The sequence below is a fragment of the Gigantopelta aegis genome, chromosome 15 (genome assembly GCF_016097555.1).
Source record: "Gigantopelta aegis isolate Gae_Host chromosome 15, Gae_host_genome, whole genome shotgun sequence".
NCBI classification, from domain to species: Eukaryota; Metazoa; Mollusca; class Gastropoda; order Neomphalida; family Peltospiridae; genus Gigantopelta; species Gigantopelta aegis.
In genome coordinates this window covers 16644085-16711584 of record NC_054713.1, presented here as the reverse complement: position 1 = coordinate 16711584, position 67500 = coordinate 16644085, and the positions used below count along the sequence as shown (strand labels likewise).

Genomic DNA, 67500 nt, shown 5'->3' with positions numbered 1-67500 from the left:
GTGGTTGTCGCTGTCGGAGGCGTCGGTCCAACTCGTCCCATAGATGCTCATTTGGGTTCAAATCCGGTGATGTCGATGGCCAAGGAAGGACATTAATGTTGTTGTTCTGTAGGAAACCCGTTGTGAGACGTGCTGTGTGAGGCCTGGCGTTGTCATGTTGGAACACTGCGTTGGCGTTGGCCATAACTGGAACGATGTGTGGCCGGAGGATCTGGTCAATGTAGCCCTGTGCATTCAGGTTGCCCTGCACGTGGACCAGGTGAGTTCTGCCAGTGTGTGAGATGGCTGCCCACACCATGACACTACCCCCGCCGAATCTGTCCATTTCCTGCACGCAGTTTGCCGCATAACGTTCACCACGACGCCTATACACGCGACATCTTCCATCATGACGTCGGAGCAGAAATCGGGACTCGTCACTGAACCACACCTGTCTCCATCTCAGTTGAGGCCATTGTCGATGAATCTGGCACCACTGCAGTCGGAGTCGACGGTGTTGTGGTGTTAAGATGACACCTCGAACTGGACGTCTGGCACGAATTCCTACCTCACGTAGGCGGTTCCGTACGGTCTGGTCGGATATCCTGCGCAAACCTGGTATTGCTGCGGCTGTGGAGGTGGCAGTAGTCAATCGTTCCCGAATGTGGCGTACCCGGATGTAGCGGTCCTGCCCGGGGGTAGTGACCCGTGGTCGACCGGATCTAGGGAGGTCACGTGTTGATCCATGTTGCTGGTAACGGTCCCACAGTCTGGAAATGGTGCTTGGGGACACATGGAATGCCCTGGCAACGGCCGTTCTGGATTCGCCTGCGTCTAGTCGGCCGATGGCATTGTTTCTCTGCGGTTCACTGAGACGTGGCATGTCCTGGATTGTCAACTGTCAGCCAGATACAGAGGCCAGGCAAGCGAACACCCTGCACTTTTATACTGTCGGTGTTCATGTTGCACGTGCAGACAACGCACGGGCAGTGGTGACATGGTTTGCACGTGGCTGCGTTTTTGCGAATATTCACATTTTGGAACTTTATTGTACAGTAGCTGCGTTTTATCGAATGTAACCGTGGGAATGTGTTTGGGACATGCAATGACCTTATATTCACAAAGCATGAACCGGTAGGAAACATAAAATCGGAGTTATAACCCATTTGTACACTTTTGCGTTTCTTTTTTTGAAGAGTATATTATAAGCTAACATCTCTAGAACGATTTATAATGGTTGCATGATATATCTTACATGTTTATTATTAAAAAAAAAGAAAAATATATATATCAGGTAGTGTGCTCTCGAATAAACGCGATGCTATTTTGTACATAATGTATTTTGAACCAGCTGTATACTGTCAATGAAAACAGTTGATGAATGAAAGGCGAATCAAAAATAGATCCTGCAAGGTCATAGCATGAGCCAATCGTGTGACGCCGAGGTGTTGCGTCCCACTTGGCGTTCTAGTAGGACTTATCACTTTGATGTGTACCAAGATATTTTTAACCATATGGATAACAATTTTTGTATTTCACCTTTTAATTTCGTTAAAATGAAACAACAAATAACACAGGGGACAATATTTCAAAATTTTAGGTAACCAGAAGTCCGTTCACGTGAGTTTTACTTAGGTAACCGATTTTTCAGTTACGTGAATATAGTTATCGTAACCGATGAGTTAGGCCTACCTAATCCTAAAACATTTGAACTATGGTTCTGTGCTATATTGATGGTTCAAATGCATTTGAAAACAAACAGATTTTCACTTTCATTACTGATGTATGGAACTTTAATGTTAGAAAGTAATTGTTCACCACGTAACCGATTAGCGGTTCTCGTGATTATAAAGTTGCGTAACTGACACGCGAACTGAACAACCGTTCTCGTGAAATATTGTGCCCTGTTTTAAATATTTGGAAGCTAACTTACGCAAAGCAGCTGTGAGCCCAAGCGCCAGCAGAAGACAGAACAGAACCAAGATCGGCCGCATGTTGTCGCTTCTTCGTAGTGACGTGAAGAACAGTCGAGACTCCTGGGTTTTATAGAAACTTGAAGTTTCGTGTCCACGGAGAAACGTGTTCACATTATTACCAGATGGCTGATTTTAATTAAACAAACAATTAAATGATTAATATGTAATTACAGATATAATTAGAATGTGCACGTAGTGTAAGGGGCAACGGTCTTGCATTTGCATAAATTAGAACTCAGCATTACCAATCTTCACGCTAAGAGCATTTATTGTGACAGTGTAATTAAGCAAAGACGTAACAGGTGGATAATTACACTAGTACACGTAAACAATTCTACCACATGGTGTGTGTAAGAATACTTTGTGTGTGTGTGTGTGTGTGTGTGTGTGTGTGTGTGTGTGTGTGTGTGTGTGTGTAAGAATACTGTATGTGTGTGTGTGTAAGAATACTGTGTGTGTGTGTAAGAATACTCTGTGTGTGTGTGTGTGTGTGTGTGTGTAAGAATACTCTGTGTGCGTGTGTGTGTGTGTGTAAGAATACTGTGTGCGTGTGTGTGTGTGTGTGTGTAAGAATAATGTGTATGTGTGTGTGTGTGTGTGTGTGTGTGTGTGTAGGAATATTTTGTGTGTGTGTGTGTGTGTGTGTGTAAGAATAATGTGTGTATGTGTGTGTGTGTGTGTGTGTGTGTGAGAATACAGTGTGTGTGTGTGTGTAGTGTGTGTGTGTGTGTAAGAATACAGTGTGTGTGGTGTGTGTGTGTTTGTGTGTATGTGTTTAAGAATGATGTGTGTGTGTGTGTGTGTGTGTAAGAATACAGTGTATGTGTGTATGTGTGTGTGTGTAAGAATACAGTGTGTGTGTATGTGTGTGTGTGTGTTTGTGTAAGAATGATGTGTGTGTGTGTGTGTGTGTAAGAATACAGTGTGTGTGTATGTGTGTGTGTGTGTGTGTGTGTGTAAGAATACTGTGTGTGTGTGTGTGCGTGTGTAAGAATACTATCTGTGTGTGTGTATGTGTGTAAAAATACTCTGTGCGTGTGTATGTGTGTAAGAATACTGTGTGTGTGTATGTGTGTAAGAATACTATATGTGTGTGTGTATGTGTGTAAGAATACTATGTGTGTGTGTGTGTATGTGTGTAAGAATACTATGTGTGTGTATGTGTGTAAGAATACTGTGTGTGTGTATGTGTGTAAGAATACTGTGTGTGTGTATGTGTGTAAGAATACTATGTGTGTGTGTGTATGTGTGTAAGAATACTATATGTGTGTGTGTATGTGTGTGTAAGAATACTATATGTCTATATGTGTGTGTGTGTAAGAATACTCTGTGTGTGTGTATGTGTGTGTAAGAATACTATATGTCTATATGTGTGTATGTGTGTAAGAATACTCTGTGTGTGTGTATATTTATGTGTATGTGTGTGTGTGTGTGTGTGTGTATGTGTGTGTGTGAGAATGTGTGTGTGTGTGAGAATGTTTTTGTGTGTGTGTGAGAATGTTTGTGTGTGTATGTGTGTGTGTGTGTGTGTGTGTGTGTGTGTGTGAGAGAATGTTTTTGTGTGTGTGTGTGTGTGTGTGTGGGTTTGTGTGTGTGTGAGAGAATGTTTGTGTGTGTGTGTGTGTGTGAGAGAGAATGTTTGTGTGTGTGAGAATGTTTGTGTGTGTGTGTGTGTGAGAGAGAATCTTTGTGTGTATGTGTGTGTGTGTGTGAGAATGCTTGTGCGTGTGTGTGTGGGTGAATGTGTGTGTGAGAATGTTTATGTGTGTGTGTGTGTGTGTGTGTGTGTGTGTGTGTGTAAGTATGTGTGTGTGTGTGTGAGAATATTTGTGTGTGTGTGTGTGTGTTTGTTTTTGTTTGTTTGCGTTTGGCAACTGTGTGTGGGGTGTGTGTGTTGTGTGTGTGTGTGAATGTTTGTTTTTGTGTGTGTGTGTGTGTGTGTGTGTGTGGGGGGGGGTTTATTTGTTTTTTTTTTTTTTTTTTTTTTTGGGGTTTTGTTTGTTGTTTTTGTTTTGTTTTTTTGTCGTTTGTTGTGTTGTTGTTTTTTCTTTCTTCTTTTTGGTTTGTTTTAGTTTTTTGGAGGGGGGGGGGGGGGGTTCTGGACATTTTGGTATGTCTTGATCTAAAAACAAACTGGTACCAGTGGAGAAACAAATTGGGATCAACTACTCAGTTGTTACTAGTTTTGATGGGTACATTAGAACACTTTATAATCGGTATCATCTGTATTGTTTGGCACCAAAATACCCAGACGTACGTCAGTGGCATGAATACTATACCAAATCAAACTTTATAATGTGCAGGTCAGCATGCATCAGGTCAGACATTTTGAGTCTAATTCTTACACAAAACAATGTCGGGAATCGGAATAAAAATAAACTTACAATGCCAGTAGATCGCAATGTCAAATAACACCTTGTATAAGAGTTGAAATAATATATATTCCCTATGCAATATAACATGTTACATATTGCACACATATGACACTAAGGTATCCACGAGTACTCGAGTACTCGAGCACGGGCCGAGTCTAGCAAGACTCGAGTCTGTTCACAGGACTCGAGTACCCGTGCAAGGAAGAGCACTCATTTAATTATAGGTTTACGTCATTTTGCCATATGCTTGCCGCCGGTTACATGAGACATGGAGGGAAAACAAGACGAATGTGCGGAATGCAATACAATGGCATCATTTGCTGGCACCAACGTTCAGCGCTGTAATTAAGAACCACGTTCTGTAAACTGGGTTAGTCAAATAAGAGACCTGCTTTTCACTAATGGTCACATATGGTATAATCAAAATGTATAAAATCCAATACATTTATATCACTATTCAAATAGAGAATGACTGATCGATTTATCCAATCTATGTATGCTGTATTCAACAATTCTCCAAAATGTCTGTTATACAAATTCGTTATTAATAATTGTTGCTTACAACCTTATCTTCAGAAACCTATTGCGTTGAAATATAAACATATTTTGAGTAAATATAGATTATCTTCCTATAATCTCTTTATAGAAACGGGCAGATACCACAATATTGACAGGAATAATTGAATTTGTCGTCTGTGCAATATAAATGTAGTAGAAGACGAATATCACTTTGTTCTAGTGTGTCCTTTCTTCAGTAATATAAGAGATAAATGTATTAAAACTTTTTATTATAATAAACCATCAACATTTAAATTAAGGCAACTACTGTCCAGCTACTATCCAACACAGCTAATTAAAAGTGTAAGTATATGAACACTGCTACCACGCATAGAACAGACAACATGTGTACATGCCTGGCACCGCCTGCCCATTGAATTATATTGGATGACGTCCCGGGGGGATGGTTGCTATGCATGCCATGTTATGCATTACCCCATTTACTATAGAATTTTATCGATTGTAACCCGATTCTACATACCATTCCTCGCAGTGTGCACATTATATTATTTTATATATAAATATGTATGTCTGCCTACAAAATGTATATTTTTTGGCAAAAATACAATGTGTGTTTATTAAAGTGGTATTTTACTCTATTCCTTTGTCTCATCAACATCATCTAGTGTAAGTGTCGGGTGCTCGGGTCCGGGTCGAGTTTGACCCTCGAGTACTCGAGTCCAGTATGTTTGACTCGTTGAAGCCCTATATGACACTGCATTCGACTAGTGAAGACAGTGTCCAAAGAAAGCTAACTCGCTAAAAACGTCTACGATACCACAGGGCATGTATTGTATGCAGATTTCAAACAACGCAGTTGTGCATTCTGTTTACGTTACCCATGACGCTCTATAGAGCATTCAAACAGTTTTATGTTCGATATTTGGGGACGTACCAAGTACGATGCGCAGGGCATCACTCACTGATGACTACTATTTTATCCTGCAACCACCGTTTCTATTGACAGATTATGACGGATAAAGCAGTCTTTGTCATCCATGAATCTGCTTTTGTAGGAGATATCGCTAGCACTATAATTTGCGATATCTTCTTTGATAAGATGACAGGAGATATCGCTTTGTTTTGTTACGAATCACTGTCTGTATTTCAGTTCACCGTACGGTCTAAATCCTAAACATTAGTGATGTCACGCAACTGGCAGTAGTCTATCGTTCCTAACGAGGCTACCCCTGCCAATATGTGACATTCTGCCCGGGGGTAGTGTTCACCCGTCGCAAAGAATGATAATGTATGATAAAAAAGAATACCCCCTGTTATCTTGTGATGGTAATTTATCAGCACTCGTTTGGAGAAGTATAACAGGGACCTCGACAAGCCTCGGCAACATACTGATAAATTATGATATCGTAAGATTATCGGTGAGTATCCTCTCTCTTTCTCTCTCGGTTCTCTCTCTCTCTGGCATGTCTCTGGATTCGCAACTCTCGGCCAGATCTCTCTCCTCTCTCAAGCGCACTCCTCTCTCTCTCTCTGTCGGTGTTCATGTCTCACTCTCAGATAACGCACGTGCATATGGTATATGGTTTATACGTGGTTAATAGTTATATATAATATATATATTATTGGAACAGATTGGTAGCAAGTAAGACTGTCAATATCTAAACTATTCTAGTGGAAAATAATAATAATGATAATAAAACACACACGTAAATACACGTGTACTAATTAATACATTAATGGGATTCATATGATAATAGGATTTTTAGACGTATAACATTTTGAATTTATCTGTTTTGCATTATAGTACATATTAATATATATATATATATATATATATATATATATATATATATATATATATATATATATATATACATCCAGTTTAGTATTAAAACCAGTTTAGACACAAACGAGAGCTGAAATCGGAATAAAAACTAAACAAAATCACATCGCTGTATATGCAAACACGTCATAGTGTTCATAATGTATAATTCGAAATGACAATAGCTCATAATATATACACACATGTATGGGGTTTTGTATGTGCATAGGCGTACGGGCTCCCATTCATCTAAGGGGGTGGGTTTGCAGGATTAACCCGTCCTCTACCAACCACACCCCAACTCGACAACCCCCCCCCCACCACCACCACCACCTCAACGCCGCCCCCCCCCACACACACCCCACCCCACCCCACCCCAGAGATAGGCCTTACATATCATATAAATGTTGTTGTTTTTTTAAGTCAACAAGTGCACAAAACATGTTTTTTACATTTATTCTTTAGAATGTCGATAATGACATGAATATTAAATAAATGGTTAGTGGTAGAATAATCTTTTCGGAATGCAGTCTGAGCTTCGGTCTGGATATTATTATCGTCAATAAATTCATTTAATCGTGTATTTAGTATCGAGGTGAATAGTTTAGTGCTGCAGCTAAGTAAAGTTATGGGTCGACAATGTTCTGGTTCTTTTCGATTTCCTTTACTTTTATAAATAGGTTTGATAATCCCTTTAAGCCATTCATTTTGGGAAAGGCCATGATCCAAAATAGTGTTGAAAAGTTTGACGAAAACTGGTAGCATAAGGACAGAAGTTGTTTTGTATATACTCGTGTTTAATATTGTCTATTCCAGTTGACTTTCCATTTTTTAATCATTTAATTGCTAAACATATTTCTTACATTTATTGTTTCTAAATCAATGTCTTCCATGTGTATGTCGCCATTATTTTCCTCCAGGATTCCAAAGTTTAGGTATCGGAAGAAATCATGGAAATGTACTAATGATGGCAAGTTATCCTCAGTGCGTGTGGGCTTAAGCAGCTTATGAAACGCTTTTGGGTTGTTGGACCTCAAGTTTCGCATTTGTTTTTCCATTTTCAATTTGTGAGCTGTACGTTCTCTTGATAAACATTTTTAATAAGATTTGCTTACAAGTGGTTCTATTCTTTGCGTATATGGGTTTTTCTATGTGGTATTTACCGCGGATGACGCTGCAAAATAGACAGTTTCCCGTAAAAAAAAAAAAAAAATGTTTGAGATGATCGCACTTATATTTCATGTGTGTATGAGTTTGGCCTAATGTCTTTATCGCAGCCTCGGCTGCAGCGTCAACGCGCGCTAGTATGTCGACAGAATCGTCGTTAAAGATTAGACCATGATTTCACGTTTGTCTCGACTGATATTACTTTTTAATTCTATAGCTTTATCAGGTTCCCATTGTTGGTATGTTTATGCGTGTGTTAGTGATGGCATGCCATCGGTAGTGTCGTGCCCACCTGTTGTCGGTGTGGTACTACTAATGCTAAGAGTTACAGGACAATGAATGTCTGAGAAAAGTGGATCATATTCATTTATCTGAAAACTGTTTCCGATTTCGAATATGTTATAGGTGCCGATGATGTAATCTACAAGACTACTATCTTTGCTAGTAACCTTTGTCACTTCCAACTCTACCGTATGTGATATAAAGGTCATGTGATTTACAAACATATTCAGCAGCTTATTTCCATGATTATTTATTTTTCCTGTATTCTGACTTGATCTATCAATAGGTACATTAATCGATTCTAATTTGGGGACGTCGTTTATGAAATCTACCATTCATTTTCGATAATATTCGATGTTCTCGTGTCCTTTTGTGCTTTCATTTAAATCGTTTATACATGCACGTACCAGATTGCTAGCGTTATATTGTGCTATTCATATGACCAGCGTGATATGCCAAGGCTGATTACAACCTTAACGCTAAATTTAGCTTTTGTTAAAACACATAATTAGAAAATTCAGTACCAGGCGGATACACATAGAACGCACAGTGTTTTCAATCTAGTCGCTAAGTTTAGCTATTGTTACAGTATAAAAAACCGTGGTATAACAGCCGTATACTCTGAGACCTCAAACTGTGTTCAATATTCACACTAAGTATAACTATTGATACAATGCGACAGATATATATATTTATACTTAGGACTCGTACTGTTTTCATTCTGCGCGCTAAGTTGAGGTATTGTTACTTTGTCACAGTCAATTTAATTGTGCAACATGTGGATATACGTGGACGTAGAACTCATGGGGCCTAGGGGCGTGATTTAGTTCAGTCGGTTGAGCGCGAGCTTGAGGTGCTTACGTCGCAGGATCGAAGCACCTCGGTGGATCCATTCAATTGATTGGTTTTTTTCTTGTCCCAACCAGTGCACCACAACTGGTCAAATGCCGTGGTATGTGCTATAGGTATCACTAAACCTATACTGTCTGTGAGAAAGTGCATATAAAAGATTCCTTGCTGCATTAGAAAAAATATAGCGGGTTTCCTCTGATGACTACGAGACATAATTAGGAAATGATTAACATCCAGCTCTAGTGGTGTCGTGATACAAAATAAATTGTTTCTTTTTCCGCGCTACGTTTTGTTTCAATTTGTTAAAGACGTATTATACGATTGTGTAAAAAAAAAGTGTTTTTAACAACACAACTAGAGCACATTGATTATTGATAATCGTCTATTGGATGTCGAACATATGGTCAGTTTGACCCAGTCATAGAAAAGAAACCCTCTACATTTTTGTTTTCATTAGTAGCAAGGGATCTTTTATATGCACCATCCCATAGACAGGATAGCACATACCACGGTATTTCATATACCAGTGGTGGTGCACTGGCTGGAATGAGAAATACCCTAATGGGTCCACTAAAGGGGATTGATCCCAGACCGACCGCACATCAAGCGAGCGTTTTACCAATTGTGTAACAGTTCATATTGTTATAACTCATACTATTTTAATATACACACCTACACACTATGTTTGACTATTGTTAAATTATTATGAAACAATTGAGTAACAGGTGGATTATCTTTGAACACCTACAGTTTCTAATATATACAAGCACGTACGCAGGGGAGGGGTGTCCCACCGCCTATTGGGTGGGTTTTTTTTACCAAAGGTCCACATTTTGTTGTTGTTGTTGTGTTGCCATTGTTCGTCCTATCACGAGGATTTTGCAAACCCCACCCCCTCTCCCACCCCCTAGATACAAACAAACACAAAGCGAGAGACGATGAGAGAGCAAGAGAGATGATGAAGGACAAGGAATGAATGAGGGAAACAGAGAGAGAGAGAGAGAGAGAGAGAGAGAGAGAGAGAGAGAGAGAGAGAGAGAGAGAGAGAGAGAGAGAGAGAGAGAGAGAGATAGGATGGGGGTGGATGGCGAGAAGAAGAGACACAGATAGAAAAATAGAAAGAGACCCGCTGTGGCCACATTCCTACCACAAAGCATCAAGGAATCTTTCTATGTGCACTCTCCTGCATACAGGACAACACGTACCAATCGAGAGCTAACTAATATTAATGGGAAAAACAATGAGTCCATTTTTGAGAACCTATAACATCACTGAGCGGGCTCACGACTCATTGTCAACAACAAAGACAAAGACTCAATAAACAATCTAATATACACATGTCTTTATTTGTCCCTTCTTCTCTTTCACCTGGCGTATCATGATTGTTCTATTCTGTCTATTTTCACAGCATTATAATAATCGTGATCTGACGTCCGTGAATTCTCAATCATTGTTTGTGTTGGTCTGTTGACATGGAGGTACACGTGGTCTCCATCAACACTCGACGACGTGTTAACATACTGTACAGTGTTGTGTTGTAGACGTTTGTAAGTGTTGTCAACATTGTCTTCAGTAGTATAACGGTTAACATCGTGATTAGAGTTAACATTGGCAGCAACGTTGTTATGGTTAAAATATATGTTGACATAATCTCCATCATCATCATCTGTGTTTTGTTTGTCTTTTGTTCATTTTATCCTGAAAACAAAACCACAACAATAATAAACATCATGATCAACTTCACTCACAAACGACAACCAAAAGATAACTGCGTTCTGCAGGTAAATATTGTGAATCAATTTAAATGAATAATAATGTTTGTTGTAGCGAATTATTTACTATGAGAATTCAGGGTAAATTCAAACAGCGATTGCCCGTTACCTTATGAAAATGATGATCACAACAACCACTACAGCTACTATCAGAACTGCGACAACGACAATAACTATATCTATTTAAGTAGATGTTAGGTTCTGGACAGAATAGCGCAGATAGTGGAAGTATGTGTCCAGGAGAGCGTGCACGAACCTTAATTGTCTAGACGCAGTAAAGTAGGTACAAATAAATGGACGAGGGTTAGTCATGATATCAGTGTTTCTTGATGCAAGACACGAGGCCAATAGTCAGTAGGCACAACGGTACATGCGATGTATATGCAGGTGAGAAGCCAGTTTTAATGGTAAAGGCACGGTTCTTAGTTGCTAGATCGGCCTCGGTGGCGCCGTGGTTAGTCCATAGGTCTACAGGCTGGTAGGTACTGGGTTCGGATCTCAGTCGAGGCATGGGATTTTTAATCCAGATACCGACACCAAACCCCGAGTGAGTGCTCCGCAAGGCTCAATGGATAGGTGTAAACCACTTGCACCAACCAGTGATCCATAACTGGTTCAACAAAGGTCATGGTTTGTGCTATCCTGCCTGTGGGAAGCGAAAATAAAAGATCCCTTGTTACCTGTCCTAAAAGAGTAGCCTATGTGGCGACAGCGGGTATCCTCTAAAAACAGTGTCAGAATGACCATATGTTTGACGTCCAATAGCCGATGATAAGATAAAAAATCAATGTGCTCTAGTGACGTCGTTAAATAAAACAAATGTTACTTTACTTAGTTGCTAGTGTTAAAGCCACTGGCCCTAGTTTTAGAGGTACGTGTACTTTTTGTTTCGTATAAAACGTATTAATTTTAAGCTCATACAAACAACAAGATGACCTGAAACAGGTTGGTAATTTAAATAAGAAAATTGTAATTAGTTTCTAAGTTAACTGTAAGAAAGCTGGAAAGTATTTTACACTGCCTAATAATTAGAGACAATGACTTTTAAAATATTGGGCTTTGACAGCTGTGGTTTTGTCGTTAAATTACACATTACTCAAAATACTTATTTGACTCCATAGACTGTGGATACGCCCATTGTGGGTTCCTTGCAATATATAATGTAGTTTATGCGAAACAGAAAAAAGTGGGTATCTGGAGAACGAAATTCAGCGACTTTAAAAAAAAAAAAAAATCCGCTAGATCAATTACGGCAACTAGGATAAAGCTCAGTCGCTCGCTTGTCGTGTTTATGATTGTGAAATCGATATATGCTATTTGTTCAAGAATAGGGAAGGGATTGTCAACAATATCTACTTTAATAAGTCAGGTAAAGCGTTCGTTTATATTGTTAAAATCCGTTGCCTATGAAGTTTGGACATCTTTCCCGTTGGGCCATTTCTCGTTCCACCCAGTGCACCATGACTGGTATATCAAAGGCCGTGGTATGTGTTTTCCTGTCTATGGGATGGTGCATACAACAGATCCCTTTCTACTAGTGGGCAAAATTAGTGGGTTCCCTCTCTACAATTTACGAAATGCTTGACATCCAATAACCAATGATTAATACATCAATGTGGTCTAGTGGTTTCATTAAACACAACAAACTAAAAACTACATTTATTTTCCTTTCGTCAGTGTCTACAGGCGTGTATCATAAATGTTCATTTCAGTCTTTGTTCACAGTATTATAATAATTGTGATCTGACGTCTGTGATATCTCAATCATCGTTTTTGTTGGTCTGTTGACATGGAGGTAAACGTGGTCTCCATCAACACTCGATGACGTGTTAACATACTGTACAGTGTTGAGTTGTAGATGTTCATAAGTGTTGCCATCATTGTCATCAGTATTATAGCGGTTAAAATTGTTATTAGCGTTAGAAGGGTTAACATTAGCACCAGCGTTATTAACGTTAACATCTCTGATGACATAATCTCCATCATCATCGGTGGTTTGTTTGTCTTTTGCTCGTTTTATCCTGGAAAAAAAATATCATCACATTAGCCAACATTTCAATTAAATATTAATTCTAATAATTATATTAAATATTTTTTTTAACTAATATAGTGCGTCGGTAAATACAACATTTCCTTCATTTTCTACCTAATTTGTAGCTTTCAATCTTAAGATATAAAATAGTTATAAATTGAGGTAAGTTGTCTATTCCATCTTTTGTGTTAGTAGTGGCCATTGTCTAATAATTACGATGCATTACTGACTAAAATTAGTCTTGAAGCTATTCCATAATTTGAACTTGTGCATACTTTTTCATCTCTTCGATGACATTCTTTAATTTTTGCATCGTTTTGGATGAATTGACAGATTTAAAATTTGGTCTGTTTGTCACGACTTATTTAGAACATAACAGAAGTACTGCATAGTGTTAGTTATGTATGTTTGGTACATATAGAAAATGATATGGGAATGTATATTGTTAAATATTCATCCATCCATCCATCCGAGGCAGAACGTAGCCCAGTGGTAAATAAATGGCCCCGTTGGACTATTTATTGTTTCAGCCAGTCCGCCACCAGTGGTACATCAAAGACCGTAGTATGTGCTATCCAGTTTGTGGGACAGTTCATACAAAAGATCGCTTGCTACTAATGGATACCGGCCTCGGTGGCGTCGTGGTTAGGCCATCGGTCAACAGGCTGGTAAGTACTGGGTTCGGATGCCAGTCGAGGCATGGGTTTTTTTAATCCAGATACAAACTCCACCCCCCCCCCCCCCCCCGAGGCAGGACGTAGCCCAGTGATAAATGCATGGCCCCACTGGACTATTTATTGTTTCAGCCAGTCCGCCACCATTGGTACATCAAAGACTGTGGTATGCGCTATCCAGTCTGTGGTACAGTTCATACAAAAGATCCCTTGCTACTAAATAGAACAATGTAACGGGTTTTGTCTCTAAAACTCTAGCTGGTGATAAATCAATCAATTTGTTATAGTGCTGTCGTTAAACAAACAAATATTTAAACCATCAATACGTACGTACGTACGTCCCTACGTAACAACCCAACCATCTACCTGCCTACATACATACATACACACCTTCATCCATACATGAATAGATATATGCATAGACAGTAGATACACACAAATATATACATGTACATACAAAGTATCGACATATTTACACAGCACATTCCATACTATTTCCTATTATATGGCATTCATGGATCATTTGTTGGGATAGGGAAACTCAATAGCTTCACCAAGAGGATTGACAAATGGATTACAACCGAGCGAAAATCTCTCTCATTTGGGTACACACAGTTTCAAAATGTCCACATGCCTTTAAATAGTTTAACCAGAACCCCACGACTGGCATATCAAAGGATGTTGTATGTGCCGTCCGTTTTGTGGGAAAGTGCATATAAAAGACCCTTTGCTGCTAATAGGAAAATGTGACAAGTTTCCTCTCAAGACTATGTGCCATAATTACCAATTGTTTGCATCCAATAGCCGATGATTAATTAATATAATGTGCTCTAAAGGTGTCTTTAAACACCCCCCCCCCCCCCCCCCCCCCCCCACACACACACAATTTGAACGATTTAAGTAAATGTAACAAAGTATATAGCATCTCTTGGCCTAAGATGTCTGAAGGACATTAACTAAATAGGAAGCCATGTTAAAGCCTACAATGTCCCGACTGCCCAAGATGTTTTAGGCAGTTGGAACATTTTGGGCTTCAACATGGCTTCCTATTTAATGGATACACGATAAATAGCATGTATGTTTTACGGTTTACGCCAAATGGAAACACAGGTTACTATTTTGGATCGATTAATCTGTCTGAACTATATAAGTATTGTACAGTTAAATTTAATTTTTGTTTAACGACATCACTACAGCTCATTAATTATTCGTCGGCTATTCAATGTCAAACATTTGTTAATTCTGACACGTAGTCTTTTTTTTTTCCGTTACTAGCAAGCAACGCTTTATATACATTTCTCTAGGTAGGACAACACATACCACGACCTTTGCTATATCAATGGGTCCACAGAGGAGGTTGTAACCTACGACCCATGCACCCCAGACTTAGACATAGACACGGTTTTAACGTGATCCTATACCTCTATGGTTTCGAACACGCCTACCCCGAGTCCGGCCTATGATCGGTGGTCTGACTCGGGGCAGGAAAAACCTAACTAATAAGACAATTTAGAAATTTGAAAATTTAATATCAAAATAATAAAATGGGTAGATGGGAGGTTAATAAATTTTGACTGCGTCCTTAAACATAAATATATTTATTCTAAAATAATTATCAATACTTGTGACGGAACATGCTCTTATCTTTTCGCCTGTGGCGATGTTAATTGTTTTAGAGGGCCGTGTGCACGTAATACCTCCGCGCGACCGTACCCCCTAATACACACTTAGACTAGGTGTGGAGGCCATGTGACCAGTAGTTACGTAATAACTCAGGTAGTGCGGTTTTACGACCGTGGTTTCTGGCGAACTAGGCGACAGTAAGTCTGACCATCTAAGAAACAAATGCCGTCTCTGGGAGTTGTGGGAATATCACATGATAGGTGAGGTACCGCGTTGTGCCCCCAGGCGATATTCGCTGTCTCTCAGATTTTTTAATAAATAGATAGGATTTTAGAGATAACGGGGAGAAACATTGGAAGTATCCAGGGGAAACGGACGTCGTCCCCTGAACGATCTATATAAATTCAGTCCGGACATGGTAAATATATTTTTCTGCTCTGTTGTATAACCTTGATGTGATTGATGTGAATTTAAATATTTTAACACTGTATTATACCAATATTATTTAGACAGTGTCTCCGGCTCTGACGAAGTAAATTGTAGGCTTCACTGTTCTAAAAAGATAAAGCTTAGCTGGTCATCCTAGAGGACCTAGGCAAACTTTATGTTATTGTCTTTATTGTGATAGGTACCAGTATTAATTCTGTATTACAAGGTTACTGAATGAGTAGTTACGGGTTAATTAAAAATTAACCAGTTAGGAATAGGCAGCGTTTCTCAATTATCACACGTGTGCGTGTTGTATCACGGTGAAGTGATTAGAGTATTGTGTAAACTAGACACCTAGTGATTAACTAATTAAGTGATTAGTTCTGGGTTGTTATATTTGTTGTTGTTAATTAACTACTGCGGCAAGTACATTTGTCAGCGTAGTGTTAATACAGAGTCCAAAGTATATTGTGTTTTGTTGTGTTTTCTAGTGAACTAAACGTGCTACATATATATATTTTTTATATAAGATCTTATCTCTAATCATACCTAGAGCTGAGCCACTCGGGTATTAGACTGCCCGATACAGAGAGATCTATCTAATAGATATACAGTTAGGAGAGATATTTGGATAATCGTGTTTTATTCAGTTACGGGTATTATAGGATCCCCGTGTCAATACTTTAATTTGACGCAAGTTTAGATGGGGAAGTTTAAAAGTAAATAAATTACCAAGAAAAAAAAAGAAGAAAAAAAAGGTTTATTTAGTCCCCAGAGGTAAGGGTAGGAGGGTAAGCCTGGCCCACTGAAAAGTTATATTAAATTTAATATTAAATAACTCAATATATAAAATTATTATGAACGATTGCCAATCCTATCTCGGGCCTTATTGTGACCAGGAAGGGGCGGGGGGGGGGGGGGGGGGGAGAAGGGAGGCCGGAACTTGCACTAAGCCTACGGACAAACAGCCTACGCCCTATGGCCCCTAAGAAACTCTAACCACCAGCATCACCCCCCCCCCCACACACACACACACACACACACACACACACACACACACACACCGTGTCCAACTCCAGCTCGATTCAGTCATGGCAACCACTTGGAATTGAAAATAGTGTACTGTTAGAGGAATGTCACTAGGAGAGTGACCGGCTGTAAAGTTTGTTATCCAGTGTTGTGCCACTAGTAGAGTGACACAACAAACCCGTTTAGGGGGTGATTATTGAAGAAGTCGAGGAAAGTTTTGCATGTCCAGCCCGCCGTGAAGAGAACAACGCATCCGGAACAGCAACGAGGTGAACCCGAGGTGTCCCCTCGGTCCGCCTCTAGAATGTCTGGTGTTAGAATAGTAAACGGCCGGTCAGCTAGTGATTGCACTGGGAAAATAACATTCTATAACAAAAACGGCACTAGTGTAATAGACTACTGTATTGTAGATAAATATTCTCTAGATGTTACACGACGATTTTTATGTTGGAAATGTTAATATTCACTCTGATCACGCACCTATATTCATGTGATTAAGAAAACCGTATGGTATAAATGAATGTACATGTACTTGTAAAAAGGCAAGCAGAACATATGTATATGAGTGGAATGATGATAAAAAAGAAACAACACTTAACAATGCTATGTCTAAACAAGAAGAATTAAGTGTTTGTATTGACGACCTTATTCTTAAAAAGACTTCTGTTAATGAGTGTGTAAATAATCTAACAGGGGTGTTACATGATATATTTGACGAGACATGTAAGCGCGAAACTCGAATAGGTAACAACTGCTCAGTAGACACTAGCAAACGCGGTATCGTCCGTGAACACAAGCCTTGGTTCAATGATGAATGCACAAAGCTATACAACAGGTATAGGTGCGCTCTCCTGCAATTCAATTACAACCGTAGCCATTTAAGTAGATTCAAACTATCAGATGCTACAAATAAGTACAAAGTGTTACAAAAGAAAATGCATTCACCTTACCTAATGCAGGAAGGAAATATGATTGGTACTCTTAGGGAAAATAACCCTAAAGCATTTTACAAAAAAATTAGTAAATCTAAAAAAGACCATAACTGTGATATAACAATAGACACATTTATGAATCACTTTAAAAATCTAGCTTGTTCTACACAAAACGATGATACACAAGGGACTAACGACTGCACTAATCAAAATAGCCACGCCTTATACGAAGAATTAGATAAGCGTATTACCGAACATGAGATCCTATATGTGTTAAGCAAAGCTAAGCGTAACAAAAGCCCCGGCATTGATGGCCTATTATATGAGTTTTTCGCTGAATGTAAAGATATAATGCTGCCTATACTATGTACACTTTTTAATGTTATTTTAGACTGGCATCTTTCAAGAAAATTGGTGCAATGGCACAATTATTCCTGTGTTTAAAATGGGTGATAAAAACGATGTAAATAATTATAGAGGTATCACGCTCATGAGCCACTTACCAAAATTGTTCACAACAATTTTAAGCAATAGATTATTGAATGTGAGTTCAACCTACACTATTATATCTGATGCTCAGTTTGGGGTTAAGCCCGGTTTTAGCACAGTTGACGTTATTTTTGCTCCGCAGAGTCTTATAACTATGACACTTGGCAGTAAGAAAAGACTATATTGTGCTTTCATTGACTTTAGTAAAGCATTTGATACAGTTGAGCATAAGGCATTGTGGTTAAACATTTATAAATTAGGATTAAACAGTAAGCTTGTAAATGTTGTAAAATCAATGTATGGTCAGATAAAATCATGTGTGAAATATCAGGGAAATATATCTGAATCCTTCTGGTACAAATCCGGTCTAATTCAAGGAGAAGCTCTTTCGCCATTCTTGTTTTCTTTATTTGTTAACGATCTGTATTCAACAATTCTCCAAAATGTCTGTTATACAAATTCGTTGTTAATAATTATTGCTTACAACCTTATCTTCAGAAACCTATTGCCTTGAAATACAAACATATTTTAAGTAAATACAGATTATCTTCCCATAATCTCTTTATAGAAACGGGCAGATACCACAATATTGACAGGAATAATAGAATTTGTCGTCTATGCAATATGAATGTTGTAGAAGACGAATATCACTTTGTTCTAGAGTGTCCTTTCTTCAGTAACATAAGAGATAAATATATTAAACCTTTTTTATTACAATAAACCATCAACATTTAAATTAACGCAACTACTGTCCAGCGAAAAATCAAAACAGCTAATTAAATTGTGTAAGTATTTGAAAACTGCTACCACGCATAGAACAGACAACATTGATACATGACAGCTACATATATAATTTAACCTAAAAACATCAAAATAGTTGTGTAAACACATTTATGTTAGTCTTGCATGCCTATTATTTAAGGTAGGTAGATAGATGCCCAACATGTTAAAATGAAGACATTATTGCATACATGGTTATAAGCGTAAGTGGCAGGCAAAACAAAAAATATAATATTTTAAAAATAGAATCCCCGCAACAATTTTACCTCCCCCCAAAGAAAACCCCATTAACAACAACACATCTGCATCCAAATAAACAATAGCCTACAAAACAAAGCCACACACGACTGCACACGCACGACCAAGCACATAGCCCAGACGAACACGCACATTTAAAAACAAAGTTGTATTTATGTACATATACCAGTGGTGTAGGAAGGTGGCAAGGGGAGGGGCGCACGTACACACGCACACATACACACACACACACACACACACACACACACACACACACATATATATATATATATATATATATATATATATATATATATATTATGGAATGCTTAATGGTGCATAATATTAATAACTGCAGGTAGATAGTCGATCGTAACTATTAAATTGCATATTAAATTGTGTCCGTTACACCTTGTCTGACAATGACACTGGATTCGCCTTCCGATTTGTTTGCTTATTTTCACTGATGACGCATTTATTTGCATCGTCAGTATTCAATTAAATTTAGTATACGTCATGATGTACTATTTGTTACCTATGTTTATTCCACTGACAAATATGTGCATGTTTGCTCCAAAACCGTCTTTATTACCATTCAGACAGTAGAAACATTATCGTTAGGCGAGGAAGTGAATTTCTGTATCGTTAGTTTCATTATTAACTAGCTTACTGCATAGGTCGTAGTTAATAATGCAGCTAGCGATACAGAAAATCACAGCTAGTCATTTAGTCAAATTAATGTACATCTCCGCTCGTACACAGTGATATATACACAAACACATATATATTAATTGCAAATATCAAAACTTTGTTATAATGCCGTATTAACGAGTCAGTTATTCTGTGAAAGAAGGAGATTGCACACAATCTGACAAACAATAATAGTAATATAAAACTTTATTAACGTCAAAAAACGTCGATGACTACTCCACAATTCAGTAGGAACAAAGGGGTTTTGTTGCAAGCGACTGGAGCGTGAACGCGCCGGAAATAGTTTAGTGGCTAATTGGGGCCACTTAGCGCTGTCAGAACAGAACAGAACAGAACAGAACAGAACTTTATTACACTCAGGCCGTTCCACAACGGCGTTAGAGGAACATACATAATAAATAGTATAAACGTGATAAGAGGAGGTTTACAGGAGGATGAAATAATAACATATGATAATACATAATACATGCATTTACTTGTATATGATATTAATTGATAATAACTGTAACAGTATAGTATTAGTATTAGTAGTATTATTATTATTATTAGTAGTAGTAGTAGTAGTAGTAATAATAATGGTGGTAGCAGTAATGGTAGTCGTAGTAGTATAATAATAGTAGCAGTAGTAGTAATAGTAATGGTAGTACATGGTACAGTAATAATAATAATAATAATAATAATCATAATAATAATAATAATAATAATAATAATAATAATTGTAATATAGCTAGGAAACAGTTTTGATTGTGACATGAGTATTCAGTTACAAGGACGGTTAAAAACCTGGCAAATTACATTTATAAAGTTCGCCAACTTCTTTAATACACTTATTTTCTTACTGCTCATTAGTTCTTTGAATTTGTAGGTGCTTGGTCTAGTATAATAATAGGGATGTAAAAATCTTACTCGGGAATTATGAAAAAATATACATACAAATAAATAATGGAATTCATCACCAATGTCACTTTCATCACATAAAGTACACAATCTGTCTTCAAATAATATGTTATTCCACCTTCCAGTTTCGACAGGTAAATAGTGATTTGACGTTCTAAATTGTATAATTAATCTCTACAACCTTTCGGGAATTATATTTAAATATTTTTCAAAAATGAGTTCTTCTTTAAAACGTTGATAGGTTTCGCCTCTTGATGACATTGATATGCTATTAGTCCATATTTGTAAATATTGATCATTTTGCCTAATTTTAATTTGTTGTGAGAGCCAAGTTAACGATAAAAAGGTGTGTGATATCCAAACATCGCTCATTCCTAAATGCTCTAAAATATGTTTAATACTAGTGAGCCAATTATAATTTATTCTATTTGTAACATGATCTGTCAACATAAATCTGTATAGAAGAAATGATAATTTTGATTGTTTCCCTGAAATAATGCGTGTCCAGTAACAAACCATTCTTCTTTAAATATTTAATTCCACGGGCACTTCCCCAATTCTCCGTATAACATAAGTAACGGGGTGGATTTTTTTGTTGGGAAGATGTGTCGGAGGAAATTTATTTGAACAGAATCGCATATATCGTTTTTTCCATATCCCCAGACTTCGCAACCGTATAACAAGATTGGGAGAACCATTGATTCAAACATTTTAAGTTTACACTCAATCGATAGATTATTGTCTTTAGATTTCGCCAATACAAAATACATAGCTTTACTTGCTTCGTGTTTTAAATGAGCCTTGGTCGTTTTAAAATTATTTAATTTGCTAAAAGTGACCCCAAGGTATTTAAATTCTTCACATTTTCGAGAACATATTTTCCAAGTTTGAAAGTATATTTATAATCTCTGGCATTTCCATTGAAAATTAATACTTTAGTTTTTGAGATATTTATCTTTAGTTTCCATTTATTACAGTACTGATCGAATACGTTTAGTGTGTGTTGTAAATCAGCGGCATTGGTAGCTAGTATAGCAGTATCATCTGCATAAAGTAAGCAAAGTAAGTGAATGCCGATGTCGAGCGGGTTTTGTTGGTTTTCATCAATGGGGGTAACTCCTTTACATCCAAAATTTATTAAATATTTTTCTAGGTCATTTAGATACAAGGAAAATAGGACTGGGGATAAATTTTCACCCTGACGGACGCCGTTGCTGCATGGGAATAATAAGATTTCTGATTGTTTGCATATATTAATGGTTTTATGCCTTTATACATTTGGTAGATATTTTTTTTTAATTTACCGTTTATGCCATAATCCAGTAGCTTATGCCATAAGTGTGTACGAGATACCATATTAAAAGCTTTCTGGAAATCGACAAAAGTGCAGAATAATTTTTTTTTTTATTTTTTTTTAAATATCTATCAAAGTATGTAATGTAAATATATGGTCTATTGTTGAATATCCTTTTCGAAAAGCTGACTGCGCTTCACTCAAAATATCATTTTCTTCAATAAATGTTTTTAAGCGGTTATTCAGTATAGTTGTAAATAATTTAGAACAGCAGGAGAGTAAAGTTATGGGTCGATAATTTTCAGGTAATGAACGGTCCCCTTTATTTTCCAAATCAAGGACAGATAAATATGTTTCTTATAGAGGTTATAGTGTCGCGCAACCGATCGATACGTGGAGCGTGTTGACACCGAGCTCCGACCTGGCCCTGACCTTTGACGTCAGAGACAGCAGAGCCGGTTGTGCACTCGAAATATCGATCGATATGCGCCGCTATTGTAGATATTGTAAATAAAGGACAAGAAAATTAAATTAAAATATTTAAAAAATCAAAAAAAAAAAAAAAAAAATGGAAATTAGACAAAAACTAAATAAACATTTAGATGTTGATTTAGTATATATAAAAAAATAAATTAATAATTAATTAATTAATTGATAATAATCAATTGTTCCCAGGCACACGGTAAAAGACAGCCGTCGAGGAGAGCGATTGGGTGTTAGGGAAATGTTATCAAGACATAATCAATAATAAAAATAATTAACCATGAACAGTACATTAGATACAGTGTCCAAAAAAGAAAAGAAATACCTTTCATAGCTGCCTTGTATTATAAAATTAAAACTAAATATAGTTGTTCATTTAAACCTAATTAATACTAATTAATATATATGGCTAAATTAGATATATTTAAATATTAACATTTGTCTCCAACACACAGGCCATTAATAATCTATCAATAGTTGATTTAAACTGTTTATTAGGGTTTAATAAATTTTTGGGGGTGAACGGAATATTATTTTTATCAAAATAATTTTGTAGTTTAATTCTATTCTTTGTATATTTGTTACAGAAGAATAAATAATGATTTATATCTTCTATGGTATTGCAGTGGGTGCAGTTTGCACTATTGATTTTTTATTGATTTTAAGTTTAATTTGATTGAGAGCAACAGCTATTATTTTAGTAGCTTTAATGTTCAAAGATGTAGGGCCCTGTGTGGAGACAATGGGTTTGATATTAGCGCGCCATGCTCTCGGCATGTGGTTCCAATCTGTTTGCCACAGGCGGTCAATGCATGACACGACAATTGAGTTAATTTCTCTATGATTATATTTTATAATCTTTACCCTATCATCTGATAATGCTTTTTTGGCCCAGTGATCAGCGGTCTCGTTCCCCATGGATACCAACATAGGCCGGTACCTACTCAAAGACGACTTCCACCCCGCTCTGGATAATTTTATTATAAAAAACGAATAATATTCTTAACAATTTCTGGCCTGACACTATGGGAGCCATCTATGGCATTAAGGGCACTTAGGCTGTAAGACAGAATAATGAATTTATTTGGGTCGTTCATTTTATTATGGTTGTTTAATATCCATACCAGGGCATATGGAATAGCCAATAGCTCCGTGGTGTAGACAGAAACGTTATCAGTCAGTATGGCTCTAAAATGGCTATATCCATTTAATTATTTGACGGCAAAGGCCATACCCGTCCTACCAGTTATGGGGTCTTTAGAGCCGTCTTTGTAAATTTGTAGATGATTAGAATATCCCCCCCCCCCCCCCCCACCCCATAATGATCCTAAAAAGGGTATTTTTGAATACTGGTAGGTCTATTTGAGCCAATTCAGTTTTTAGTTTTCAGTTAACCTTGAGGAGTATGAGAGCCCATGGGGCTTTGAATCTAGCACTACAATCACTTATAGGTAGATTCGCCACCCCAAAATCGTTAGCAAATCTTAATAAATACGAATAAATGGATATATCAGAGTCCCGGACTGACTGAGTATAAAGGGAGATAAGCTTGTTAATAGGGTTATCTCTAACCAGATTTTAAATTTTAAATAAATGTTTAAGTCCCTGTTTAATTCGTCTAAGGGTCAGTGGTAAGATTCCAAGTTCAGCTAAGACGCTATCATGGAGCGTGCAAACAGAGGCCCTAATAATGGTTCCCTGTTATACACGCTCTCAAGTTTCTTAAGCTGGGAGTCACTGGCACAGCCAAAGGCATGCGCCCCATATTGAAGTTTTGAGACTATGAACGCCTCAAAAATCATAAGCAGAGTTTTCCTATCATTGCCCCATGAGACTGCTGAGAATACTTTTAATAAATTAATATAATATTTACATGTGCCACCACATTGGCTATATGCTCTACAAAAGTGAGTAGCGGACCGATTTGACGTGTGTTATTATTTTATTGGTGTATAATAAATCTAATTTCGGCGCTGTTTGTCCGTGTCTACCCACAAATTATATACAACACTAAATTCCGTGCTAGAACACATTGATTTATTAATCATCCGCTATTGGACGTCAAACATTTGGTAGTTTCGCCCTATAGTTTTAGAGAGGAAACACGTTACATTGTTCCATTTGTAGTATGGGGTCTTTTTATGTGCACCATCCTAAAGACATGATAACATATATCACGGACTTTGATATACCAGTCGTGATGCACTGGCTGAAAAGAGAAATAGCCCAATGGGCCCACAGACGGGGATCGATCACTATCCGACCACTCATCAAGGGAGCATTTTACCACTGGGCTATGTTCTGCCCCATAATAATTAGTGTGACGCGAAGCATTAAATCTACAAGTGTTGTTTCAATGTATACGTATTATGTACCTGGGAAATTACTAAGTGTTACTGTTGTTTCTATTGGGCAGACTCTGTTAGCTGTAACGAGACAATTAATAATAATCATAGGGGGAGAGGGGGTGGAAGCCAGTGCCCTAAATGATTATATTGTGTTGTTTTACTATTTTATGTACACAACCCATGTTTTACCCTTGGCAAGTGTTGTTTTAATTGTAAACAAGGGGCTGATAATAATAATAATAATAATAATAATAATAATAATAATAATAACAATAATGGTAATAATAATAATAATAATAATAATAATAATAACAATAGCAATAATGGTTATAATAATAATAATAATTATAATAATAATAACAATAGCAATAATGGTTATAATAATAATAATAATAATAATAACAATAATGGTAATAATAATAATAATAATAATACTAATACTAACAATAATGGTAATAATGATAATGATGATGATGATTATAATAATTATTATTATTGTAATGATGATGATGATGATGATGATGATAATGACAACGTAGTTTGAATCCTGGCACACCTTATTTATATATTACTGACGTATGGACAATGTTTATTACATTAACAAAATACATGTATAATGTGTAAACGAGCATTCTGTACATCGGGGGTAGGTTTGGAGGTGGATGCAATTCAATTATAGTTGTGTTTCATACAATGCTAAAAAAATAAGGCAAGTTACTCGCTTAGATTATAACATAAGCATAGTCCATTTGCGTAAAAAGAGAGCTGGTGACTTTGCATGTAGCACTATAATGAATAAATTCACATGATTTCACTCTAATTACGATATATCTTCAATTCATGGATTGTATTCAAAATGTAAGTTTCGGTAACCCCAGGAAGACATAAACAGTTTTATTTTTTCCTTTATTCAATTCCGGTTATATGGCGTTAGACATATGGTTAAGGACCACACAGATTTTGAGAGGAAACCCGCTGTCGCCAATACATGGGCTACTCTTTCCGATTAGCAGCAAGGGATCTTTTATTTGCGCTTCCCACAGGCAGGATATAACAAACCATGGCCTTTGTTGAACCAGTTACGGATCACTGGTCGGTGCAAGTGGTTTACACCAACCCATTGAGCCTTGCCGAGCACTCATTCAGGGTTTGGAGTCGGTATCTGGATTAAAAAAGCCCATGCCTCGACTCGGATCCGAACCCATTACCTACCAGCCTGTAGACCGATAGCCTAACCACGACGCGACCGAGGACGGTATGTGAAGGGAAATGCATACTAACATGTTTCTCTCTGTGTCAGTGTTCAGTGTGTTCTCATTCTGATACATGCTGAACCAGGAAGAATATGAACTACCTTATGTTTACAGGGCTATAAAGGTCCATAGTAACGGGGGAGTTGTCTGTGCCCCCCCCCCCCCCCCCCCCCACACACAAACTCAAGCTGCAAAATGTAAGTTTTTGTTTCCTATTCTGTAGTAATAAAGATAAAATATGGCTTATGCACCCTCCACATATCGACCATGCGGTCCTGGTATATTAAACGCGTAGTGGTATGGGTGTCGTCTGCATATCAGCGCAATCAACAGAAACCGGTTCGCCAGCTTTTGTATGGTGTTGAATTAGTTATATAGATATACATGAGCAAAGTTATGTCATGCTTGAGGGGTGGGTGGGTACTATGTATTGTTGGTGGTGTGAGGTTACCAATACCTGTAGTATGGTACCGGCTTTCACTAAAAGCCTGTTTTAATGAATCAGTGGGTAGGTGTAAGGCTACTGCAACGATTTTTCTCTCACTAACCCACTCTGCTGGATAAACAGCCCAGGCAGCTGAGGCGTGTACCCAGGACAGTGTGCATGAACTTTATTTAGACAGAACAGGAAATTATGTTTAAATAAACGGAAGGAGATCAGTCATGATAACTGTGTTTACCAATATTTAGTAGGCACAACATTTCTTGCGTTAATTTTACGTAACATTTGCAAGCAACAAAAAAAAACCCACCAACCCCAGCCTGCTACCGACCCTGTTCGGGCTGCTTGTGCTCCCTTGCACATGCCAGCGCGGGTGACTCCCTCTCTCACCCACCCACACATCTTTTCCTGTCCTGGACAGAGGAGCCCGCGTAAGCCGACACCTGCGGTCATGACAGGCGTGTGCTACAACAACTTGTTGTGAATGTACAGATTAAAACCTATGACCTAACTTGACCAGTACAAGTGATGTGTAAGCACGTGAGAAGCCAATCGTAATGTTAAAGGTTCTTAGTTGCTAGTGTTAAAGCCACTGACCCTAGTTATCGAGGTGCGTGCATGTTTTTGTTTCTTATAAAACGTATTAATTTTAGGCTCATACAAACACCAAGATGACCTGAAACAGGTTGGTAATTAAGTAAGAAAATTGTATTAGTTTAAAAGTTAACTGTAAGAAAGATCGAAAGAATTATATACTACTGAATAATTAGAGACAGTCGCTTTAAACATGTTGGTCTTTGATACCTGTGAGTTTTTGCTTTTTCGTTTCAGTACTTACATCCATGTAAGTGATTGATCTAGACAAATCTGACATGTTTTTTTGATCACCCAGTGTTTGTAATACCTGTCAAGCCACTGTTGTAGTCGCATCTATTTCCGCCACACGAACACACACACACACACACACACACACACACACACACACACGCACGCGCGCGCGCCCTTTTCAACATTCCCTTGACTCCGTAGCCAGTACCGGCCTCGGTGGCGTCGTGGTTAGGCAGGATAGCACAAACCATGACCTTTGTTGAACCAGTTATGGATCACTGGTCGGTGCAAGTGGTTTACACCTACCCACTGAGCCTTGCGGAGCACTCATTCCATGCCTCGAATGGGATCCGAACCCAATACCTAGTCTGTGATCCTGGAGTGTGAAATCTAACAGGTATAATTACACATGACGACCAGATAGGAAAATTGAAGTATGTCCATGTTGTTAGATTTTACCCTGTTTTCACATGGAGCTATATTGACCAAATGATCATGATTGATACGTACATTAAAACAAATTATAAACATTTGGGGACGTGTCGTATGCATGCACGTGTTTATATTGGCATGCTAGTGGGTGGTGTCAGTGAAGTATGTGGTTGCATTCATAAAAAGAATATGGATAGAAAGGCTGTATAAATTAAAAGTTATTATTATTATTATTATTAGTAGTAGTAGTAGTACTAGTAGTAGTAGTAGTAGTAGTAGTAGTAGAAGTAGTAGTAGTAGTAGTAGTAGTAGTAGTAGTAGTAGTATTAAAAACAACACCAACATATTAAGTACCTAATGATGTCTTATATACTGATATAAACAGATAAGTGAAGACAAAGAATTGAAGACGAAATTTAGTTTACTAAGAGCGTTGTAATGTCGGCATTTAATAGAAATTTGTAATGTGAGACTGAATGTCAGTGGGGAACAGACCCTGTAATCTATAATAACTTAACATGCCAATTCGGCTAGAGATAAGTACGTGTATTTTTATTTGTTTTTAATATATATAGAGGCTATTTCATGGGGTTTTTCGAATACAATTTTTATGGCAACGAGTGATGTGTGAAAACCATATTTTAACGAATTGCGAAGCAATGAGTTAAAATATGGTTTTCACACATCACGTGTTGCCTGTCACGGGGATCCTACAATACCCGTAACTGAATGAAACACGACTATCCAAATATCTCTCCTAACTGTATATCTAGTAGATATCTCTGTAACGGGCAGTTCAAAAACCCGCGTGGCTCGTCTAGGTATGGTCAGAGATAAGATCTTATATAAAGTATGTATTATTATAGCACGTTTAGTTCACTAGAAAACACAACACAAACACAATACACTTTGGAATCTGTATTAACCTACACTGACAAATGTACTGCCGCAGTAGTTAATTAACAACAACAAATAATAACAACCCAGAACTGATCACTTAATTAGTTAATCTCTAGGTATCTAGTTTACACAATATGCTAATCACTTCACCGTGACACAACACCCACACGTGTGATAATTGAGAAACGCTTCCAGGGGAACTTAATTAATAAAGGAATTACAACTCTATTCCTAACTGGTTAATTTTTAATTAACCCTTAACTACTCATTCAGTAACCTTGTAACACAGAATTAATATTGGTACCTATCACAATAAAGACAATAACCTACAGTTTTCCTAGGTCCTCTAGGATGACTGGATAAACTTTAGAACAGTGAGCCTACAGTTTACTGCGTCAGATTACCGGTAGCACCGTCTAAATAATATTGGTATAATACAGTATTAAAATATTTAAAGTCACATCAATCACATCAAGGTTGTACAACAGAGCAGAAATAATATATAATTACCACGTCCGGACTGAACTTATATATTTCGTTCAGTGAACGACGTCCGTTTCCCCTGCAGCCTTCCTATGTTTCTCCCCGATATCTCCAAAACCCTAGCTATTTATTATAAAATCCCAGACTGGTCCGGAGACAGTACGCGGAACCGAATCTTATGATGTGTATATTTCCACAGCGACCAAGCGGTATTTTTTTCTTACAAGCCTAGACTGGTCGTCGCCTAGTTCGCCAGCAATACCCCGAACGTACCGAACTAGCGGAGATATTACGTAACTACTGGCCACATGGCCTCCGCATCTGGTATGGGTGTGTATTAGAAAGAGCTCGACGACCGTCGCGCAGAGGTATTACGCAACAAAGTGCCCACCTGGGCTTCAGTGCATATTGGAACTGCACACGGTCCTCTAAAACAATTAATATCGCCACAGGCGAAAACACATTTAAAAGCATGTTCCCTCACATTGCCATAAAAATCGTATTCGAAAAAATACCATGAAATGGTCTATTTATTATATACACGTTCAGTCATTTTTTATTTAAGAAAACAACAAAACAAAACAAAAAATATAACCTGAACATTACCTTTAATGCCCGATGATTGACAGCAAACCAAACCACTACTGTTCCTTACGCCAAAGAAAAAGAGTGCCCAAGAAAATATGTTTTATGAAACATGTTCAACGTTTATGTCATAGTCCATGTAATTCTATTTAAAATATTTATCATTATTATTATTATTACTATTATTATTGTTATAACTAATTATGCGCGTAGTAATACATTTTGCCAAAACATGGAAGACGACGAAAGTTGAAATGTTTGTTCCCGATAGGAATTTAAATTATTCATTTTAAAAGTAACAAAACAGGTAAAAACGCCAAAGAGTCAAAGGCTAACAAGATAAAGGTTGAGTAACTTGAAAACAATGACACATATTTAATGTGTGTACAGTGAATTCTTTAATTTTTAACTTCGAGTCGTGTTTTTTTGGCTGGCGATGGCAATGTGTTTTCCAAGTATTCCGAATTTGAAGTAACTGTCTCCGACGATGATGCACAATATTCGGAAGGAGGTGCCTGGTAAATGTGTATGTTTCCGTGAATCGTATTTCCAGAGAACACACTTGACAAGCAATGCTGCTGATGCATGCTGTTCACTGTATCCTTTGTGTTCACTGTCAGCTTTTTATGATCAGCTGATCATTTGGAACTTTCAGTTTCAAGTTCGACAGATGCAGTGTTCGATAGCAGGTGAGAGATCTCATGTTGTTTACTAGGTTTAATTTTCGAATAACTGTTAATGGAATTAACGTTTTTGTGACCTGCAATGAATAAATATTGTTCTGTTATTATATTTTCCCCAAAAAATATTTAAGCTTAAATATCAATCATAATTGGGTTTTATTTCATGTCAGCTAAATTAATAATGTTGTTTAATGGTAATGGCAGATGCTGTTTCTATCATATCCTTTTAATGATGCAAGAATTGAAATAAAATATATTTCCATGTTTACATAAAGTTAAAACTGTTGTATGAATAATATTTAATATGATAATTTTCATGTTTAATTTTATTAACTAAAATCTTAATTAAATACTGTAAATCTAATTTATATGTAGGCCTACCTGATATTTGAATAATTTCATTTGGAGCCACACCATGGTCTGTCAGTTTTTGGATCATGTGTTTTCTCATGCTGAAAGTAATACAATAATTTGATGTAAACATTACATGAAAGATATGTCATTTTAAAACATGTATTAATTTATTTAATTTATACCAAAAATCCGTATAACAATTTTTTGTTAAATGTACATTATTTAACCCAAATAACATTAAGGTCCAATAAGGCGCTAAGAGTTGTATCGCTTTGTCTCGAAATCGGTTCAGGGTAAAACCACCTGGAATCCTTGTTGACACGCTTAATACCCAAATACCTTGCATAATAACTAAGTTCTTTGTTTACAAAAAAAAATCCAATATATTTTTAGGAATTTGATGTTATGTTATTATTAAACTCAAACTCAAAATGTGTGTGCACTTTTTGAAAAGTTTGACTGTTAGTGTAATTTTAGTTTAATTATAAAACAAATATCAAAAAGGTAATTCATTCGTTACACGTTTTTTGACTAATATACTAGTATATGTTTCCAGCTAACAAAGCCTTTTAGCCGTTAAAGTTATATGTACTAATTACATTCCCCGCCCTGGTGCTTTTAAATATCCATACATAATCAAATCTAAACTTTGTTTTGAGTGCCATAATAATTAAAAGGAAACTATTAGACCAATCCAAGGTTAATTTAACTTCAACAATTGGGCCCAGGATTATATCTTTGAATAAGCGTAAACGGTATTTAATGAAAACAATCATAATAATCGCAAAGTTAACTTTCTCAGCAAACATAATCCAAATATACAACCTAAAATATGTTTTGTTTAACAACAACACTAGATCGCGTGGATTTATTAATCATCGGCTATTGAATGTCAAACATTTGGTAATTTTGCATATAGTCATTGGAAGAAACCCGCTACATTTTCCCATTAGCAGCAAAGGATCTTTTATACCCACCTTCCCACAGACAGGAAAGCTTTTGACCAGTTGTGGTGCACTGTTTGGAGCGAGAAAACATATATAGCATCACGCGGGGCGGAAACTAAATTCAGAATTGGAACGTTATACCCAAGACACTGTTATGCTTGCTAAGAAATACCGGTTCCTTGGTCTAGGGCTATGATTCCCGTTTGGGTGCGAGAGGTCCCTGGTTTGAATCCCGGACAAGCCCTAATTAAAAAAAATAAACACCCAATAGCCGATGTATTTTTGTTCTGGAGTGCCGTTAAACATTTATTCATTAATTTTTGCCAAAAGTGATTGATTACTTGTCAATATCTGTTGTCAATATTGCTGTACGGAAAGAGCCGATCTCATGTCTACCACTAATTCAATTCAGTTCAGTTGATTGCATGATACAAAACAAAAACTGATGTCAGCAAACAGATAAACACACACACACACACACACACACACACACACACACACACACGCACGCACGCACACACACACGCACAAAATCATACAACATCAATAGCAACAACAACAATTACTAATAATAACAATATTAATGTACAGGCCAGACGGAGACAAAATGTATATTATATTTATAGGAATAAAATTACTATATAATAATAAAGAATATTATAACAATTAAATGGTCAAAGTACTTGCAAATAAATTAGTGCCCCTCTGATAGCCAGAACAAGAACTCAACGTTTAGGAATACAGACGTCAATAAAGTTAATACATGCTTAAGAAATTCAATGTCACCATTATTGTATGGCATGATTAATATGAATTGTAAATTGCTATTTAGAGTAGAGAAGTCGGAAAAGGAGTTTAACTTATCAAATATTTGTTGCCTTTCAACATAATAAATAGGGCAGTCTAAAATAAAATGTGTTTCATCTTCCACAGCTTGAGGATTACAAACAAAATAGGTCCTCTTTTCAATTAATTGTTTAGGTTTACATAATCTTCCAAGTTCAGTATGAAGATTGTGTGCACTGATTCCCATTTTAGTAATTGTCTGCGTTGTTCGAAGTTTGGCGTGCAGATCAGGTAGTTTTCTAATTTAAACTCAGATTTAAATAGACTGTATGCTCTGAGTTTAGAAGCATTGTTTTGAATAGTATCTGACTAGAATTTTATATATTTCATCTTGAGTTCTTGTTTCAACTTACGTGTATCTCTGTTAGGATATAAAACGCCTTGCCTGTCCCATATTTGACGAAAGCCGAAATTGAATCCACATCATTTGTATATAAAATGCAGAGTTTAAAATATATGATTTAATAGACTAATATGATTCCAAGTACGCCTTATGCAGTATTGACGAACAAGCTTGTATTCCCAATTTAATCAAGTATTTTGCTACATGGAGTAAGCATGTAATAAGAAGTTGGTGCTGGTCCAGTTCACGGCGTATAGCATCATGGGTACTTATGTTGTTAACACCAAGTTGGCAGGTATTTATAGAATTTTATTATAATACTTTTGAATGGAGTATTGTCACATATATGTTTGAACATCACTATAAACACTATACCTAAGAAACAATAAAACTGAACAATGTTAATAGCAATTGTATCGTATATAAAAATAAATACTTATATGAGCTTGCCACCTTTTTTGAATAAAATAATCTTTGTTTTTGACAAGTTAACGGTACTAGGACAGTTGTGATACTTTTTAATCCTAACTGAGATTTTGACGATACAATAAGATAATCAACAAATACGAGGCTGCTTAATTGCTTAGCATATAAAGACACCGGGTCACAGTAAATTGCACACAAAAAATAGTATGTTTGTGTTAGTTCCAAAACACGTTTAATTTTCTCCTTTCGTCAAACGAAGCTCAAGGTATTTACAAATAATATTTTTATAGAATTATGGGACGGACTATAGTTCTATTACCGTCGGAGTACTCGGACTAGCATCAGGCGACGTCTTTTCCAGTGGGCAACCGCGGTTATGCAACCTTTATGATCTGCATTGTCCTTTTATTCAGGAATGGCCAGGACATGATGAACCAACTGAGGGACGCTCGCGCCAGACAGATGAAATTCAAACAGATCGCCCACCGCCTTTATGATCTACATTGTTCTTTTATTCAGGGATAGCCAGGACATGATGAACCAACTGAGGAACTCTCGCGCCAGACAGACGACATTCAAACAGATCGTCCACCGTCTTTATGATCTGCATTGCTCTTTTATTCAGGGATAGCCAGGACATGATGAACCATCTGAGGGACGCTCGCGCCAGACAGACGAACTTCAAACAGATCGTCAACCGTCTTTATGATCTACATTGTTCTTTTATTCAGGGATAGCCAGGACATGATGAACCGACTGAGGGACGCTCGCGCCAGACAGACGAAATTCAAACAGATCGTCCACCGACTGATTGACGAACTTCGAGACAAACACACCGGCAGGTCAACCGATATATCGAAACAAGAGATAATCGCTGCTCTAACAGTACTTACACAAAACTCATTTTGTTTTCAGGAGCATGTTTAGGGGTGATTCCTCCCCGGTTATTTTGAGGAGTAATATTTCTTCCCACTATTGATGACAGTTTAACACTATTGTATATAAATGCAAAGTACTATTGTTGTCAGTATAAAACTAATGCATGTAAACACTACTGTATATAAACACTATTGTTGTCAGTATCAAACTGCTGAATACAGACACCATTGTTGTTGTCAGTATTAAACTACTGCATGAACACTACTGTATGCAACCACTAGTGTTATCAGTACAAAACTACTGTACAAAAATGCTATTGTTGTCAGTACAAACCTACTGTATACAAATACTATTGTTGTCAGTATAAAACGTCTGTATATAAATATTACTTATTGTCAGTATAAAACTACTCTATATAAATGATATTGTTGCAGTATAAAACTAATGTATATTACCACTAGTGTTGTCAGTATAAAACTACTCTATATAGACACTGTCATTGTCAGTATAAAACTACTGTATATAATACTATTGTTGCCAGTATATAAATACTATTGTTGTCAGTATAAAACTTCAGTATATAAACACTATTATTGTCAGTATAAAAGTACTGTATACAAATACTATTGTTGTCAGTATAAAACTACTTTATATAAATAATGTTGTTGTTTGTATAAAACTACTACAGAGACACTATTATTGTCAGTATAAAATGTCTGTATATAAATACTAGTGTTGTCAGTATAAAACGTCTGTATATAAATACTTTTGTTGTCAGTATAAAACTGCTGTATTTAAGCACTATTGTTGTCAGTATAAAACTTCTGTATATAAGCACTGTTGTTGTTAGTATAAAATTATGTATATAGACACTATTGTTGTCAGTATAAAACTACTGTATATACATACTATTGTTGTCAGTATATAAATACAATTGTTGTCAGTATACAACTTCTGTATATAAATAATATCGTCAGTATATAAATACTATTTTTGTCAGTATAAAACGTATGTATATAAACACTGTTGTTGTTAGTATACAATTATGTATATAGACACTATTGTTGTCAGTATAAAACTACTGTATATAAATACTATTGTTGTCACTATAAAACTTCTGTATACAAACACTATTGTTTTCAGTATAAAACTACTGTATATACATAATTTTGCTCTTGTATAAAACTACTGTATATAAACACTATTGATGTCAGTATAAAACTACTGTATATAGATACTATTGTTGTCGGTATACAACTACTCTATTTAAACACTATTGTTGTCAGTATAAAATTACTTTGTATAAATATTATTGTTGTCTGTATAAAACTACTGTATATAGACATTATTCTTGTCAGTATAAAACTACTCTATTTAAACACTATTGTTGCCGGTATAAAACTACTGTATATATATAAACACTGTTGTTGTCAGTATAAAACTACTGTATGTAGACACTATTGTTGTCAGTGTAACATTTCTGTATATAAATACTATTGTTGTCAGTATAAAACTACTGTATAAATACTATTATTGTCAGTATAAAACTACCGGTTATAAACACTTGTTGTCAGTATAAAATTATGTATATATACACTATTGTTGTCAGTATAAAACTACTCTGTATAAATACTAGTGTTGTCAGTATAAAACTATTCTATATAAATTCTACTTATTGTCAGTATATCCCTACTGTATATAAACACTATTGTTGTCAGTATAAAACTTCGCTATATAAATACTACTTATTGTCAGTATAAAACTAGTGTATATAGACACTATTGTTGTCAGTATAAAACATCTGTATATAAATACTAGTGTTGTGAGTATAAAACTACTCTATATAAATACTATTGTTGTCAGTATAACACTTCTGTATATAAATACTACTTATTGTCAGTATAAAACTACTGTATATAGATTATATTCCTGTCGGTACAAAACTGCTGTAAGTAAACACTATTGGTCTCATTATGAAACCATTCTAAACAAGTAATACTCTACTGTTAACAGGAGATGGACTTGACCGAAGAGGATTTCAAGATTATGTTTGCAGAAGCAGTACCAGAAAAGGTATTATGAAACCCAATGCTGTTTCTTTCCTTTATCCTGCGTGCTAGTGAGTCGTGTGTGTGTGTGTGTGTGGGTGTGTGTGCGTCTGTGTATACTTGGTTACATACATTGTTGAACGCAGTAGACAACTGCGAATTTCGTACAGAAAGAAATAAATGTTTTATTTTGACGACGCACTCAGTATATTTTATTTACGGTAATATGGTGTCAGTTATATGGTTAAGGACCACACATATATTTCGAGAAGAAACCCGCTGTCGCCACTTCGTGGGCTACTCTTTTCGATTAGCAGCAAGGGATATTTTATATGCATCATTCCACAGACAGGGTAGTACATACCACGGCCTTTGATATACCAGTCATGGTGCACTGGCTGGGCCGAGAAATAGCCCAATGGGCTCACTGACGGGGATCAATCCCAGACCGATCTTTAGTGAGATCTGCAACAACTTTACTGCCGACAGAAAACGTACATCCCATGTTGGTTTTTTAAAGTAAGAGTAAAGATTCTGCATATCCATTGTTAATGGTATGTACTGCACTGTGGACCCTAGCTGCGAAATTCTTACTGAAGGTAAACATTTTCGAATGCATTTGTTCACGGTTTTAGTGTGTTTGTGTTAAATTGTGTAAGGTGCAACATTTTTGGGCAGATACGATAACCAATGCACTTCCTAAGGTTTTTGTTCTTTTGTGTGGATTTAGGAATTATTATATCAGAATGTAGAAAGCTACTCTTTGCGAGCCAGGTTTTGATTTTACATTTGTTGTGTTTGCCTTGATAACAGTAATAATGTATATTAATGCATGCATACACTTTTTAGTGATACCAGCATGTTGTGTGTAAGTTTGGTCCAACTCTGCTTGGTACCTCATGGCAATGTCTTTGGAGAATCTTATTTGCATTTTCTTTCTATTAGACACTGTCCATCCTAGCATCATGTTTTCAGCAAATGTAGATCTTTTACAAATTTTCTGTGATTTTCGGACAAATGTCGGGTGTCGAGTAACATATGTTTGTTTTTCTCGCTACTGGTTTCAAGAGCTCCTTAAAATCCCTTGGAATCGGGATCTGTTGTCATGTTTTGTCTTTCAAAAGAACCATTTTTTTAATTGTACCAAACAGTCCTTAGCCCATGTTTTCTCTCATCTCCAATAGACATCAACATGGGGATGTTATTATAGCATGTTGGGTCTTGCAGGCATGTTTGAGAAGTACTAATGTTGTGATGTTTAGAGCATGATTTGCTTTTGGTAGAAATTGTTAACACTTGTTTTCTGTGTGTGTTGTGTTGAACTGCTGTATACACGACCTGGGTCGCAGATTGTTAAGGTGCCTTGCCAACCCATGAGTACAGTTGATTGTTGTACATGCCATCGCATTGTATGTTGACAGTGTTAGGTTTGGAGCCCATTAATTTGTTTGTCATTTAGTGTGTCTCTCTCCTGGCTTTCTTGTCTGTGGTGTTTGATGTTAATATATTTTTACAAACTTTATGCGCAGGGTTTTGGCATCCACTGGCTGATGTTGCAGGGATATTCATACACATACACAATAGAGGGAAGTTGTCGGCACCTATGGGCACTTCTGTGAGCCCAACCTGGACTGTCGCCTTTGGCTGAGCTACCCTCCGACCCCTGGATCTTGATTCAGTGTTTTTCATTTCACGATACAAGCAAGGTAAATGTATTCGAAAGATAACTGCATTTCTCACAGTAAACCTTCAACCGTGTAAACCTTCAACCGTGTACAAATGCCATCCGTTCTTTCGTATCAAAGTCGAAGCGCAACACACCGCAGCAATTAGGGGACGAGTCAGCATGTTCGACCTGACTGGTGTTAATAAGCTCCTCCAGCCTCCCCATATGTAGTACCCTGTAGGTGTTTGCTTCAGGTCTGGGGGTTTTTTAAAATAAAAAAAATATTTTTTAACAAATTGCTCCCCCCCCCCCCCCCCCCCCCGCAGTGCTAAGTGTATTTTAATGTACCTTGCATTTTCAAACTAGATTATCTCCCTTTCGACACAGCTAGATTAGTAGCATGTTAATCAAATCTGACTTCATAGATAAATATCTGAGTGATCAGCGTGTTTGTTTAAAGTTACAGAGAAAGTTTAGTTATCACGAAGAAAGAGAAACGGCATGTGACAAGCATTACAAATAATGTTATATTTCGGTATAAATATCCCTATCATTTTGTTAATTTTTGAGGGATTTTCACCCATAGAATGTAAATAAGTACCATTACAGCAATTATGTTAAAATGTGTAGTGTGTCTACTCTAATACATGACATCAGTTACCTCGAGCGGGGTATTTTCTTTGAAGTTATTTCCAATTCTTTTTTGTGGGTCTGGTACTGAACGTAGAAGGCTATACGACTCACCAGTCGGCATTTCACTCACTTGTACTCCATGGGCATGACAGTTGGTAACATTTTTAGTCACTGGTTTGCACAGTATGACTGTCCTCCTACTTTCAGCAGTAGGTGTTGTTAGTTTCCTATGCGTTCTGCATTTGTTGTTTGAAACTACATTTTCCTTTTTTAGCAAGTGACAGCATTTTTAAATTACTTTAATTTTAAGACATTGTGGATGCAGTTGTTTTCAATCAAGTACTCTTTGTGCAATGACTGGGGTTACCTGCTTGCAACTGATAAACGTAGAGCAGCTGACCTAATTACTAGTGATTCTAATTAATGTGGACAGGGGCAGCCATTACTGGGTCAGTGTTTTCAAACTGAATCTGCAGATGACAACAATCTGTCATGCATGTTTGAAACAGTCAACTACCACATCCGTAATTAACTTGCAAAAGTCATACTATGGATGTGGTAGTTGAAAATTCAAAGTTTATTTTAGCTTGATTACAGGGCAGACCGACAATTCCTTTTATTTCACTGATATATCACTGATATTTTGAGATATTTAACTAAGTGTTATATAATAAATATTAAGAAATACTACTGGAGCAACCATCTATGTTTAAACTTGTGTAATTACTGTCTGTTTCAAAACAGAAAATAATTATGTAATATTGGTAAATATCTTTAAAATGCATTGTAGTGCATGGATGAGTGCTCACAGAAGGTGCTCGCAGGATTGAACCACCTCAGTTGATCCATTCAATTGTTTGGGTCTTTTTTTCTCGTTCCAACCAGTGCACCACAACTCATCAAACGGCCGTGGTATGTGCTTTCTTGTCTGTGTGAATGCATATAAAAGGTCCCGACACACAATAGCCAAACCGTATTTGTGTGCTGGTGTGTCGATAAACATCAATGCATTCATTCAATTCATAAAAGACCCATTCCTGCATTAAAACAAATATAGCGGGTTTTCTCTGATGAGTACGACTTAGAGTTATGAAATGTTTTAAAATCCAGTAGACGATGATTAATTAAGCAGTGTGTTCTAGTGGTGTCGTTAAACAAATCAAAATGATTCTATGGTGCTCTGTATCATGATGCAAGCGACCTCTGTTTAGGCGCTTCTCTTTTTTTTCTAGAGCTCGTTCCAGCCAGCGCACTATGACTGGTATATCAAAGGCTGTTGTATACGCTATCCTGTCTGTGGGATGGTGTATGTAAAAGATCCCTTGCTACTGATGGAAACATATGGTTGGTTTCCTCTCTAAGACTATATGTCAGATTTACCAAATGTCGATGATGATGATTAATAAACCGGTGTGCTCTAGTGGTGTCATTAAACAACAAAAACAGTGTGCTCTAGTGGTGTCATTAAATAAAAAAACTAAACTTAAACTTAAACAAACAGATTTATGCAAATGTCCCATTGTGATTGACATAATGCTTGTAAACTGATATATATCCGTTTTCCCCACAGATCGTAAAAGGTATTTTTATACACGTGTACTAGTAGTTCTTTATAAAAATCGAATAATTTAAAGACGTATACTGAAAGGCATAAATAACGCAATGGGTATTTCGCTAATATTTTCTTATAGAAATATTATGGTATCAGTATTAGGCACACAGACAAATGACATACTGGTAGCAACTGTAATTGAAAGAAGATATTGTTCAAATCGGAATTGTTTTTTAATAAAATGTAGTTTAAAAAACAACAACACACAACTGGTTTTTTTCACAATAAAACAATTTTTTTTTTAACGTTAATTACCATGGCATATTAAAAAAAGACAGAAAACACCAAAAATGGTTGCTATTATAGGGAGACGAGAGCAGGCAATGCACATGCAAAACGATTATCATATGCTAAGCTGTGTTGTTGTAATAATAATAATAAACACACCAGTTATGTTTTTTGCTAAAAACTAATTTTAATAATTTTTTCTTATTGGAACGAAATCTTCTTTCACTTACAATTATTACCAATACGTTTTGTTTCATGTATATACTTATGTACACGAAACAAATATTTCTTTATTGTCTTCTTCACTTAGAGCATGTTTACCATTTAAAACTAGTTGTAAATCTATTGACTGAAATCTTTGCAATGAATTCCAAAGAGTGCGTCTTTGTCTTTCATACAAAATGCATTCACAGACAAAAAGATAATTGTTTTCAAAATTATATCCACAACTGCACGGGGAATCGGTGCTAAGACCAACTCGATATAAGTCTGCTTTTAAATCACTACACCTGTGTCTTAACTTATGTAACACACTTTCTCTTCTATTGTCAAATGAATAGTATGGCGCAGCGCATAGCACATGGACACTGTTATGTGTCCAGTGGTGTCTCCAGGTTATATTGTGTGTTCAGTAATCTCCCCAGGTACCGTTGTGTGTCTGTTAATCTTTCCAATTGTGTGTGCATTGATCTTTCCAGGTTCTGTTGTGTGCCCAGCGATCTTTCCAGGTAATGTTGTGTGTTTAGTTATCTCTCCAGTTTCTGTTGTGTGTCCAGTGATCTTCCCAGGTTCTGTTGTGTGTTCAGTGATCTCTACAAGTTATATTATGTGTCCAGTGATCTCGCCAGGTACCGTTGTGTGTCCAGCGATCTCTCCAAGTTCTATTATGTGTTCAGTGATCTCTCCAGGTTCTGTTGTGTGTCCAGTGGTCTCTCTAGGTTATATTGTGTGTTCAGTGATCTATCCAGGTTCTGTTGTGAGTCCAGTGATATTTCCAGGTTATGTTGTGTGTTCAGTAATATATTCAGGTTATATCGTGTTCAGTGATCTCTTCAGGTTCTACTGTGTTCAGAGATCTCTCCAGGATGTGTATGATGTGTGTTCAATGATATCTCCAGACTATGTCATGTGCAGTGTTCTGTCCGTGTTTTATTGAGTGTTAAGTGATCAAACATCCGGTTTCTGTTGTGTGTGCTAAATTATTGTCTGGGTCTGTCGTGAGTGATATGTCATGTTCATGTTTTCTTGTGTGTGCTACGACATGATCATGGTATGTTGTATGTGTGTTCTGTCATGTTCTTCTTCACATTCTGTTGTGTGTACTATGTCACGTTCAGGTTCTGCTGTGTGTGCCACGTCATATTCAGGTTTTGTTGTGAGTTCTCTATTATGTTCAGGTTCTGTTGTGAGTGCTATGTCATGTTCAGGTTTTGTCTCAAGTGACTGGATAAGGGCCATGGTATGTGCTGTCCTGCCTGTGGGGAAGTGCATATAAAATATACCTTGCTGCATTAGGAAAAAATATAGTGGGTTTCCTCTGATGACTACGAGTCATAATTACCAAATGTTTGACATTCAGTAGCCGATGATTAATTAATCAGTGTGCTCTAGTGGTGTCGTTAAACAAAACAAACAAATAAACTGTAGCAAGTGCAATGTGCTATGGTGATTATTTTCTCATGTTCAGCGTTTTGCTATGTTATGTTCAGGTATTGTTGTCACTGATGTGCCAAATTATGTTGTGTATGCTATATATCATGTTCAGGTCCTGTTGTGTGAGCTATGTCATGTTCATGTCCTGTTGTGTGAGCTATGTCATGTTCAGCTTATGTTGTGTGTGCCATGTCATGTTCAGCATTTGTTGTGCGTGCTATGTTGTGCTAATGTTTTGGTGTGCGTTGTGTCATGTTCACGTTCAACATTCTGTTGCAAATATTCGTTAACTGTAAAGTTAATCAAAATTCATAGATCTTGAGGCCACATTCACTCTGTTCGCCTTTTAACCTTACGTCTGATTACACTGTCTTCTGTTACTGGACTTTCTCCTGAATAACTTACAATTGCGTTTGTATGTGCAATATTGTTACTCCATAATGCCTACATATAGGCCAGTCCTATAGATCTTCAAAGGCAGCTGAAAGACGGACTTTGATTACCGTAACATACAATTAAATACATCCAAAATCAGTGTAATTAGGCTTGCACTTTGGTCGTATATGACACATACAACATTATTATGTATTAAAATTGTATCTATAGATACAAATGACATGTTGGAAACTTTGCTTCGGTTAAAACAACTTCAAAATAGATATTTGTTTTTCAAGAAAATTCACCAAAACATGTTTATCATTATAATTATGGTGCACATAAAATAGCAAACCATACAAAAATTAATGTTGCAGCAATTCCTATTTATATACATGTATATACAGACACGATTCTTGTCTGTTGCTAAATGGTTCGTTGCATGCAATATCAATTTTGTTTTCCATATTAGACCGGGCTCTCACAACGACAAAAGTCGTATAATTTTTAGGAAATAAAAATATTGACATAATGTATGCTACACTGTACTTCGCATTTGTAATTTCTATCACAAACCGATAACAAAGAATGCATATGGGTCGTATTTGGCACATACGACCTATGTCAGACATAATTATATAACGAACTGTATTTAAAAAGGGTGTATCTACCACATACGACCAGTCGTGATCACATAATGGACAGCAAGCAAATCGGAGGAAAGTCGTGTCAGTTACGTCTATTTTCGTGCAAACTGGTATCTGTGATTCACTTACGACCATTTAAATCCTGTAGAATAAACAATGCTATTAGGGACACAGCTACGACAATGTGTAATCAGGGGTGGTGATTCCAAATATGCAAAAACAAAGACGTTTTAGGTCGTATATGCCACTTACGACCTTTTAAATACAGACTTTGAATTATAAAATCAAAGTATTTTACTTAAAATGTGGAAACGCATAACTTTTAGGCTGGCTATGCCATTCCCAAGATGTTTTCGGGCATCTGCTATTGTCCGACTTCCGGAGTTACTTTCTACACGATAAAACCTCATTGATTCTATACCGATTTTGACAGAAATAACCCAATAGCCGATGTATTTTTCGTGCTGGGATGTGGTTAATCATCCATCCATTCATTTGACTAAACTATATATTACAAAAATATAACTCGAAAGGGTTTGCATGATACAAATATCATGTTACTACGGTTTGATATCGTGGCTATTTGGTTCGGTTCGATAATAACCACGATATCAAAACGTAGTAACCTGATATTATCTATATACTGCTAGAATAAAAAATAAATATACTAACCGCAAACGACCAAAATAAAAATAAACAGAAACCTTGTATTCGTTAGGCCCTAGAACAAAATATTCCTGTTTTGTTAACTTACGTTATAAATACTGTGTATATATAGATAAACCAAATGTATGAAATCCAATAGCCGACGATCCCCATCGGGCTATTCCTCATTCCAGCCAGTGCACCACAACTGGTATATCAAAGGCCGTGGTACATGTGTGTGCTAGCCGATGATTAATACATCAATGTGCTCTAGCTGTGTCGTTAAAGAAAACATTTTTTTTTTAGGTGGGGTTGGTTGTGATAGAAAAAACCCCAGCCTTTTTTCTTCTCCTTCATCTCTCTCTCTCTCTCTCTCTCTCTCTCTCTCTCTCTCTCTCTCTCTCTCTCTCTCTCTCTCTCTCTCTCTCTCTCTCTCTGTGTGTGTGTGTATGTGTGTGTGTGTCCGTATTTCTATCTATGTCCGAACGAGACGTAGCCTAGTGGTAAAGCGCTCGCTTGATGCGTGGTCGGTCTAGGTTCGATCCCCGTCGATGGGCCCATCGGTTCTATTTCTCGTTCCGGTCAGTGCACCGCAAACGGTATATCAAAGGCCATGGTGTGTGCTATTCTATCTGTGGGATGGTGCATATTAAAAGACCACGTAGCGTGTTTGACTATGTGTCACAATGGCCGATATTCAATAGCCGGTGGTTAAATAAATCAATATGTTCTAGCGGTGTCGTTAGACAAATGAAATTTGTTTTTACCTATGTCTATCTGTCCGGGACTTCGCGGGATGTCATTGACACACAGTGTAAGTATTACTTGCATGTACACTGTAACCGACCTTGATGTGTTTAAGACAAGTAGGTTATGGGATCGAGTCCCAGGACAAACACACACCTACCCGCGCACACACACACACACTCTCTCTCTCTCTCTCTCTCTCTCTCTCTCTCTCTCTCTCTCTCTCTCTCTCCTCTCTCTCTCTCTCTCTCTCTCTATCTCTCTCTCTCTCTCTCTCTCTCTCTCTCTCTCTCTCTCTCTCTCTCTCTCTCTCTCTCTCTCTCTCTCTCTCTCTCTCTCTCTCTTGGATTACCGGAGTATTTGTAATGTGCTGACATCATTTGAACGCATGGAGAAAGCTGCGTTAAATTCCTAATTTGTTTTATGACAAAAACACTGATGACATTTTAAATTGACAAATATTTTACGTTGCATGGTCGTGGTAAATTGCTGAACTTACTTAAATAAATAAAAAAATTAAAGACCTAATTTGCTAGCCGACCTTCATAATAAGCCTATTATCATTTAAACGGACATTTGAAGCTTAATTTCAGTACATATCAGTTACTATCACCAACAAAATTAATGATCTGCCATTGTCTATACTGAACAACAATAGATACACACATATCAGTTTTCTTTCATTTAATCCCTTTTGTTTTTGTGTCTGTTAAACTTATTGATATCTAGTGAACATTTTAGTGGTGGTCACTATTACCGATATTCTATTTTCAATTTACGATGTAGGACTTTATAGGCCTATTACAAAAACAAATTGCTGAAATGGGTCAATGACATATTTTTGTAGCGAGTTAACGTCAGTTTTAGAAAGATTCGGGGAATCCTTCCCCAGAAAACTATGAAAATTAGAAATGCAAATTATTGCATTCTACAAATAAAATTCACCACGACAGAATGATGAGAATACACGGTCAAAAGTGTTTAGGCTAGTTAATTTTGCCGAATGTCGCCATAATTGTTTAGTAGATTTGCTCCAGCACTATGGGATGTTCCACCATATCGTATACGTATGACCGTAGTATCTGCTGTCCTGTCTGTGAGAACGTTTGTATAAAAAGATCCTTCACGCAGGCGCGTAGAAACGATACATGGAGTGGAGGACACAACCTGTAGCGTGTGTGTGTGTGTGTGGGGGGGGGGGGGGGGCATAAGCCATGTAGTAGGTAAAACCAACCCGTAAATTTCCGTCCTGGCGTTCCTACTGGTCTGTTGCTGCTAATCGAAAAATGTAGTGGGATTTTTCTAAGACTATATCAGGGTTATCCAATGTTTGATATTCAAACGGGAAAGATTAAAAATAAATCATTGTGCTCTAGTGGTGTCATTAAACTAAATAAACTTTTAATGTGTTTTCGTTGATGGTAAAACGGCCAGATTTATTATCAGATTAGATGACGATTCGTTTATGGCTTCTGTTTAAAGTGTGTGTGCGTGCGTGCGCGCGTGCGTGTGTGTATGAGTGTATAGCAGGTAAATGTAGTTTCCGTGTGTTAACTCGGTTCCTGGATATAGCCTATTCTGCGTATTGACGAAACTGAACACTGCATTTATGACAAAACCGTACACCACATGTAAAACTGTCGAGACAAAACCTTGAACCGCGATCTCTAACGACATGTTTTAACACATTTATAACATCAAATTAAATACTGCCACTGCGAGAGGTACGGGTGTATTTTGTAAAGTAATAACCAAAGATTACAAAAAAGTATTCTAAAGTCGAAATTTTACCGATAACTAATAAAATTGAATGCACATTACATAAGTTATATTTGAAAAGCCACTTTTTTGCATATTTTGTTATGGACGGAACAATTGACATATGTATTTCAGTTCATCTAAAGCCGGACACATCTTGAAACAGTCCAGTCACAAGGTAAAATCAGGTAAACATGTACCACTGGTCTGATAGTGACGCCCATTCTATCGAGAGTGGGAATGTGACCAAACATTTTGGCCGGGTTGTGGAATCGTAACAATGATTATTTCAAGTTTGTTTTATGACAGAAACTCTGCTGACATTTTTAACGCAAAATAAATATTTTCTTGCTGTATGGAGAATGTTGTATCCGCAGCGGAAATAGCTGGCATTTAGTTTTAAAACGAGAATTAACTTGCTATGTGACGTTAGAAATAATCCTAATACATTTGCAAGTACACGGTATTTATTCTAATACAGATTACCAATACAGTTAATTATATGTCATTATATTCCATTGCAGGACAACTGAAACTGATCTATCGCTTTTGTTGTGTTGTACTAAAATAAAGTATAGATACCATTTATCTTACAACGTGTTTAGTAACGTATCCAACTCGTGTTCACTCTTTAGATACGTTTTAAAACAAGTCGTTGTTAGATAAATCGTATCTAACGTCCACTCAAGTAGTATTTTATATTTATTTATTTTAATACGTATTAGTATGAAAACCACAATCTATAATAGTATACACATTTTACAGTTATCTTAGTGGACAACAATGTTTGCTATTTTTTTTATAACAAAATTGCCAGTTGTCAACAGAATAAAACTAAAAGAATAAATTAATATTGATTACATATGGAAATTCTGCCTGTTAATATTTATTGTATCAGCCAAGATTGCATAGTTGTATATAAATAATTTCTCACAAAGGTTATCTTACCATAAACAGACAAAGAAACAGACACACACACATACACACAAACACACACATACACACGTACAGACATACATACACACACACAAACGCACACACACACACACAGACACACACAAACACAAACAATAATAACTCAATAATCAACAACTTAATATGCTAAACACATCTTCTTTAATCAGAAATTAAAATTAGTATGTACGATAGTTACAAACAGTTAGCCTATACAAATGTGTCATGTATTTGAATTTACTGCGAGAACATTAAATCTCGTTAGCAGAGTTTTAACGAAATTGTCGTGAAATGTTCTCGGCTGTACGTTATTCCTGTATCTAGGCACCTGAAAAAAGTCAAAAGAACAGTAATGTGTAAATACAAATAAACAGCAACACGAAATCATCTTAAAGTCAAATGAACGACAATGTGTAAATACAAATAAACTGCAACATGAAACCATTTTAAAGTCAAATGAACTGTAATGTGTACATATAAATAAACAGCAACAAGAAACCATCTTAAAGTCAAATGAACGGTAGTGTGTAAATATAAATAAACAGCAACAGGAAACCATCTTAAAGTCAAATGAACAGTAGTGTGTAAATATAAATAAACAGCAACAGGAAACCATCTTAAAGTCAAATGAACGGTAATGTATAAATACAAATAAACGGTAATGTGTAAATACAAATAAACAGCAACACAAAACAATCTTAAAGTCAAATGAACGGTAAAGTGTAAATAAAAATATACAGCAACACGAAACAATCTTAAAGTCAAATGAACGGTAATGTGTAAATACAAATAAACAGCAACACAAAACAATCTTAAAGTCAAATGAACGGTAATGTGTAAATACAAATAAACAACACTATGAAACCAATGTGATCTTAAAGGCTGGCTACCACAGGTTACTGACCTATTTACTGGGCCGATAATGTACTACAGGGTAACATATTCCAAAATCTTAGGGGACCGGAGTCTGTTCACGTGATTTGTATCTAGGTAATCGATTGGTCGGTTACGTGAGATACATTGTTGTAACATAATTGCGTATGTATGTAGAGAGAGAGAGAGAGAGAGAGAGAGAGAGAGAGAGAGAGAGAGAGAGAGAGAGAGAGAGAAGGGAGATATAGATAGTAGGAAAGAGAGAGAGGAACATACACAATCAGACTGAGAGATAGAGAACTAGAAAGAGAGAGAGGGAAATAAAACGAAAAGAGAGAGATATATAATGTTATATATATACACTGTATATATATATATATATATATATATATATATATATAGAGAGAGAGAGAGAGAGAGAGAGAGAGAGAGAGAGAGAGAGATAGTGTGTGTGTGTGTGTGTGTGTGTGTGTGTGTGTGTGTGTGTGTGTGTGTGTGTGTGTGTGTGTTTGTGTTTGTTTGTCCCATAACCTACATATCATAAACACATCAAGGCCGGTTACAGTGTACATGCAAGTAATACTTACACTTTGTGTCAATGACATCACGCAAAGTCTGAATTTTGGTTCTCAGGGCTTCCATTGTGTAATCACGGTACATCAAGTGTGGCGAGTCTGCGCACTCGTTGACTACGTCCAGTCCACATGTCAGATCTTGGCGGTACCCGCTGTAATAACATCTTATTATATACATAGCAATGAAATATATAGAACTACGGAAACCATAAAAGTCATATCCGGTGAAAAGTCATATTTTCACTGTATTTTAGCTACAGTGAAAATATAGAAGTCGTATTTACTTTTTTGTAAAAGTGCACGATTAAATTATCTCCCTTTGTCTCGGTTCTTCGTATTTAAATTTGATGATTACCAATGCATCTGATCGTATTTGAAAAAAAAAAAATGTAATTTAAACAACTGTACCTATAAAAACGGGATACGAAGTGCAATTACGATAAAATATATAAAACAAATTGAATACGAAGCTAAATAATGATGACACAATGTAATGTCATCGAGTTTAAGTGTAAGAATTTAACGGCGTTCGACTCGTTTTGTTTTTGTGGGAGTTTTTAGAGGATCGCTTTGTCAGGTATGTTTGCACCGCAGTATTGTTAAATAAATGTTAATAAAGATAAATTTTAATCAAATTTCTTTTTAAAAGTCTATGGGAAAGTAAATTTTCTGGCAAAATTCCATAGGAAGAAATATATCATGACGTGTTTTCGATAGGATAAGTGAAAGATATTACCAAAGAGCGAAAGATATTGTCAAAAATTAGGAAATATGTATATAATAAATATACCATTTTATGGTGTTGTTCCGAATACGATTTTTATGTCAACTCGTGATGTGTGAAAACTATATTTTCACTCATTGCTTCGCAAATCGTGAAAATATGGTTTTCACACATCACTCGTTGACATAAAAATCGTATTCGAAAAAAAACATGAAATAGCCTCTATATATTCCATTTGTTTTAAACGGGCAGCATCAATGACTAAAATTATCTATTTATTTTTATTAAAGGGGCATTCGTGAGTTTGCTGCATTGTAAGATGTTTCTGACTAATAAAATATTGCTACGATTAAACTTACATATTAAATAGATTTTCTTGTTTAGAATATCAGTGCCTGTACATACAGTGTGTTTCTGATCGTCTTAATGTTTGTAAGAAATCCAAACTGGATTCTGTTTTCAATAATTTCGTACGTACGAAAAAATTATATTTTTGGAAATAAAATGGAATTTAACTCAGTAAAAATATTTGAACGACCAGAAACACGTTTAATATACAGCCACTAATATTTTATGCACAAAAATTTATTTGATATGTAATTACAATCGTTAAAAAGGTTCTGTTAGTCGATAACACCTTAGAGGTTCCAGCAAACTCAGGAATGTCCCTTTAAGAAATTGAAAAATTCTACTTTGACTTGCATGGCTATAAATTAAATAACAGTTATATCCTCATTTTAACAGGAACCAGTCGGTGTTGTTGTTGTTTTTGTTTTTATGTTTTTATGCGCATTAAAAAGTTATGTGATTTTATATGATTTAATTTATTCTCCAATGATGCTTAGGGAAACAATTGTTTACGCCAAGTGGCAGCACATTTCAAAGGATCACCAACATTACGTTTTAGATTCATTTAGGGCATAATATGACTGTTTCGTTGTTAACTATAAGGATTTGTCACAACATTTGGATTTCCTATTATAATATTACATCTATTAGGAGTATCGGTAAGACAGTTCATTGTGTTTTTATTAAAGAAATCCCACAAATGTTAAAAATCTAATTGTTTATTCTCCTTACTTACAACATTCAAGGAAAACACTTGTAGTAAGTAAAATTATGACGTAATATTTTTCCGTTCTCTTCACATGACGTCACTAACTTAGGAGCGAACCAAAATGGCAAATTTATCAGCATTGTGGGTCTGTCTTTTGAACATGATTTATTATAACATAGGATGCATTAAAATAAATATTTTCGTTGGCTGTTAATTTCTGTTGCAAGACATGGATATGATTGGACATTATATTTGTGAGCGGTGTTTCAACCTCAAATTTAATTATTTCGAGGAATTCGCCTGGTTTAATTTTGTACAAAAACCACGTTTATGGGGTAGGTCTACAAGTTTATAACTTGCTTACATATTTTCACTTAAAGTTTATATAAATACATAAAATAATATGCATTTACTAAAGGGCAAGTATTATTTTCAAAACTTTTCCACAATTGTGCGATATTTTAAAACAGTTAATGTTGTTTAAAATTGCGTTTAAAAATCAAGTCATTTCCATCCTTGTCTTCTTTATCAATTTTCTTGTCTCAAAAAGTATGTTCGAAACAAATTAAGGTACTTCCGATTGTGATATAATTATTTTTGGTGAACCTGCTTGCAGCTATTTGAGAACACAAACTAGAAGAGCTGACCACAAGACACATGCTGGTGACTGCTGCGATCGATCAGTGACCGGACCTTACTTGGGGAGGGGTGGGGGTGCCCGTTCAGTGCTGCTAATGCAGTGTTAAAAGTTACAATGGCACGAAATAATAACAAAATAGTAACAATAACATAATTTTCATATGAAGTTAGTATTTTTGTTGAAAATTATTTACATGGACGTTTAAATATAATGGAAGACGCGGAATTAATATACTAACGAAAACACCACAGGTGAGGCTAAGTGATAGTATATTGGACGAGATCTCGGAATTTTGTTTTTGTGATAAATCCTGATTGCCCATGACAGCGTACATCTACCGTCGGATTTATCACGAAAATTAACCAATGGAAAAAAGGCTTATATGAAAGTTGTATTAGAATCTACATTAAACAGTTGCCATAGTATGTATGGCGTTAGACGTTCGCAGATACTCGTCATATTGGGGCGGGATGTAGCCCAGTGGTAAAGTGCTCGTTTGATGCGCGGTCCGTCTAAGATCGATCCCCGTCGGTGGGTCCATTGGATTATTTCCTGTTCCAGCCGGTGCACCACATCTGGTTCTTCAAACGTCGTGGTATACTGTCTGTGGGAGTGTGCATGTAAAATATTTTTGATACTAATGGAAACTTTGTAGCGGGTTTCCTCTCTGACTACTAACGCGACATTAAATTATCGCCAATAGGCTACCCCAGCCATTATCGCAACATGAAGTTATCGCGAATGGTTCATCTCTTACTTTGTAAATGTCTGTCATCTAGTTTACTTTTCTGTCTTTATGCTTAGCTTCAGCAGCTGCGTGTCCCAGTTACAAGTTTCGGAGTACTTCCGGGTACTGCTTGCCGAACACTCGGCTTGGATTGTCAATATAGGGCCTTTGTTTGGCGTTCAGGGTTGCCTGTACCTTTTATGAACTCGTACTCAGGAGTGCAGTTCATTAGAAATCATATTAGTTTAAATTATCTTACTGGCAACATGTGGAAATTTTTCACTGCATCATTTCTCGATCTTTTGCGTAAAAGACATTTTGAGATACGGTTCGTCCCGGCTGGTTGTACTGACGAATTACAGTCATTAGATCTATATGTGCACTCAAGACCGTTATGAAAGAACAATTCGCCAACTGGTATGCTGAGAAGGTGTCTGCCAGCTTTGATAAAGATCAACCATCCATGGTCGGTGCTCAGTAGATTGTTTTGGCTATTGATAGGGAGACAAAGAACAAAGATAAACCTTACACAAGGCTGGCAAATGGCTGGACTTGTTAGTGGCAATTAGTGGTGAATGACTGGGAGTGGCATTGTAAACGTATTTTAACTTACATCTTACCTGTATGTTTTTATCTTCCCCATATGGCTGGGAGTGACATTTTTTACGTACTAGTATTTTAACTTATACCTTACCTATATGACAGACGTAGAACACGAAAATAAACAGTGCTATTTACATTTGTCATTAGTGTTTTGGAAAGCACTATAAACCTCAGTTAGCAAGTCGTCGACAAGACTCGAGAGTGAAAATCGTTGCTAGTTTGTGGTGTCTTTTCTCATAGCAGTTTTATGCGACACGATAAAAATGCTTCACAATATATTCGCGACACAATAGTTCGCGACAGGTTATTATCGCGAGGTCCATTGACACGCGTTTTTCGCATTAGTATCCCGTTCGCGTTAATTTCCAGAATTACAGTATATGTCAAAATACCAAATGTTTGACATCTAATATCCGATGATTAATATACCAATGTGCTCTAGTGTTATCGTTGAACAAGAAAAACCGTAACTTTATAATCGTCTTTTGTGGGTATATTGCATTGTAGTTAAACATTATCAAATGTTGACAAGACTTACAAACACACTGCCTGTTTCTGCTCAGATGTTTAAATTGTGTCCTCCTGGGCCCCGTTCCACGAAGCGATCTTAGCACTGCTATCGTCGTAAATACCTATAATCGCGACCTTAGATTTTTTCTCTACGATTTCCAGCCCGTTCCACGACATAGCTTAGTATCGTCGAAAATTACGGTGAAAATTTACTCTTGGTACGAGACAGTTGTACGTCACTAATGTAGTTGTCAAGTGGCAGTGAGATGATGATTTGATACTGTTCTAATAAGGATACGTTATTTGTGTATAAATCTTTATTTTTATATAAAACTTGGCGTTCGATGAAAAACAGTATAGGACATACGACCTTCACACGAAAATATGCAAGATAACTCTCTTGTCTTATGTATTCGGCAATTATCTCTTAGCAAATAACGGACAAAGATACTGTGTGGATGTCCGATGCTATTGAATATATCCTATATGTTTCAAATAGTCGGAAACCAATGTATTTTATAACTAATTTGCACATCTTCGCATAGAAGATCTTAATCGATAAATGAGCAGTTACAACTACCGTAAGGTTGCGTTGTGAACGGTTGTAAAGTTCACGTGTGCCAGCCATAAAACTCACCTTAAGACACTACAATTAACACTGGCTACGTATTCGTCGTGGGCGTAGGTACTGATCCATATGAACATGCTGCATTTTCGAAGTTTCGGTACATAATAATCGGTCTCACACTCACCCTTTACCGCGATACCTGAAATGATGAACAAAGGAAAACAAAGCAATGCCAGTTTAACGATACGTCAACACATTATTAAACTACGGCTGCTTGGTGTCTAACATGAGAGAGAGAGAGAGAGAGAGAGAGAGAGAGAGAGAGAGAGAGAGAGAGAGAGAGAGAGAGAGAGAGCGAGAGAGAGAGATGGGGAGAGAGAAAAGAGGAAAAGAGAGCGAGAGAGAGTTTGTTTTGTTTAACTACACCACTGGAACACATTAATTAATTAATCATGGGCTATTGGATGTCAAACTTTTGGTAATTCTGACACGTAGTCATCAGAAGAAACCCACTACATTTTTCTTAATGCAGCAAGGGATATTTTATATATTTTATATGCACCATCCCACAGACAGGATAGCACATACCACGGCCTTTGATATACCAGCCGTGGTACATTGGCTGGAATGAGAAATAGCCCAAATGGGCCCACTGGAGAGAGAGAGAGAGAGAGAGAGAGAGAGAGAGAGAGAGAGAGAGAGAGAGAGAGAGAGAGAGAGAGAGAGAGAGAGAGAGAGAGAGAGAGAGAGACAGACAGACAGACAGACAGACAGACAGACAGCGACCGATAAAGATAAAGATGAGAGACTACAAATAGAAAGAAGGAGGTAACCTTTATACTTTCATCTGAACAAAACCCAATGCTATACTTAACAATAAACCGCTCACCCCACCCCACCCCCCCCCCACACACACACACCAGTACCAACTCCCAATAACAATCGCAGTCAAACTGGCGCTTTTGTTCTGTAAATACTGAAAAAAGCAACACCTTACAGCTTCCGTAGTGAAAACAGTGCTTTCTCTATGCCTAAATCCAGCAAGTAACTGTAATTATTTTACAGAAACATTACCCAAATCACTTTTCCCCGAAGTGGGGCGAAATTTATCTCAGTCGGTTGAAGTCTAGCTTGAGGTGCTTGCATCGCAGGATCGTACCCCCTCGGTCGATCCAACCAATTGACTGGATTTTTCTCGTTCCAGCAAATGCACCAGAACTGGACAAAGGACGTGGTATGTGCTTTCCTGTCTGTGGGAAAGTGCATATAAAAGATCCCTTGCAGCATTAAAAAAATGTAGCAGGTTTCCTCTAATTACTATGTGTCAGAATTACGAAATGTTTGACATCCAATAGCCGATGATTAATGAATCAATGTGCTCTATTGGAGTCGTTAAACAAAATAACCTTTAACTTTACCCCCGCAGTGACTGTAAGCATTTCTCTTCAAGTTGTCTCATTTAGTGACATTTCAACTATTTGTTTAAAATATGTTTATATTATTTTAAAATAGTTTTTGTTCACAAAATAGCTATATTAAAAAGATACAGTCTATGTTTACTAATTTACTTACTTACTTTTAAGTATTTGTCTTGCCTATATTCAACTAATTTTCAAGCACGCTGTCCTGGGACAGTCTGTAATCTACGAAATTGGTAAACAGTTGGCTTTTTTCATAGTTTTGGCTAGTTAGATTTAAATTCTAGGTGACTTTTCAAAATGAAAAGTTGAAAAAATTAATCATTTCATTTGATTATAACTTGTATCACTTCAAGTGATTCTTAATATTTTGTGCACAAAAGTTAATATTCTGTCAGAATAAAAGTTAATATACTGTCAGAATAAAAGTTAATATACTGTCAGAATAAAACTTAATATACTGTCAGAATAAAACTTAATATACTGTCAGAATAAAAGTTAATATTCTGTCAGAATAAAAGTTAATTACTGTCAGAATAAAAGTTAATATACTGTCAGAATAAAAGTTAATATTCTGTCTGAATAAAAATTATATACTGTCAGAATAAAAATTAATATACTTACCGCAAACGGCCAAAATTAAAATGAACAAAAGCATTGTATTCCTTAGGTTCTAGAACAAAATGATCCTGTTTTGCAAAAATGTTGTGTATATATATACATAAAGCTAAAGGTCAAACATAAGCTGACTATATCAGATAATTAAGTGTGGTAGGCCTTATTATGAAAAGGACACTAAAATTACCCTCCGTAAAATGTCAAAATTAATTTATGAAATTACAAGTAAATTCAGTAAACCATACATAGACATCTCCAATATCATTTGATTATTTTAAATATACTGACTTGTAAAAATCTTTTTTGCTATGTTTGATGTGTCTTAATTTTTCTAATGTGTATATAGGGGTGTTGGTAAAACGCGGACCGGAAGGGAACGGAACGGACAGGACCGGACCGGACTGGACTGGACTGGACTGGACTGGACCGGAACGGAACTACCGGACTAGACCGGTGTAAACGTATACTGTTGCCCCCAGTATAGTTCTGCCCCCCCCCCCCCCTCCCTCCCCCGCCCCTCCGGTAATATTATACCGGTATAAAACTGCCCGTGGGACAATCTTATACCGTTATAATACTGTCTCCCCGGTATACGACTGGCCCCTATAAATCACATGCTAAATAATATATATTTGCAGGGTTAGAAATAAGTGTAAATTCCCAGGAGGACACTCTAAACTAGAAACTAGAATTGACTTGCGTGTTATTTACAGTGTTTTGGAAATATTTACAATGCAGTAATTAACATGCTTAGTTTGATTTGATTGTTATTGCCGTAGTACAATATGCTTATAATATTTATATTATTTAGATCGAAATTAACCCAAACCCTGACAAGTTTTATATACATTTCATCCTCTAAAATGCACGAAGTTGGACTTATTTCCATTTTACAAAAATCTCTCTGTTTTGAATGCAGGTTCTTCTCCTATAACGGGCGGGATTTAGCTCAATCGGTTGAGCGTTCGTTTGAGAAAGAAAGAAATGTTTTATTTAACGACGCACTCAACACATTTTATTTACGGTTATATGGCGTCAGACATATGGTTAAGGACCACACAGATTTTGAGAGGAAACCCGCTGTCGCCACTACATGGGCTACTCTTCCGATTAACACCAAGGGATCTTTTATTTGCGCTTCCCACAGGCAGGATAGCACAAACCATGGCCTTTGTTGAACCAGTTATGGATCACTGGTCGGTGCAAGCGGTTTACACCTACCCATTGAGCCTTGCGGAGCACTCACTCAAGGTTTGGATTCGGTATCTGGATTAAAAATCCCATGCCTCGACTAGGATCCGAACCCAGTACCTACCAGCCTGTATACCGATTGGCTAACCAGGACGCCACCGAGGCCGGTTTATATATATATATATGTCAAATGACATATATTAAGTTTGCGGGAAAATAACATATTGGTAATAATTGTAAGTGAAAGAAGATTTCGTTCAAATAAGAAAATTTTTATTAAAATTAGTTTTTAGCAAAAAACATAACTGGTGTGTTTATTATTATTATTACAACAACACAGCTTAGCATATGATAATCGTTTTGCATGTGCATTGCCTGCTCTCGTCTCCCTATAATAGCAACCATTTTTGGTGTTTTCTGTCTTTTTTTAATATGCCATGGTAATTAACGTTAAAAAAAAAATTGTTTTATTGTGAAAAAAGCCAGTTGTGTGTTGTTGTTTTTTAAACTACATTTTATTAAAAAACAATTCCGATTTGAACAATATCTTCTTTCAATTACAGTTGCTACCAGTATGTCATTTGTCTGTGTGCCTAATACTGATACCATAATATTTCTATAAGAAAATATCAGCGAAATACCCATTGCGTTATTTATGCCTCTCAGTATATGTCTTTAAATTATTCGATTTTTATAAAGAACTACTAGTACACGTGTATAAAAATACCTTTTACGATCTGTGGGGAAAACGGATATATATCAGTTTACAAGCATTATGTCAATCACAATGGGACATTTGCATAAATCTGTTTGTTTAAGTTTAAGTTTAGTTTTTTTATTTAATGACACCACTAGAGCACACTGTTTTTGTTGTTTAATGACACCACTAGAGCACACCGGTTTATTAATCATCATCATCGACATTTGGTAAGTCCGACATATAGTCTTAGAGAGGAAACCAACCATATGTTTCCATCAGTAGCAAGGGATCTTTTACATGCACCATCCCACAGACAGGATAGCGTATACAACAGCCTTTGATATACCAGTCATAGTGCGCTGGCTGGAACGAGCTCTAGAAAAAAAAAGAGAAGCGCCAAACAGAGGTCGCTTGCATCATGATACAGAACACCATAGAATCATTTTGATTTGTTTAACGACACCACTAGAACACACTGCTTAATTAATCATCGTCTACTGATTTTAAAACATTTCATAACTCTAAGTCGTAGTCATCAGAGAAAACCCGCTATATTTGTTTTAATGCAGCAAGGGGTCTTTTATGAATTGAATGAATGCATTGATGTTTAACGACACACCAGCACACAAATACGGTTTGGCTATTGTGTGTCGGGACCTTTTATATGCATTCACACAGACAAGAAAGCACATACCACGGCCGTTTGATGAGTTGTGGTGCACTGGTTGGAACGAGAAAAAAAGACCCAAACAATTGAATGGATCAACTGAGGTGGTTCAATCCTGCGAGCACCTTCTGTGAGCACTCATCCATGCACTATAATGCATTTTAAAGATATTTACCAATATTACATAATTATTTTCTGTTTTGAAACAGACAGTAATTACACAAGTTTAAACATAGATGGTTGCTCCAGTAGTATTTCTTAATATTTATTATATAACACTTAGTTAAATATCTCAAAATATCAGTGATATATATCAGTGAAATAAAAGGAATTGTCGGTCTGCCCTGTAATCAAGCTAAAATAAACTTTGAATTTTCAACTACCACATCCATAGTATGACTTTTGCAAGTTAATTACGGATGTGGTAGTTGACTGTTTCAAACATGCATGACAGATTGTTGTCATCTGCAGATTCAGTTTGAAAACACTGACCCAGTAATGGCTGCCCCTGTCCACATTAATTAGAATCACTAGTAATTAGGTCAGCTGCTCTACCTTTATCAGTTGCAAGCAGGTAACCCCAGTCATTTCACAAAGAGTACTTGATTGAAAACAACTGCATCCACACTGTCTTAAAATTAAAGCAATTTAAAAATGCTGTCACTTGCTAAAAAAGGAAAATGTGGTTTCAAACAACAAATGCAGAACGCATAGGAAACTAACAACACCTACTGCCAAAAGTAGGAGGACAGTCATACTGTGCAAACCAGTGACTAAAAATGTTACCAACTGTCATGCCCATGGAGTACAAGTGAGTGAAATGCCGACTGGTGAGTCGTATAGCCTTCTACGTTCAGTACCAGACCCACAAAAAAGAATTGGAAATAACTTCAAAGAAAATACCCCGCTCGAGGTAACTAATGTCATGTATTAGAGTAGACACACTACACATTTTAACATAATTGCTGTAATGGTACTTATTTACATTCTATGGGTGAAAATCCCTCAAAAATTAACAAAATGATAGGGATATTTATACCGAAATATAACATTATTTGTAATGCTTGTCACATGCCGTTTCTCTTTCTTCGTGATAACTAAACTTTCTCTGTAACTTTAAACAAACACGCAACAAGTGTCACTCAGATATCTATCTATGAAGTCAGATTTGATTAACATGCTACTAATCTAGCTGTGTCGAAAGGGAGATAATCTAGTTTGAAAATGCAATGTACATTAAAATACACTTAGCACTGCGGGGGGGGGGGGGGGGGAGCAATTTGTTAAAAATATTTTTTTTATTTTAAAAAAACCCCAGACCTGAAGCAAACACCTACAGGGTACTACATATGGGGAGGCTGGAGGAGCTTATTAACACCAGTCAGGTCGAACATGCTGACTCGTCCCCTAATTGCTGCGGTGTGTTACGCTTCGACTTTGATACGAAAGAACGGATGGCATTTGTACACGGTTGAAGGTTTACTGTGAGAAATGCAGTTATCTTTCGAATACATTTACCTTGCTTGTATCGTGAAATGAAAAACACTGAATCAAGATCCAGGGGTCGGAGGGTAGCTCAGCCAAAGGCGACAGTCCAGGTTGGGCTCACAGAAGTGCCCATAGGTGCCGACAACTTCCCTCTATTGTGTATGTGTATGAATATCCCTACAACATCAGCCAGTGGATGCCAAAAACCTGCGCATAAAGTTTGTAAACATATATTAACATCAAACACCACAGACAAGAAAGCCAGGAGAGAGACACACTAAATGACAAACAAATTAATGGGCTCCAAACCTAACACTGTCAACATACAATGCGTTGGCATGTACAACACTCAACTGTACTCATGGGTTGGCAAGGCACCTTATCAACCTGCGACCCAGGTCGTGTATACAGCAGTTCAACACAACACACACAGAAAACAAGTGTTAGCAATTTCTACCAAAAGCAAATCATGCTCTAAACATCACAACATTAGTACTTCTCAAACATGCCTGCAAGACCCAACATGCTATCATAACATCCCCATGTTGATGTCTATTGGAGATGAGAGAAAACATGGGCTAAGGACTGTTTGGTACAATTAAAAAAAATGGTTCTTTCGAAAGACAAAACATGACAACAGATCCCGATTCCAAGGGATTTTAAGGAGCTCTCGAAACCAATGGCGAGAAAAACAAACATATGTTACTCGACACCCGACATTTGTCCGAAAATCACAGAACATTTGTAAAAAATCTACATTTGTTGAAAACATGATGCTAGGATGGACAGTGTCTAATAGAAAGAAAATGCAAATAAGATTCTCCAAAGACGTTGCCATGAGGTACCAAGCAGAGTTGGACCAAACTTACACACAACATGCTGATATCACTAAAAAGTGTATGCATGCATTAAGATACATTATTACTGTTATCAAGGCAAACACAACAAATGTAAAATCAAAACCTGGCTCGCAAAGAGTAGCTTTCTACATTCTGATATAATAATTCCTAAATCCACACAAAAGAACAAAAACCTTAGGAAGTGCATTGGTTATCGTATCTGCCCAAAAATGTTGCACCTTACACAATTTAACACAAACACACAAAAACCGTGAACAAATGCATTCGAAAATGTTTACCGAAACACACCACCTTCAGTAAGAATTTCGCAGCTAGGGTCCACAGTGCAGTCCATACCATTAACAATGGATATGCAGAATCTTTACTCTTACTTTAAAAAACCAACATGGGATGTACGTTTTCTGTCGGCAGTAAAGTTGTTGCAGATCTCACTAAAGTTGAATATATGCGAACTCTGCAACTGAAAAGAAAGAAAACAAACTTACAAAATTAAACGATGTGAAAAGAGAAAGGCCCTTTATGAAATGTATGAAAGACACCAAAACGATTAACTGTATATAAAAAAACAAAAAATAGCCTTATGCGAAATCTCGCTCTGACATCCGCACAAAATAGTACGAAAATAGACCAAAACTGTAGGGATATTCACCGATACACCTCGTAAAATCTGGGTATAACTATTACATATACATGTGAATATACATTTGTATATATAAACATACATACATACACACACACACACACACACACACACACACACACACATAGACAGATAGATATATATATATATATATATATAGATAGATAGATAGATAGATAGACATAGATATAGATATAGATAAATAGATAGATAGATAGATAGATAGATAGATAGATATAAATATATATGTATATATGTGTGAATATATACTGGCATTGCGGAGAGTCAAATCTACACCGGTACCGGTAACTTTTGATATAGCACTTCATGGTTCCTCGAATGCCATTGGTGACATATGTGACAGAGCTTGTAATAAAGTGTTGTTTTATGTGACTCAAAACGTGCTATGATTTGATTTGAACCAGTGGTAGTGTACCACGTACTATGATGCTTGAAAGATACATGGATGTCATAAAATTAAGTTTGTCAAATTTTGTGCGGGACAGCGGTCGAGAAGGACGCTTCCTGTTATCTCAAAAACTAGCAGCTTGACACCCACCCCTACCCCCCTTATTTTCTGTAATTTACTTTTTGACAAAATTAATTACTCTTATAATTACTGTATGGTTTTCTTAATCCTAACCCTAACCGTAACCCATTTTCTTTTTGAGAGAGGACCCCCCCCCCCCCCCCCCCCCCATACCCCTGTCGAGTGTGGTTGCATTTTCAATTCCATAGACCCATACCAACAAATTTCTTTCTGGCAAAACATCTTTTTCTAGGCAAGTATTCGTTCCTGATGAGACATCAAAAAACCTGACGTCATGTTGTGTTCTTTCCGTGTCCTTTGAGACATGGAAGTCCTTTTGCAGACAGTTCCTGGTTCTGCTGCCTCAGGGTGTACTTCACTAGTTTCAAGAATACCTGTTTATCAGCTAGTGTAATAGACAAACCAGAATAGTTAAGCAAACTAAAGCTGGTATCCTTAAAGAAGAAACTACGTTTAGCAGCTTATTGGTTTGGGATACACCGGGTTCAAGTGAAGCTCATTCAAAGGATATAGGGTTTACATTTCCAATGAGGGTGTGTACTGAATATCAAACCCAGAAGTAGTGAACACTATACCATGTCCACCTGTTGAGTATGCAGGATTCTCTCCAGGTTATATTGAGTGAACAGTAACACCTACAGTGTCTGCTGTGCGATGGGTGTACTCTCCGGGTTCTGTTGTGTGTTCAGTGCACACTTCTGGTTTTGTTGTGTATTTGGTGATCTGTCCTGGTACTGTTATTGATTGATATTGATTTAAACATATTTTATTGTTTTTTAAAGAACAAATGGATTAGGCACAAGTTACACAACTTACTAGGGCTTCTCCAGAATACATACATACAGCAATATATGTTTGCAATTTAAATATGAACAGAACTAAATATTATTGAAAAAAGAAAGAATAAAGGAAACTGAAAAAAAGGAGACGCGATAAAGTTTGCTATGCGTTCAGTAATTAGACAGCAGGTTTGATAAAAGAAAACACAAAACAAAAACAAGGCATCGCAATGATTACGCAATGGCTACACAAATAATAATAACAATAAAATAAATAAATAATAATAATTTTAAAGATCCATACTTTATTTACCACTTTAAGGGAAACGTTTTGTTTCATTTATATACTTATGTACACGAAACAAATATTTCTTTATTGTCTTCTTCACTTAGAGCATTTTTACCATTTAAAACAAGTTGTAAATCGATTGACTGAAATCTTTGCAATGAATTCCAAAGAGTGCGTCTTTGTCTTTCATATAAAATGCATTCACAGAAAAAAAGATAATTGCTTTCAAAATTATATCCACAACTGCACGAGGAATCGGTGCTAAGACCAACTCGATATAAGTCTGCTTTTAAATCACTACACCTGTGTCTTAACTTATGTAATACACTTTCTCTTCTATTGTCAAATGAATAGTATGGCGCAGCGCATAGCACATGGGCACCGTTATGTGTCCAGTGGTGTCTCCAGGTTATATTGTGTGTTCAGTGATCTCCCCAGGTACCGTTGTGTGTCCGTTGATCTTTCCCAGTTATATTGTGTGTACATTGATCTTTCCAGGTTCTGTTGTGTGCCCAGTGATCTTTCCAGGTTCTGTTGTGTGTTCAGTGATCTCTCTGGTGTCTGTTGTGTGTCCAGTGATCCTTCCAGGTTCTGTTGTGTGTTCAGTGATCTCTACAGGTTATATTATGTGTTCAGTGATCTCTCCAGGTACCGTTGTATGTCCAGTTATCTCTCCAAGTTCTATTATGTGTTCAGTGATCTCTCCAGGTTCTGTTGTGTGTCCAGTGGTCTCTCTAGGTTATATTGTGTGTTCAGTGATCTCTCCAGGTTCTTTTGTGTGTCCGTTGATCTGTCCAGGTTCTGTTGTGTGTTCTGTGATCTATCCATTTTATATTGTGTGTTCAGTGATCTATCCAGGTTCTGTTGTGAGTCCAGTGATATTTCCAGGTTATGTTGTGTGTTCAGTAATATATTCAGGTTCTGTCGTGTTCAGTGATCTCTTAGGGTTCTACTGTGTTCAGAGATCTCTCCAGGTTGTGTATGATGTGTGTTCAATGATATCTCCAGACTATGTCATGTGCCGTGTTCTCTCCGTGTTTTATTGTGTGTTAAGTTATCAATTATCCGGTTTCTGTTGTGTGTGCTAAATTATTTTCTGGGTCTGTTGTGAGTGATATGTCATGTTCAAGTTTTCTTGTGTGTGCTATGACATGATCATGGTATGTTGTATGTGTGTTCTGTCAAGTTCTTCTTCACATTCTGTTGTGTGTACTATGTTACGTTCAGGTTCTGTTGTGTGTGACACGTCATATTCAGGGGTTTTTTTTGAGTTCTCTATTATGTTCAGGTTCTGTTGTGAATGCTATGTCATGTTCATTTTCTGTCGCAAGTGACTGGATAAAGGCCATGGTATGTGCTGCCCTGCATGTGGGGAAGTGCATATAAAATATACCTTGCTGCATTAGGAAAAATATAGTGGGTTTCCTCTGATGACTACGAGTCATAATGACCAAATGTTTGACATTCAGTAGCCGATGCTTAATTAATCAATGTGCTCTAGTGGTGTCGTTAAACAAAACAAACAAATAAACTGTAGCAAGTGCAATGTTCTATGGTGATTATTTTCTCATGCTCAGCGTTTTGCTATGTTATGTTCAGGTCTTGTTGTCACTGATGTGCCAAATTATGTTGTGTATGCTATATATCATGTTCAGGTCCTGTTGTGTGAGCTATGTCATGTTCATGTCCTGTTGTGTGAGCTATGTCATGTTCAGGTCCTGCTGTGTGAGCTATGTCATGTTCATGTCCTGTTGTGTGTGCTATGTCATGTTTAGCTTATGTTGTGTGTGACATGTCATGTTCAGCATTTGTTGTGCGTGCTATGTTGTGCTAATGTTTTGGTGTGTGTTGTGTCATGTTCACGTTCAACATTCTGTTGCAAATATTCGTTAACTGTAAAATTAATCATAATTCATAGATGTTGCTATCATTTATGGTGAGGCCACATTCACTCTGTTCGCCTTTTAACCTTACGTCTGATTACACTGTCTTCTGTTACTGGACTTTATCCTGAATAACTTAAATTGCGTTTGTATGTGCAATATTGTGACTCCATAATGCCTACATATAGGCCAGTCCTATAGATCTTCAAAGGCAGCTGAAAGACGGAACTTGATTACCGTAACATGCAATTAAATACATCCAAAATCAGTGTAATTAGGCTTGCACTTTGGTCGTATATGACACATACAACATTATTATGTATTAAAATTGTATCTATAGATACAAATGACATGTTTGAAACTTTGCTTCGGTTAAAAACACTTAAAAATAGATATTTGTTTTTCAAGGAAATTCACCAAAACATGTTTATTATTATAATTATGGTGCACATAAAATAGCAAACCATACACAAATTAATGTTACAGCAATTCCTATTTATATACATGTATATACAGACACGATTCTTGTCTGTTGCTAAATGGTTCGTTGCATGCTGTATCAATTATGTTTCCACATTAGACCGGGCTCTCACAACGACAAAAGTCGTATTATTTTCACAAAATAGAAATACTGACATAATGTATGCTACACTGTACTTCGCATTTGTAATTTCTATCACAAACCGATAACAAAGAATGCATATGGGTCGTATTTGGCGCATACGACTTATGTCAGACATAATTATATAACGAAATGTATTTTAAAAGGGTGTATCTACCAAATACGACCAGTCGTGTGCACATAATGGACAGCAAGCAAATCGGAGGAAAGTCGTGTCAGTTACGTCTATTTTCGTACAAACTGGTATCTGTGATTCACTTACGACCATTTAAATCCTGTAGTATAAACAATGCTATTAGGGACACAGCTACGATGTTTTGTGACAATATGTAATCAGGGGTGGTGATTCCAAATATGCTAAAACAAAGACGTTTTAGGTCGTATATGCCACTTACGACCTTTATATATACTTACGATATATATACTTGTGTATCAACGTTGGGGATTGTCCAACAGTCAATGCCTGTAGATAGGTGTCTTCCTACATATGTCAATTACAAATTTTACAAGATAAACAGAGATATTAAGGTATGGAAAAAGAGAGAGAGAGAGCGAGAGAGAGAGAGAGAGAGAGAGAGAGAGAGAGAGAGAGAGAGAGAGAGAGAGAGAGAGAGAGAGAGAGAGAGAGAGAGAGAGAGAGAGACAGAGAGAGAGAGAGAGAGAGAGAGAGAGATTGTTAGAACTTGTCAACGCGTTGGCTTGCAACTATCTATTTATAAATGGTTGAACCATTTTGAGTTTCTTAGTAAAAGTGGTTTGTAGTTTAGATTGGAATAGGCAGATCGAAATTATATTCTTTAGAGGCGGGATATGGTTCATTGCCTTTGCTTGCCTAAGGTGTCTCTCTATCCACCCCCCCCCCCCCACCCTACTCCCCCTCTATCTCTCTCTCTCTCTCTCTCTCTCTCTCTCTCTCTCTCTCTCTCTCTCTCTCTCTCTCTCTCTCTCTCTCTCTCTCTCTCTCTCCATACATCAATCCCTATGTCTATCCTTGATCCCTCTTCCTCTTTATAAATTTCAGGCATCACGGTAAAAGATGAATGTCAGGAAGCAGATTATGAATCTTTTTTCTTACTTTCTTACACTCTCTTTGGTGAGAATATTATGGCTTATTTTCGATAACGCATACATATAACATACATACGTTTACCAATTTAAAGGAAAAATGTAGCGGGTTTCCTGTGATGACTACGGGTCAGAATTACCAAATGTTTGACATTTAATAGCCGATGATTAATTAATCAATGTGCCCCAGGGGTGTCGTGAAACAAACCAAACAAACACACTTATTTTACCAATTTAAAGACTTGTTATTTGCTGTTCCTATATGCCATACGAAAGATATACTGTTCAGTGCGAAAAAATACGTGACCCGTGGCTTCAAACAAACAACTGAACGTCTGTTTATACCGATAATATAATGCATATAGTACAGAAGCATGTACAGACATGTTTTATTTCACAATTTTACCGTTTCCGTGAGCAGTATGTCCAGACATGTTGAATGCATTTTCGCGTACAATATCTAAACTCCAAAACAAAAAGTCTTCTAAATAACAATATATTTCCCATTCTCAACTTAAAAAAGTATATTCAAAAACAGTTTTTAAAAAATCAAAACAACATATTAGAAATAAAAGATATAACGTTTCTTTCCTGACTTGACTTGACCTGACTAGGTATTTTACGTGTCCATATACCTCTATGGTTTCGAACACGCCTATCCCGAGTCCGGCGTCCGATAAGACCGGGGGTCTGACTCGGGACTTCTTTGCTGACCAAAACTAATGTAAACGTAGTTGCGTCCAAACAAGCTGTATGTTTTGTCAATGACATATAGTAAATATAGAATACATAGAGACTATCACCAGAGAGTTTTTCGGTATCGTCAATATCATATAATTAGGAATAAAAATTGTATTATGCACGAGGAATATATTAGGAATAAAAATTGTATTATACACGAGGGTAATAATCTATTTATCATATGAGCTCAAGCTTAATACAACGTGTTTTTTTAAACTGTACACACAACTTTAATTCCAGTCCGCCAATACTAGATATTCAAATGAAATAAGAATATGTGGCGCGGTGTATTTTTGAATGGAAATGACGTCAAACTCGAATGACGTCATTTTGGATGCCCTTACATCAAAATAAAGTTATGCCTAACGTGTTTTGTTTTCTGAACGCTGGACAGCTTTCAGTTTCAAATTGCCATTGAAATGTTTTTATTTGATGACTATGAATGCATACGTCAATCATGGAGTGTCACCCAAGTACGTTTTCTTCAATGGCAATAAACCTAGTGCCGAGACCTCGACTAATTTACATCTAATTTGCAAAGTTATCAAATTCTTAAAGTATGTGATCTGAAAAATATCACTTACTTTGATTGCACTGAAAATGTAATAGTTTATATGATAAAATAACATACATCAACTCTTTT

At 36.7% G+C, this 67500-nt stretch overlaps 2 protein-coding genes across 2 annotated transcripts in view; both read right to left on the bottom strand.

Moving 5' to 3' along the window:
* The window catches only part of LOC121389913, a 45874-nt gene extending 43900 nt beyond the window's left edge, over window positions 1–1974 (bottom strand). Inside the window, exon 1 of the mRNA XM_041521570.1 lies at window positions 1913–1974. Within this exon, the coding sequence (XP_041377504.1) occupies window positions 1913–1973 (61 nt within the window). The 5' untranslated portion in view covers window position 1974. The remainder of the gene's footprint in view (window positions 1–1912) is intronic.
* Window positions 1975–47212: 45238 nt separating this feature from the next.
* On the bottom strand, window positions 47213–55455 carry LOC121390405. The gene is made up of 4 exons (XM_041522208.1): window positions 55389–55455; window positions 53416–53545; window positions 48530–48669; window positions 47213–47397 (listed from the first exon to the last, which is right to left on the bottom strand). The coding sequence occupies exons 1-4, from the start codon at window positions 55420–55422 to the stop codon at window positions 47390–47392; spliced, it is 312 nt and encodes a 103-aa protein (XP_041378142.1). The 5' UTR covers window positions 55423–55455; the 3' UTR covers window positions 47213–47389.
* Between the last annotated feature and the right edge of the window lie 12045 nt (window positions 55456–67500).

Bases quoted from the DNA above. Each gene is read 5' to 3' on its own strand.
- LOC121390405 (XM_041522208.1), bottom strand. From the start codon at position 55,422: ATGCTTTTGTTCATTTTAATTTTGGCCGTTTGCG. The intron at 53,546-55,388 runs GTAAGTATATTA...TCATCATTTCAG, and splicing joins TTTAATTTTGGCCGTTTGCG to GTATCGCGGTAAAGGGTGAG. The intron at 48,670-53,415 runs GTGAGTTTTATG...ATGTTATTACAG, and splicing joins GTTAATTGTAGTGTCTTAAG to CGGGTACCGCCAAGATCTGA.